Source organism: Paramormyrops kingsleyae, chromosome 24, assembly GCF_048594095.1.
Source record: "Paramormyrops kingsleyae isolate MSU_618 chromosome 24, PKINGS_0.4, whole genome shotgun sequence".
Classification (NCBI taxonomy): Eukaryota; Metazoa; Chordata; class Actinopteri; order Osteoglossiformes; family Mormyridae; genus Paramormyrops; species Paramormyrops kingsleyae.
The window spans coordinates 26,445,059-26,516,341 of record NC_132820.1 but is presented as its reverse complement, the minus strand read 5'-3'; the positions used below and the strand labels follow the sequence as shown (position 1 = coordinate 26,516,341).

Below are 71,283 nucleotides of genomic sequence, written 5' to 3'. Positions count from 1 at the left end.
TATGAGGCTGGACTTAGCCAGACTCCAAGATCAGGCTGTTTCTGATGAGTTTGCATGCAGTTTGTGTGAGGAACTTGCAGACTTGGGTGTGACTGCTGACTCTAATTTGATGTGGGAGACCTTCCATGATGAGACCCTGAAGGTTGCCGAGGGCTGTGTTGGTGTTGCCAGTGTTCCCAGAAGGAGGTGTTTCATCTCGCAGGGCACCCTGGATATTATCGAGAGGAGTCGCAGCGCACGACTTGGTGGCAACTCTTGGTGGAACTGAGAAGGACGGCTGTGAGGACTCTGAGGGCAGATAAGGAGGCGTTTGTTAGACAAATCTGTGAGCAGGTGACACACCATCTGTGGCCTAGTGACCCACGTCCTGCTTACAGAGGAATCTAAGCATTACGCACATTTGAATTTGTTCATCGGAGGCTTGCAGTCAGGGCGGGTGACAGAACGGTCCTTACGGGTGACACTGCAGTTGTGACCCGCTGGGCCGGCTACTTTGAGCAGTTGTTTAAAGCTGACCCTCCGCCTAGGATGTTGGACATCTCTGGGTCCACAGTTCTCGAAGCTGATCAGCTGTGAACCACCCAATCTCACTGAGATTGCACAGGTGGTGAATCAGCTGGGGGTAGGGAAGGCCACAGGGATCTGTGGTGTCCGGGGTGAACTTCTCCAGGCTGGTGGTAAGGCTGTCCTCCTGGTATTGCAGGCAATCTTTGCTTCCCTTTGGGTGTCAGGCGTCATTCCAACTGCCTGGAAAACGGGACTTGTAGTCCCTATCTGGAAAGGAAAGGGTGATCACCTGGATTGCGGCAACTACAGGGGGATAACACTGCTCTCAGTGCCGGGTAAGGTCCTTGCTAGGGTCATCCTTAAGGGGATCCGTGATCACTTGCTTGCCTGTCAGTGACCGGAGCAGTCTGGTTTTATGCCTAAGAAATCTACCATCAACAATCTCTGCCACTTATACAACCCGGCCCAGCGCATAGCTCAGGTAAACTTGTGCAATCGTCTCACGCTGCCATTTTGGTGTATTGCCAGTTTTTTAACTGCACAGTGTATAATACTTACAGAGGATGAAAGTTAACATTGACAACATGTCTTAGAAGAGGGCTACAGTAAAGAAAACAAAAGTTTCAAGGCAACATGATGGTAATGCACAATCAGGGATGTGCAATTTCTGAGGCATGTATTCAAAATAAGTATTTCAATTGAAAAATTGTATTTTATAATTCATATTTGAATTGTTTAATAAAATAAATGTCTTTTTTTCTAAAGACTTTGATCAGTATTTTTGTACTTTGAAAATACGAGAAATACTATATATGCATGATAACGTCATGTGTGCAAAATGTTTGTGCATACACAGGGATGAAGCTTTTTTAGACATTTTAAAGAATGGACATTAGCGCCGATAGCTAGTTGATCACTCGTGTTGAGCCAAAAGACTTGCAGGCTCCATTTTTAGGGCCTATTCATGTTTAAACTTTTAAAGGTCTTGCTGAGTGTAGAGCTGAAATTGTGCTTGTCTCAGAGGCTTGAGAGTACAGCAAGGGAAGACGAAGTGTCTCCGGGACGACCACAGGCAACCTGGCACTGCCCGGGCAGATGGAAGAAGAAGGGCACAGAGCCAGGTTGGGCACCACAGCGCTATCCAGCCCATGGTTGCCGACGGTCACATTCCACCAGAACCCCCCAACACTAACTCCCCGGGGAACTTCCAAGCAGCAGAGCAGATCCCAACAGCCGAGGATTAAAGGAAAGGAGAGATTCTGGTAGGAAGAAGATCTTGTGGCCAAAGTTTGGAGAACAGATGTGTTACAAATGAAATATCACATTAAGCCTGGGTTATTTCACCACTTTCATTACAGGGAAATTTGTGAAACTCATATTTGAAATAAAAGTATGTGCTACAGCTTAATCATTTTTTCATACATTATTTTGTATTTTCAAAATGTCTTTACTGTAAACTGCACAGCATGTGCTGCTGTGAGCACTATCCCCCGTACAGGAACTATGAATAAGAAGCCTTTAACCTGGGCAGAAAATACATTGTTTGTAAGTCGGTCTTAATGAAAGAGTACCAGTTTCAGAGGGCATTAAGTTGAAAAATACACAGTGAAATATCTAATAATAATAATATCTGAACATTCAAACCCAGCATACAACTCAGTTTGCAAATTTAAATTTTATTTTAAAGAACTGTGTAATTTCAGAGCCAAATGCCATGTGCCCACAAATATTTGAATTATTATTGTTTATTATAAAAGCCAAACACATTCCTGGAGCCTTCGATTTAGCATACACAGTGCCCTCTACAGGATCCTGTCGTAACAGCATCTCCTTCAACCTCGTTCACGAAATATGCGTTTTTTTCACAAAATGTTTTTCTTTATAAATCCCAAAATCTTCCTATAAATGTGTGTATGAATGCTTACCATCTTTTTTCAATCACATTTATAAATGAGTTCCTGTGTATTTCACAGACGGCTATGAAGAGGGCAGGAGGAAGGAGGCCAAAGAGGCAGAGACGATGTCTGACCTCCAGTCTGAAGCAGAGGTGTCTGGGCAAAGGCCACCAAGGTGTATAAGGTATGTCAGTTTGTGTCACATCACTATTACTTTTCCCGTTCACACGCTGTTTAAAGTCTTGTTTTCTATTAAACTTCACTGAATTGAATTGGTACGGGTCGAGGTTTGCCTTTTATTTCACACAGTTTTCCATTCAAGGTTCAAGGTCACTTTATTGTCATCAGCAGCTTCATACATGTACAAAGAGTGATGAAACAACGTTTCTCCATGGACCCGGTGCAACATATAGTAACATATAGTAACACTTGACATCACAGTAACAGGGCGTGCAAGGTACACACAGGCAGTAAATAAATAGTGCAGAGATGTAAACTTCGTAAGTAAGTAAAGTGCAGTTGCAGTTTAGAGGTAGATTGTATATGCTGTTACTTTTAGATCACATAAGTCTGGAGAGGATGTCTGCTCCCTTCCGAAAAAATCAATTAGGTGAATTGGATTCTCTCTGGTCCACACTGACCAATTCCATTATATAGGGGGGAGGGTCGGCTGTGGTCTCATCTCCTCGTGGCCCTGGCGGGGCTGGGCCCTCGAGCTATGGGCGTCTAGTGCCTTCTTGGAGCTGGGGGGCTGTGGCTGCCGTCTTGTGATGTCTGGGTGTCTGCCCTGGCTGCTGGTGGTGGGTGGGGGGGCTTGGGCGGGTGCTGCCTGGTGGTCCATGTCTGAGCATCCGGCCTGCGTAGTGTTGGGGGTGGCGTGTCTTGGGCCTGGCATAGTCTGCCACATCTTTGTTGTCGAGTGAGTGGGTGTTTGAGTGCGGACAGCTCTTCGGAGTGGGGGGGGGGGAGCGGCTTTTGGCGCTGGCGGTGCTCTTGGGTGCTGTCGCCGGGGGCCCCGGGTCCACTCCTTCCCGCATGGCAGTGGGGGGCTGGGGTGCCTACTGAGCCAGCTGGTTAGCTGGCTCTCTTTTGCCAAGGGGTGAGTAATCTGCCCCCTGGTCTTATGAATCCCAGCCCCTCTCCCCCCTCATTCAACAACATGCCACGCACACAAGTAGGATCTCGGGGTGGGTGTATGCCATGCATTTTACAGTGGGGAGGGCCATTTACATGGCCTTATTCACTGTGCTGCGCGGCCTTCTGCCTCCCCCTGTTCTAATTGCACTTTAGTCATCACATACCAGTATACACACAGGGCCTTGGGGGGTGGGGGCACTACTCAGAGGCTGATGGTCTCACTCGCCTCTGCGCTGCTGCCGCCCCTCAATTTTACTCACACCATATCCACAGTACTCCTGAGTTCGCGCCATTACCCCTGATTCATAGCGTAAGACGGTTTTTTACTTCCACTTGCGCTGTTGTTGACAGTTGCGGGGTTACACCTTCACTGTTGATAAAGGTTTCTCTCACTGCAGTTTCTTTTACCTGGTGTAAATGGCAGCATATCGGGTGTGGATACATAGTAGAGATGTTTTAAAAAGCGGCGAGGACAGTTCAGTAGCAGTGCCTCACCCGTCACTTCTCACGGACTGGGTAGATGACATGAAACTATGACTCAATGTTAGCTACATCGACATTATTAATTACCTCATATTTTCCGAAGGCGTTGATGGCGAGGAATTGCGTAATTACAAGAGCACGGAGGCGTATAATTACCTGCACAGCAACACAATTGATAAAGTACTGTACTGCTCAACAAACAAGGCGACTTTATTTTTCTTAAAGCAGCCGTAGAGCCGAGCCAGAGCACTAATCAAGCTAAACACTTAGCATGGGTAATGCTAAGGGAAAGTGGAGTAGTGGACACAGTCGGCTGTTCCTGTATCGTCGGATTAGGGAAATCATGTAGTCGTGCGGCTGCTATTCTGTGGAAGGTACTGTATATCACTTATCTGGATATCAGAATGTTTAAATCACTGAAACAGAAACACCGGTGAAACTTGCCAGTGTTTTTATTTCAGTGGTTTAGATATGATTCAGGTGTGTTGACCCAGGGTCATATCTAAAACATGCAGGACACCAGCCCTGTCCACCACTGATATAAACAGACACTGTAGTGCTTTTGTTAGTGTAAATTTTCTCATTATGTTAAATCTTGAGTATTGACAGTGAGAAAATACTATCAATGTTTGTCACAGGTGCAGAATGCTGTGATTAGTGGAAAGACAGGGCTTGCATGTACTGTACAGATGAGCAACGCAGGTGGAATGCTGGGACAGCAAAGAACCTTGAACCCAAACGTCTAAGCCAGATTAACTTCAGACATCACAGGGCATAGCAGCAGTACAATGTGAACTCCCGGACTGCAGTGACTCAAACTCTCCCTAACACACCATATCACCTTACACACCAAGACTTTATTGACAGTGTTAGCAAAGCACCAATGAAGCCACCTTTCCTCCTCAAGAACACATTAACTGGAAAGTGTTACAATGCCTCACCATAAACAGGTCCTTACTGCAACAGTAAAGTTGATGAGCAATTTTTTCAGCCACACCAAGCACACAGTTACGAACTAAGCTGTAATCCATGCAGGGCATTCTATCAGGCATACATTCAAGTTTCTGAAGAGCAAGCAGCACAATTACAAGAAGAAACAAAAGAGCAAAGTGCATCTTGATTTGTGGCACAACTGTAGGAAAATCAGACTTACAGCAAGCTCCGCTAAAAAACTTCCAGTACGTGCCACCACAAAAAATGACAAATTTTTATATGAGCACATGTACCCTTCCTTTCGTGGTAATTATGAAAGAAACTATGGTAAAGAAAATGAAGTTAGAGCTTGTCATCAGCTGAAAGAACAGGGCATGAACATCCTTCACATGGGTAGTGTTACCAGCATCCAGGAGCCATGGCTCTCTGCTAGTCCTGACGGGGTCATTGACTCAGATGTGCTGCTAGAAATAAAATGTCCTGTGCCGACCCATCCTTCACTCACTGAGCAGCTCACCCAGAAATGCAGCGATATCAAACTGGCAGCTGCAGAAAACTGGCAGCAGAGGCTATTACATGCAAGTGCAGCTTACACTGTTTTGCACAGGTCTCAAGACGTCCACACTTGTGATCTGGACACCTAGTGAGCATGTTTCATTTACAGTGCAATATGATGAAGCATTTGTAAAGGAGCAAGTAAAGCGCTTGAGAGGGTTTTACTTCTCATGTTTCTTGCCTTGACTTGTAGAGGAGTTTGCAGCAGGATGGTTTCAGTTAAATGAGAGATACTTGAAGATAATGGGCCAGCTTTAATGCACATTTGCTCATGTGAGAACTATAAATGGGAGAGTTTGTCTATGCTGGACTACCTCCTCCTCCCCATTCCCCTCCCATATTGCAAGTCTCGACTTTAATGTAAGATGTGGTGACTATATGTGCTTATGTTGCTGAGGTGTTTTTTTCTGTTCCTACATTGTACTCCCTACTGGAGTATAGTCTGGGGGCTGTTTTTTTTTTCCACCTCCACTCTCCTCACGTAATCTTGTTTCTCTACGTTTTCCTATAGTCCCCTGTCTTCCTGACCTGTCTACCCCCTATAATGTGATGTTTGTATATGTATGGTCGGGTTGATGGCCTGCTTTTTCGCTGGTACTTGTGACTAGTGACATGGTGAATTGCAACATCAATAAAGGGAATCAATCATCATCATCATCAATCATCATCAATCATCATCATCATCATCATCATCGTCAGACACTAACATGCTGGCAGAGTTTGGTCTCTGTCTTGTGAATGAAAGGAGACATTCAATATGAAATCTGTTGAATATTTCACCACAACTAAAATGTATATAATTTTAACATATGGTGGGAAATTAATGACATACTGATGACATTAAATGCTGCGAATAGTTCTGTATTTCTATAATCTTCCAAGACAATAACAAAATGTCAAGAATGCACAACTAATTATTGTAGTTTTGAGAAAAACATTTATTTCCACTTGAAGAGATTATCACATTGTGTTTGAATAAAAAAAAGTAATAATTGTTCAGTTGATTGCATTATATGTGTACTATATCACATAACCTTTCTACAAAAATATTTAAAAAAGGGAGACCTGTAATTATTTACTCTCTACATATATGTACATCAGATTTCTACCTTAAAATAATTACATTACACTACACAATTTAATGTCCTGGGTAACGATCTTGATATCCCTGAGTCCACGCTTGTTTACAACATATACAATTATTCTGTATCACGGATGAGATCCTCTCTTAAGGTAACTAGAGCAGCACATATCCTCAGAATCTTGTCTATTTTAGGAGCCATGCTTATACTGTAGGAACAATTTGTGATAGTATTCTGTAGACTTTCAAACGTCTGATTGGTCTTTCAACATGGATTCTTACATTTGCAATCCGACGCGTGTATGTTACCTGTTCCTCAGTTAGCTGTCCACGTTTTTTGGTGAAATAGGGTATTACTAATCTAACTTTTCTCTCAAAGAGTAAGTCTTTTATTGTAAAACCTCTATCTGCCATGCCACTTCATCACCAGGTTTCAGGTATGTTAATATTCCACAGTCCATTGTGGTAAATTTGTCACTACATCGACCGCCATATGCCGCAGACGCAAACATGATTAGTCCACATGGTGCAACAGCGACCAAATATTTGACTGTGTTGTGTGAATAATAATGGCTGTATGATTCCCCTCTTGAGCCCAGATTTCTGGGTTTCTGTAAAAGGGTCTCACTGCAGTCTATAATGCATGTAGTATTCAGAAAGTTCTTCTTGAAGGCTGCAGGCATAGTTGCTTGAATAGTTTCTCTTGGCAGCCATGGAATTAATGGTCGGAGAACTTCCTCCAGTTTGTCTATAGGCTCAATGTGTTGAGCATCCAGTTGTGTGTACCCTTCTGTCCTGTGTTTGAGTCCCACCTTCTCTGTCTTTGTATTTTGCTCCCTAGTGTTTCATCTGAGTTTTTCTAGTTCCTGTATCTGGCGACGTTGTACAGGTATTTGGTTTTTGGTTTTGTTCCTTGTGCCCCTGCTTGTGTCTTTAGATGTTCTGTAATTCCCCAGTGTTAGTTTCTGTTTCCTTGGTTAGTTCTTAGTTTCCCTGTTATCAGTTCCTTTGAGTTTATTAGTTTCACCTGTTTCCCTGGTCTTTGTTAATTAGCCTCACCTGTCCTGTGTTAGTCTCGTTACCCCTTTTAGTTGCTGCTTCTGTTCAGTTCCCCAGTGGTTCATTGATTGTGATTGTGTGTTGTTGATTGTCGTTGTTTGATGGTTTTGAGATTTTCAGTGTTCAACGTGTATTAGGTTTTTGTTATTTAGTCTTTATTTATCCCCTTTAGTGTTTGACCCCTCGTGGTCCTTTTGGGTTTTGCTGTGTTTGTAGCGTTTTCTGATTTATTTAATAAACCCCTTTTTGTTCTTTGGGCCGCCAGTGGATCGTCCACCCTTTCTGTGCACCATGCCTCGCTCTCGCGCCCCGGATCCCTGACAAAGTAATAGTTTTTGGGTTTCCTGTCGTGAGAGATGAAAGCTACAGGCATGTAAATATTGTTTCCTGTAATAACTTCTTTTTTTATTATTTTCCTCATTGTTAAAAATCCCATACATTAGAAGGTACCAGTCAGTGGAATCACACAGTGAGATATGTTGGCCAGCCGTCCTATTCATTCAGCACCAGCCGATCAAGTAGAGATTTCAGCACCACGGACAGTGATCTGTGTTAAACTGACCTCAGGTTCCTACACTGGCTACACGGAATTTTCTGTAAATAATTAAATGCCTCTATCCCCCTACATGTGGAAATGTTTCCCCCTCCCCCAGACCGTTTCATGTTCTATCCTCATTATGTGTGTATTTGTTTGCAATATGGCTGTATGAGATGTCAGTCATTGACTTGTCGCTGATGCTCCCTGTTTCCTAAGTCTAGTTTTCTCAGATGAAGCAGTTCACACCTTAAGTTAGAAGAAGTTTCCTGTTAATTGCATCTGTTTGAACAGGGGTTCCCCACATATAGAGGAGAAAAGCCCCAACTTACAAATCAGCATCCATTTTTGTACGCTTTCTGTGAATGACGTCCCCGCACAGGATCACCAGATGCAAGACGACCACACTTTGTGCTACTTGTATGTTATGTTAGCAAACCACATACATCTACATTTCTTGCATTCTGTCACACTTGTGCAGAGCATTTGCAGTGTTTGTGATTAGTTATTGTTCAGTGTTCATTCATCTTTGGATTTTGGTGTTATTTGTTTGATATACTGATGTTTATATTTTTGCAATTTTATCAGTATACAGTATATTTGATTTTGCTGTTCTAAAATGTAGTTTGAAATATTTTGTCATCTTTTCTTACTTTAACATTTATCTTGTTAAAATACAGAAATGGACTGTTTTCTTGAGCCATAGTGTTTTATTCTACATCACAGATAATGCGTACATTCATAAAAGTAAGTGGTGATATTTTGCTCAGTATTGGTTCAAGTTCAGATACTTCAGGTTTTTATTAGACAAAACACATAAAAAATTTTGTGCAAAGCCATTGATTTATTTTTAAAACAACTGCACTGTGATATTTTTAACAAAAACAGCATATTGTCCTATTTTCAGCTCTAAGCATCATATGGGCCTCTTACTGGCTTTCCAACGGCTTTTGGGGTCACATGATGGTCGATAATGATATTTCAGGCCTTTCTTGAAATCACTTTAAAAATTGATCTGGAATATATCGATTTATACTATAATTTGTGCAAATTAACACAAATGGGGTGATTTTGACCACAAACAATAATTGATAGTTGGAGGGTAACATTCCTCTAGATTGCAAAGGTACTGATACTAAAACCTGTGACCTCAAAAAGTACAAAGAACTGGAGCAAAAGAAAAATGGTGAAAGCTGTCAGAAACAGACAGGAAACTATATCAGGGCTAGACATAAGGATTTAGGAGGGCACAGCCACTTTGGCCTTGGCTATTCATATTTTTTCTAGGGCACAAGGCCATTAAGCCTGGGCACAAGGCCAAAATCTGGAAATTTCATAGGACATTTTATTTCCATAAAGGATGCATTTTTTTATTTTCAAAAAAGCAGAAACTTTGCAAAAAGGAATTGGGTCAATACTGAGTCACTAATTACCAATTACTGTAATTACCAAGTTTAGACAACCTACGCAATACGACCTTCGATTTGAAACAGAATATATATATTTATAGATATATATATATATAGCTTTATTTCAAAAAACAAAATCCAACAATAAAGGAGCCGTCAATATTTTTGTATTTGTTTGCTCAGAACACCCGTATTCTTTTAGTGTACATGACAATTGACTTGACGTTCGTTTTTTGCACACTGCACGCTACCAGTCCTATATCCTCCCAGCAGAGCTTGGTACTTCTCTGAGTCAAATCTGCTCTGCCTCGGCAAATGTTTTTTTACAACACCATCTGACACTTACCTGAACAAAGTAGATAATTTGCAACATTTTGCGGCAGTAGCCGCGAGTTCAGCTTGCTTTCTTTTACGTTCTCAATCTTTGCGAGGCATGGTGACAGCATAAGCAGCAGACGACAACTACACGATGATTACCGAAGAGGACACCTATCTGTTATTCGGAAACCGTCGGATGGCTTTTCCAATCAAAAAACGTAACCCCCGATGATGCACCATTGTCATTGCTGTGGCTCCATAGTAGGCTGGACGATACATACCGTACCAGCCAATCATGCGACGAACACATGATCGTATTAGTCCAGAATTCATTGCGGTTCATTCAGTAGTTGGGAATTACGAGATGTGCGGGTCGACCTCGTTTCTCGTATCGAAGGTTGGGTTCGGGTTCAGTACAGATGCATCGATTGTTGACGAGGTAAAGTGGACCGTGTCGTGCGCAAGTCTTTTGTGTAATGAACGTTACTTTCGGTAAAAAGGGGGCATACGACCAGACAAACATTAAAGGCAGGCCAATCTTGGCCGTAAGGTACTTCAATTTTGAGGAGGCGTGCGGCCAATTTTGAAAGGCACGACGGCCATTGGCCGCGGTGCCGCGGCTTATGTCTAGCCCTGCTATATGGATGTTTTAGAAGAGGTAGATGGGGTCCAGTTGGCTGTATTAGTGTCTATGTGTCCTCTGTATGACTGGCATCCTGTCCAGGATGTACTCCATCCCCGTGCCCTGTCCTGTTTGGGATAGGCTCCAGGCCCCACAGCCCTCACCAGGATGAGAGGTTAGAAGATAGATGGGTGGATCCCTGAGAGATGCTCATAACCCTAATTTGTTGTTCTGTATCCAACCAGCTACTCTGGTATTTTTCATTATTTTTAAATGAGTTTTAGGAATGCCTTTCGCAGTCTAACTGACAAAGCAGGTTTTTGTGATCTAATGAACTGCCATGCCTTGTGATGGACTGCCGCCCCTCCTGGGAGATTCTCTGCCCTGTGATAGGTTGGCACCCCCCTCCTGGCTTTTTCCCTGCCCTGTGATGGGTTGGCACCCCCCTCCTGGCTTTTTCCCTGCCCTGTGATAGGTTGGCACCCCCCTCCTAGCTTTTTCCCTGCCCTGTGATGGGTTGGCACCGCCCCCTGCTTATTCCCTGCACTCCTAAAGGGCTGGTGTCCCCATCTGGGTTATTCCCTGCCATGCGATGGGTTTGCCATCCCCTCCTGGGTTCCTCCTTGCATTGCGCCCATTATTTTCAGGTATATATTCCAGAGACCTGTAACCCTACATGGGACAAATGGCTGTGGAACGTGAATTAAGTGATTAATTAATCAAATTACAAACAAATTAGTAAATAATCATCTCTCCTGTTTACACCCCTGTCCTATTTTCAATATTCACTATTACATTTGAGTTGGCTTCCCGTCCAGGGTGAGCACCAACCTTGTGCCATATGCTGCTGAGGAGAGGCTACCAGCCCGTTTGCTAGATGGATGGATGATGGATGATGGATTTATTTCACTGAACAATTCAATAAGCTCTGTAATAAATATAATTAAACTGGCAGTTAACATTCTCTGGCTGTCTAAATGCTCTTCTTTTTTGTCTCGCATTCTTCACATGTAGCCAGTGTAATAGTACAGGTGTAGCTGGTCCTGGTCCCTATAAGGGAAAAACTCTATTTTATAAAAATCCATGACTGCAATGAAAAAACTAAAAATGCAAAAACTCTTGTATTTTGGTTGCCTACTTATGCTTATGGTTAGGGCTGAGTAGGGGTTAAGTTAGCATTAGCATTTTTCCCATAGAAATGAATGAGCGGTCCCCATAAGGATATGTGTGTGTGTGTGTGTGTGTATAGGTGTTTCATTGATCACTATGACTATGCTCTAAATGATTTAAGCAGATTTAGCTTAAGTTGTAACTTTTCATGTGGAATGAACTGCAATGTCTCTGAATTAATTTAATTAATACTCATTTAGGTCAGTTCATTTACAATTCCTAATTTCAGGAGCCAGTTAATAAATCTAATTCATTTAAGAACATAAGAACTATACAAACGAAATGTGTGTGTTTGGGTGTGAGTGATACTTCACATTTAACTTTCATTATGTTACATTTTAAAACAGTGTCTGAGTATATGTTCCTGATACTGCAAAATGTATTTTTATGTTTAATTTAAATAGCTTATTTATCTTTGGAGAGTAAGTTGTCTGTGAAGGGCAGCCTCCTGTTGGGACACCCAGGGAGCTGGGGGTTAAGGGCTTTGCTCAAGGAGCCACAGATGTGCTGAGGCTGGGTTTGAACCTGTGACCTTGTGATTACAGGCACACAGGCCTAGCCCACTGAACCACACACAGCCTTTTAACTCAATCTCACTTTCTAAAATTAAACTCTAAAATATATACTTTTAATTTCAAAGAGTGTTTTATACATCAGTGAATCAGATTGTGATTATGCATGTTCTGATGGAGCTCTCAGATAAATTTGCATTTGATTAGAAAGACCATCACTGTAGGAATGTAGGTATGTCTTCATACAGCTGTTAGGCATGTGTACAACATTAATTTTTCCAGAGAAATGTTCTCTGACTCCTTTTTCCCCGTTTTTAAAACAAATTCATTCAGTATTTATGAAAACAGAATACAGAAATTGAGGCTTGCAAATAATTTTTGCAGCATATTAATTGATTGAATGCTTTTTCAATTCTATTTCAAACATAAAACCAACATAAATGGCCTGTAGAAGTTTGTACAGTATACAGATCATAAGAAAAAAAAATAAGTACAATAAGGCATTTACAGTGAAGAGGCTGAGACTAAGCACTTCAGACCTATGGCTGACCTGCAGGTCACATACACATTTCATTTGACTAAAGACCAAAGTAAAGAAAATCCAGACATAAGTATTATATTTAAATTGCAGGTCTGATACACAGGTGACTTACCCAAGCTGAGAAAAGCAGCATGTGTACTGAAGGCACATAGACTTGGGAAGGCTCTGACAGTCTGCACACATGCCTGAAAAATGTGGACCTCTATAACTGGCCACAAAGGTGATTTATACACGAAATAAAGTAAGAACATAAGAACATAAGAACTATACAAACGAGAGGAGGCCATTCGGCCCATCGAGCTCGCTTGGGGAGAACTTAACTAATAGCTCAGAGTTGTTAAAATCTTATCTAGCTCTGATTTAAAGGAACCCAAGGATTCAGCTTGCACTACGTTATCAGGAAGACTATTCCATACTCTGACTACACGCTGTGTAAAGAAGTGCTTCCTTACATCCAGTTTGAAATGTTCTCCCGCTAATTTCCACCTATGGCCACGAGTTCTTGTATTTGAACTAATGCTGAAGTAACTATTCGGTTGAACAGCATCCAAACCTGTTAGAATCTTATAGACCTGGATCATGTCCCCCCTCAGTCTCCTTTGCTTGAGGCTGAACAGATTTAGCTCAAATAACCTTTCCTCGTATGACATTCCTCTAAGACCAGGAATCATTCTTGTGGCCCTACGCTGCACCTTTTCTAAGGCCGCTATGTCCTTTTTAAGATATGGTGACCAAACCTGTACACAATATTCTAGGTGAGGTCTCACCAAGGAATTGTATAATCTTAGCATTACCTCCCTTGACTTAAACTCCACACACCTGGAGATATACCCCAACATCCTATTGGCCTTTTTTATTGCTTCCCCGCACTGGCGAGAATGTTTACAATAATTCCCAGGGAAAGCATTTCCGGTAAGGCACTGCTCATTGACACAGATTATAAAGCTTGTTAGACTATGCAACATTATTTAGCAGGTCTGAGAGAAGGTGAGAGCTCCCCTAGTGGCCGCAGAAGTGCATTTCCCTAGAGCAGATATAATGGGTGGCAGCCTCATTGCTTTTTAATCACAACTTGGGATAGAACAACAAATTTAATCATTCTGCTCATTTAATATTTCGATTTTAATTAGGTTTAATTTTTGGATATCCATGTTTACATAATATTTAGAATCCCACTGCAGTTGAGAATGGAATGCCACAGATATTAGTCTCCACCACATATCATTGCTTGTTTTACTTCAGGATTCCTTTGGTTGTTTAAACTGATTGCTCTGTGTCAGTTGGCTTTGTGTGTTTTGAGATGTATAATTGCCAAAGAGTCCTGAAAAGCTGATGGTTTAGATACCAGAATTAGTATGAGCAGGACTTAATGTGTTTTCTTATGGTGGGGATGTTAGAAGACATTGAGGTTTTTTATTCTATGTACATCCAATCTTAGCCTCCCACCCAAGATCACTCCATGGAGCACGAACCAACACACCCCACCAAGATCCGTTTTAGCTGTGGTAGCCAATATATTTGGGGATTTATGCACTTGTCCTATTCAACATCATAACAGTGAATTAAAAATAGAGGTCGACCGATATGGGTTTTTCAATAGCCGATGCCGATGACGATGACGATATTTAGGAGTCAGGGTCAGCCGATGGCCGATATATGCTGCCGATATTTTTTGGCCGAAAATTGGACGTTTTCCCCTCTATTTGCATGATAAAATATCACATTAATAATAACAAACGATACACAAAATTTCTCAACTTAGCATTTACTGAATACTGACTTGTGTAAATTTAAATATAAACTTAAATAACAAAAACACAATAAAACTTATAAACAACTTAAACTTATAAACAATAAAGATAGCAGCATCAGAATCTCTTTAGCAGCAAACTCATTCTTCAGCTCCCAAGCTCACCAGTCTGCTGCAGATATTGCACCTGGCTTTTCCTGGTGTTGGCTTTGTGAAATGCTGCCATACAGGATTAGATTTTTTGTTCAGCCATCAGACAGCAATTACTAAAACAGAAGAATAAATGCAAGGTTAGAATTTTTATTATAGTACCTTCATCTTCAATTCATTCTACAATTCCAGTATTCCATGCACATTAAAACAATTACACTCTAATACATTTTGAAGAAAAAAAAACACTTAATGCATCATGGTTTGATGAGTAGTGTAACACTAACATGTTGTTTCTGTTGTTAGCAGACAGATAGCTTAAAGCCAAATTCACAATCAGAATCTAGTGATCCCGGAAAATAAAATAAAATAACTGTCGTATTGCACAGCCTTGTATGCAAGGACAACATAAGCCCCTAGTGATTGTGACGTTGTCTACGTATACGCCCGTATAAAGGATAGACATGTTTAATGAGGAAACTAACTGCGCAAAGTCATGCACTTTTTATCTAGACGTCTGACAAATTGTTTGAATCTCCGGTCTCAAATGAAAAAAAGTTGCACAGAAGGACCATTGTCAGCATCAGCTCAAGTAAATGGTAACCACGCTTTCGAACAAACACTTTTCTCCGCCATGCATTGTTCTTAGCAGCTCTGTGTCTCCGAGGACGGCGCTGTCTGTGATCAGGGCAGAGTAACGCAACTCTCACACATGCTGCAGTATTTGAGAGCTGCCTGCTCCGCCCCACACACTCACAGAGTGAAACTCTCCGACACAAGAAAAAAAACATAACCGATAACATCGGGCTGATATGGTAATAATTAAAATGTTAACAATTAAAATGATTTTTAACGATTAAAAAACGTCTGTGAGCCCACCAATAAGCGCACAAAACGAACTCTATTAGAATCAATGATCCTTAATGTTACCTGTAAGCTACAGTTGGTTGAAGGCTCATTATCATTACCCCAGTTCCCAATAGCGTAATTCGCGTTTTCTTTTAAAGCAACATTTCATAGCAAACTACTTAAATAAACAGGTCATTGAAAGATCAGAATTTAAACCTTACCGTTTTATCCCAGGACTCTTCCAAAACTTCTGGCTATGGTCCTGCACAAGGCAGCATGGGTCACGTGTTCCACAGCAACAATAACACTGGGCTGCCCGCAGACGTGCCTGTCTGAAATTCGGCGTAGTGCACTCGGATATCGGCCGATGCGGATACATTAAAAAATGCTAAATATCGGCCCGATATATCGGCCTGCCGATATATCGGTCGACCTCTAATTAAAAATCTACTGAATCAAAGGCAGTACCATGTCATGCTATGGAAATATACATATACATACAACTCAGGCTCTTTTCTGCAAATATAAGGCTACAAGGCCAAGTGTGGGTAATCAAAATGGCCTTACATTAACAAATACATCACCCCAAAAAAGCATTACATGAGCAATCACAGCTATTCGATTTTTTTTTATCTCAACAGAGAACATCTTGCAAGGTCAGTATTTGGGAGAGTTTCCTTCATGACGGTGGGTGAAATATACCACAGCTGCAGAAAAGCCCAGTCTTGGCAGAATAGCCATATTAATGAGCTCTTGAGCAAAGACCTTTACTCCCAAAGGGACAGAAAACTGTATCAGGCCATGCTGGCAAAGACCCTTGTTTCAAACCTGGTACTACTTTGCGTTGAATGCTGAAAAGGACCATTTAAATACATTAGGTATGTTATTTGCTAAACTTGGGTTTACTTTACTCATAAAAAATAATATCCCAATTTACCCAAACGAGTGAGCACAAATATTGATTTGAAATATTAATTCATGTTAATATTGAAATTAATTAATATTAATATTGAAATATTGATTTGAGTAAATCTTATAGGATGGTACTGTGACAGTGGGTAGACTATAGCTTTATTTATTTAAAATGTTTCTTAGAATTGGGTATAAAGTCAACCCAAAAAAGTGAGTGCAAATTGTTACATCATTCAATCTGAGTAAATTCTACAGTTTATTTTTTTCCAGTTCATGTACAGAATTACAGTACATTACAGCATTTTATCGACAAGGTTCTCATAAATATTGCCCAGAAAGCATTTTTTCTACAGTATTGTACTATTTTAAACAGTATGTTACTGTAATAATGTCACTGTTTATTACAGCAGGGGTGCAGATTGAACCCATGACCCTGGAGGCGTGAGGCTATAGTAGGAGCAACGGGCCACTATTCATACTGTGAGAAATGATGTATGTTTAATCATACATTGTAACTGATATGTCGTTACACTGCTTGTGTATGCTTTGCACCTTGCCTTTCTCCCTTACTTGTGTTTCTTGTTCTCCACACCTTGTGAGCTTCAACATGAATTGATTGATTGTTTTTCATAAGGCCCCAGGTTAGTTAGGTCCAGTCTCCTGGAAAATCACTAGAATGTGTCCTTGCCTTTGGAAGCTAAGAGCGTCTTATTTTCAGGGAGAGCCCTGTAATATTTAGTTTAATAAATTATTTTTATTGATAAACCTTCATACTGATAATCCTCTTGTAGTGGTCCTAAAAGAAAACATGACTAAAGATATTATCCATTTTAGTACAGACACATTTCACGATTCAGTAACCTGACTTGTCCAATAGATGGCAGTGTAGTACTTCGACTAAGACGTGCTATGGAAATTGCCGGTAAAAACGGAAAGCTGGTTTTCCATTTTAAACGTTTGTCTGACTGAAATGACCACATGTTGTACATATGTAATCGTACTATACATCTAACCTTCAGCGTTGTATTACCTACCTTAATTATCTGCAGCAATAAAATATGTACGCGTAATTGGACAGCTGCAAATTAAGCAATCTGTCTGATTTTACATTGAAGTAGGCATGGACGGACGGTAAGATGAATGCAGGAGAGACCTGTGAATAAGCTTAAAGTATACAAAAAATATGATAAAATAATACATATTTTTAAACATTTAACTGGATAACGACAGCTTCACAGTACTTATATAACCCTGCACAATTTCGAATATCATCACAGCTCCCTGAAAATTAACAGCTATCATTATAGTACAAATAAGCAGTTATCCAGACATCCCGACTCTCCCGGAAGTTCCGGGAGTCTCCCACATATTGACAGCGACTCCCTGATACCCGCAAATTGAATAAAATATCCCGGAAAGAAGAGGAAGTAAACAAGAGCATGCATGCGAGACAGTAGTGTGTGCATTGCGCACTCGAGAGACGCGCGCGTACGACGGAATGAGCGAGAGAAAGAGAGAACGTGCATATATGTGTGGATCCCTGCGTGTGTGCCCTGTAGCCCGTGCTAGACAGACAGCATCCTGATTGGTTTACTTAGCAAAATAAACCAATCAGATTTCAATGTGGGCGGGCTTCTATTTAACTTCTCGAGGACCGAAGTTATCGGTTCAGTGGAGCATCATGACAGAGGGAGAGTGCCACAAAAAACGGAAATATAAAACGCATTTCACTTCAGAAAGTGTATCCATGTTTAATAAGGATGAAAATAATGTTAGCAACAGTGATTTCAGCATTGCTCATGACGGTTTAAACGACTGTAAAATGCATGTTGAGGTGAGTTTAACAAGTGTCATTTCATGTGCTGTATTATTCAGGTCTACAATAGTTAGACACTTGGTTAGTTGCCAATGCTGTCATGAAAGACTCCTTGAAGACTTTTGTAAAGAAGCAATGGGATATAATTAAGGAATCTGCATAAATGGTAAAATAATCTACTTATATTATTGTCAAAATAATACATAATATTGACCTTCGTAATTTAGTGCGCTGACTAGAGGAAATTAATGAAGAAATTAAACTGTGAAATCAAGTTTGTTGAAGTTACTGTGCATCTCACTCCTTGTCGGGCGGTTGGGGGCACCTCCCTGAACTGAGTTTTTGCAGGTTGGGATGTCTGAAGTATTCTACCTTAGGGAAGGGAGGGGGTCCTGGCTGTGAAAGTTGGGGGGCGGCGGCAGACGATCTCAGAGGCAAACTGCTGTCCACTCAAAAATGCAGGCCCCTCATGTAAGCTCACATCCACCCAAATGTTCCAACCCCAGAGGCAAGCTGCTTTCAACTCAACCCCCTGACCCCGGAGGTAAACTCGCTTCCACCCAAAGACCCTGATCACAGAAGTAAGCTGACATTCACCCAAACCCCCAGGCCCCAGAAGGAAGCAGCCATCTACCTAAACGACCTACCCCCAGAGGTAAGTTCACATCCATCCAACTGCCTTGATCCTAGGCGAAAGCTGCCCCGGTACGTCTAGGTGGTGACACTCCATCCTACAGGGTTGACGTGATGCACTTTCCTGAAGCACACAGAGGACACTTCGGGTTTTAGGTAAGTGTGCTTTGTTTTTCTGTGTGTGTCTTTTATTTGGTATGGATTTTATTTAATGGCATGTAAAGATTTTACTGAGCACTGTTTTGGTTGATCACTGTAGCACTTATTCATCAATATTAACATTATTAACATTTATTAGCATTTTATTCGATCTGTTGTGCTGTTTATTGTGCGATTAACCTATTTCATTCCCAAGCTTACTGATTTTATGTGTCTTGGGAAGGTGTATGATGCCGTTTTAGCCCGACCCTTGTGCAGAGTAGGGCTGCACGATATTGGAAAAAAATTACATTGCGATATTTTTTTCCAAACGATATATATTGCGATATTGAGAGCCATCAATCCAGGCTAAAGTCAATAATTACCAATAATTACATATTAATAATTTCACTAATAAGCAAGCTTCATTACAAGTGACAAAAAGGTTACTTAATATTTTATTCCAAAATTCGAACATTTCTGTAAACACAAAAGCAGAACACATTTTTAAATAAAACAGCAGCTTTACACCAACCCCCCTGATTTACAACAATATAACTTAAAATAAATATATTTTTTATAAAACAACTTATAAGCATTTTGGTTCACAATCTTTTAAGTCGACTTTTCTTAGCCAAAGTGCCAAAGTAAAACCGTGTTGGTGTTGGTCATTATAATCATGGCTAAATATATGAAATAAACTAAATGAAATAAAATTTTTATATATTTTGTATTAAATCTTCTAAACAGATTAGAGAACATATTCCTGTAAACAGAAAAGCTGAACACATTTAAACAGCAGCTTTGCAACACCAACCCCCCTGATTGGTTCATAACATAACTTAAATATATATTTTTTTTATAAAACAACTTATAAGCATTTTGGTTCACAATCTTTTGTTTTTAAGTCAACTTTTCTTAGCAAAAGTGCCAAAGTAAAACCGTGTTGGTCATCATCATAATCATGGCTAAACAAAATGAAATAAAACCTCTAAACTGAGTATTATTTAGCATGATCATGATCATGCATGCTTATGTATGCTGTATGCTTTGCTTACTCAAGGTTTCCAGCTAAGAATACAAGTCTATCAACCTTTGCAGGCTTGAGACAGGTTCGTTGGCAAGTGACGATGTTGCCACTAGTACTGAAAAGTCTCTCTGACGGCGAGCTTGTCGCAGGAATACACAGGTATTTGTGGGCAAGTCTGGCGAGATGAGGAAAGCTTAGTTTGTGTACTTTCCACCATGCAAGTGGATCCTCCTCTTTGTCTATTGGAGGTGTTAGCAGGTAAGTATTTAACTCTGCTTCCAAAGCCTCCTTTAGGGTCAGAGAGGAATCACCCTTTGTTTCAGTTTCTCTCTGTTTAAAGAAGCTTCCCAATGACTTCTTTGCTTTCTTTGCCTGGGGTGCACTGGTAACGTTGGGCTCCACGTCAGTGCTGCAGCTTGATTTCTCCTGGCATTCCATCATCTGTGATACCACTCTGGCCTTAACTTGGGTCTTCTTGTCTGCACTGATGAAGTCCATCTTGAACCGGGGGTCCAAAAAAGATGCCATATCTAGCAGCTTCTGAGTATCATCATCTTCGTTTTTCTCATTGAGGTAGTCCAGCATCTTCATCTTTATGTTCTTGGTCAGGTCTGTGTCTTCCTCTCGCATTTCCAGTAGTGAAGTGTTGAAGAGCTGAAGAACTGGCTTTACAAAGGAGACACTGACGTATTCATCGCCTGAAAGTGCATCAGTGAAATCCAGCATTGGGCCCAGTGACTTGCTTACAGACTCCAGCACATCTGTATCTTGCCAGGTTGGAATTAGATGCCGCAGCTTCTTGTCTGCAGACAGGACCTGAGTTAAAGCCTGCTGCTGCTCTAATATCCTGCTGATCATCATCTGTCTGGAACCCCATCTTGTTTGGCATTCTGAGATGAGACAATGTGATGGTAGATTGAGTTCCTTCTGGACTTTTGCCAGGGCATCGCTGGCCTTCCAGCTGTGAGAGAAGTGGCTCACCAGCTTCTTGCAGACTCCTATAGCACGATCATTGCGGCCATCCTTTTTCACTGCATTTTCTAAGCGGAGAAAACAAACAAAACATTGCGAACTTTAATTATTGAAGCACACTGCTTTATTTCAAACAATAAATGAAGAGCTCTTTTCCAAAACGCGATAAACGCCAATAATAATTTCCTTGTTTAAAATGTACTGCAAGATACAGTTTCTTTCCAAACCCCAATAAGCGCCGAACTTAATTTTAACCTAGTGAACGTTCTCGCAATCCAACGTGGCTGCGCTCTTAACAGATGTTTGTTCATTAGGCTATAATTCCTCAAAATAAGTAAAAAAATCTTATTCTCTCTCTCTCTCTCTCTCTCTCTAAGTTTTCGGTGCTGATGCAGGACGCGTTCATGTAAACGGCACCTAAAAGCTGTCACAAAGAACCAGCAAAAGTAATGATTAGGAATATGTAAAATATTGCAATGAGACATTTTAATTGTTTATTAATAACTGCGAACATGAAAAATAAAAGACAAAAGACTTTTAAAAAAAGACAACCATCAATTTTTGGGAAAAATGGATGGATTTATAGCGTTTTGAAAAGAAAAAAAAAATTACTTTGAATTTATCAACAACAATATAGTTGTTTGATTTAATAATCATTATTCAGCATGTTCAGACTAAGCAAAAAACATTTTAACAGGATAAATTGAATATTCACAAAATGTGTGGGTCTAGGTAAAACAATTAATTTCCCTGAAAACTATTGAAATGGAGTTATCGCGTTTTGGAAAAGAGCTCCTCAAATGTGCTCATAAAACAATTTTTTGTTTAAAATTAAATGTTTAGTGTCTGTATTTTTTCTTACGTTTTAAAGCTCTACGTACACACATGCAACAAATTCATTTTACAAGTTTTGTCAGTTTCAGGACAGGTTATTAATTAAAACAGCTCAGTAAAAATTTATTTTTATTTTGGATAAAGATCATGGTCATTACTCACCAACTGCAAGATGCAGTCTGTGGCCGAAGCACTGTAGCCTGGTCCACTTGTTCAGATCGGCAGCTTTCACCATGTTCGCTGCATTATCTGTTGTTATACAGACTTGACGTGTCTCATCTAAGCCCCAAGCGGACACCGCTTCTCTCAGGGCCTCTGCGACATTCTCGGCTGTATGACTTTCCGGGAAAAATGCCGTCTGCAAACAGCGACTTTTTAGCTCGAAGTCCTCTGTGATGAAATGGACCGTCAGACTCATGTAGGGCTCCGTTGTCCTGCTGGACCACAAGTCTGTTGTAGTTGCATAGTATTCCACGTGCGACAGTTCTGCTTAAATCTTATATTTGCATTTTTCATACAGCTCTTTTATTGCAACTTGGGAAAAATATGTGCGGGATGGTATAACATACCGCCTGTCAAGCGTTCGGATCATTTTCTTAAATCCCTCTTTGGCGACGGTATTTAATGGCAACATATCTTTAGCGATATGAAACGTTATTGCGTCTGTTATTTCTTTCTGTCGTTGAGAGCCTTTCTGGTAAGGTGTCACACTGGCAAAGGCATCACAAATATTTGTTTGTTTTGGTTGACATCCAGATTTGGCTTTGTATTCGTCGTAAAGAGCTTTGTGGTGCCGTTTTAAGTGATCAGACAAATTGGTGGTGTTTCCATGTTTTGTGGCCACAACTTTATGACACTCCATGCAAAGTACCTCTTTTTGGTCAACATCCTCCTTTTTGTAGCCGAAATAGTCCCAAATAGCTGATTTCGACTTTCTTTTTCGCACATTTTTAGCAGTGAATGTTGGCTGTGAGCGGTGAGCAGCAACACAGTGAACCAATCACTGTGCAGGCACGCGGAACGTGCATGTCACCCCAGCAACAAGCCATACAACAAACTCGTGTTTACTGTGCTACCGTTCTCTTAATACACAATGGGCTTCTACCCTTCACATCGTATGTTCCGGCGATGTGACTATCGCTCACGCGCACATCGCGATGTCGATGTCAAAACAGAATATCGTTCAGCCCTAGTGCAGAGCTTGGAAGTCTGCGGATGTGTTCCTTTTTAACCCTCTGGAGTCTTGGGGTAGGGGACACACTTTCACTAACTGGGGCATGCTCACACATTTCATTCAATATCATAAACTTAATTCCTGGCAAATAAATTATTTCTTATATATTTGGTTTGGCAACAAACTCATCTTAATCTTTGTGTACTTTGTAAATATGTCAGATTTATGTGAAGTTTGTAATTTGACATTCAAAGTATAGACATTGCAAAATGCACTTTGGAACACTCTGTGGGTAGTTCTATTTGTTTAATATTATCTTTGAAAGTCTTATTGTACTGTGTTGGCATGATTTGCATAGTGTGGGATTGTTTCAGCCTTATAGATTGTGATTATGTGTTAATGTAAGTAGTACAAGCATAATATTTATTATTCATGTATTTGAGCTGATTTACATTTTGTTTTGGTATGAAAAGGTCATTTTGATACGTCCCCCATGGAGGGGACCACATATTAAACGGATTTTTGGAACAGGGAGCCGGAAGTGGGGCTTGCCCCGTCTGCTCCAGGCACCGACCCGGTATTGCAGTGCTTCCGGGAACGGTGCACCTCTACTGCCCCCTGTTGTTGAAAGGCAGAACTAACTGACTGAATGGGTGACTAATAGACTGAGTGCCTCTGGATGGCCAACTAATTAGCCGCATGTGGTGTGAGGGAGGGGCCCTGTCCGTGCGCGGCCCCCATTTCCCGCCTTTTTTCTTTTTTTTTAAAGTAAGGTGACACGCTGTCGTTTGTGCGGTGGGCAGCTGTGCTGAGGTAAGGCATGACTTCATCTTTGCCTTTTGAATTTTCCCTCATGTTTGTTTAAATGATTGCTGTTTTTTGAGAGGACAGGAGGACAGGGAGGACGCCGGTGGCTGCGACGCCCCTGGGCATTCTACTCTGCGCGGGGGCGTCACGGAGGCCCGGCTAACGGCGACCCGCTAAGCGGCGGCCCCATATCGACTCGGGTCTCTCTTCGGTCTTCAGGACCGGTATACGTTTCTTCTCTTTTCTGGATTGGAAAAGACAAGAGCAAAAGTGGAAGAGTTGACGAAATGGCGTCGGATGGCGTAGCTTCTAGCGGTGGGGCGTAAAGACCTTGCATTCCAGAGCATCGCTGCGCATATGAGAGTCTGCTCCATACATCTCCGTTCAGGTAAGTCAGGTTCCGGTGTGATCACTAGACTCCATTCCTGTGTTTGTCCCTAAAGAGAACAGCCAGGATAGGAAATGCTGGAAACCCATCCCGACCGGAGTCCATCCCTTCCCGGTGACACAGTAACCCGAAAGTGTTTGTGAGTGTGGTTTATGTCAGATTAGGAGAGCTGAAATGAACCTTTTGTTGGATGATAGTCGGCGACCAAAACAAGAGCTAGATCACAGAAAAGTGTTTCAAAAGCGACAGTGTCAAAGTGAAATGCAACGCTGGATGGAAGTTTTCTAGTACTGATGAAGGATGTAGAATCAGAATCCAGATATGTTTCCATACAAGGAATTTGCCTTGGTGGTGCTTTTACATGACATTACAAAGAACATAAGAACATAAGAAATTTACAAACGAGAGGAGGCCATTCGGCCCATCAAGCTCGTTTGGGGAGAACTTAACTAATAGCTCAGAGTTGTTAAAATCTTATCTAGCTCTGATTTAAAGGAACCCAGGGTTTTAGCTTCCGCTACACTAGCAGGAAGACTATTCCATACTCTAACTACACGCTGTGTAAAGAAGTGCTTCCTCAAATTTGTTTTAAAATGTTCTCCCGCTAATTTCCACTTATGGCCACGAGTTCTAGTATTTAGAATAATATTGAAATAGTCATTTGGCTGAAGAGCATCCAGACCCGTTAGAATCTTATAGACCTGAATCATATCCCCCCTTAGTCTCCTTTGCTCAAGGCTAAACAGATTCAGTTCCGCTAACCTCTCCTCATAAGACATTCCTCTAAGACCAGGAATCATTGTCGTAGCTCTTCGTTGCACCTTTTCTAAGGCAGCAATGTCCTTCTTGAGGTATGGTGACCAAACCTGCACACAGTATTCTAGGTGGGGTCTTACCAAGGAATTATATAAGTGTATCATCACCTCCCTTGACTTAAACTCCACACACCTAGAGATATAACCCAACATTCTGTTGGCCTTTTTTATTGCTTCCCCACACTGGCGAGAGTTACCCACATTTAGCAAAGACATATGCAGAAAGGTAATAAACAATAGACTGGCAATTGGGTAATATGATAATTATATGATAATTAAGTTTATTAATGGCAGTAATGATGGTATTATGATATTTATATATGTGTGTGTACATAGTAATCACTGTAGTATGAATATAAACTATATAAATGGTATAATAATTTAAAGGGCTCTTAAATGGTGCCGTTATTAAGTAGCAGCCAAGTCAACTATATGTGCAAGAGTGCAATATGTATACAGAGTTTGCAGTATGTGTGCATAATGTGCAAGAGTGCAGAATATAATCATAGAGGAAGTTTATCAGTTGTTCACTGGTTATGCTGGTGGATATTTCACTGCAGCTGACGATTAATTGAACGTCCATTCAGAGACTGGTTTGGTTAATGAGAGAGACTACCTGAGGGGAGAAGCTCTTGGCATGTCTTGTGGTCTTGGTTCTGATTGCCATGAGTCTTCTCCTGGAGGGTAAGGCTTGAAAGATGTGGTGAGCAGGGTGAGATGGGTCCTCAAAGATTTTGTATGCCCGTTTCCTGATTCTGGTGATCTACAGTGTCTGGAGGGTAGGCAGGTTACTGCCGATTATTCGCTCTGCTGAGTGAATGATCTGTTGCAGTCTGGCCTTGTCTCGTTCAGTGGCTGATCCAAACCAGGCTGTGATGGAGGAGGTGACGATGGACTCAATGATTGTAGCGTAAAACTGGGCCATCGTGGTTATAACATGTTATTTTGGATCAGGCACGGACAGTTGTGAGAGTTCATTCCGCATTAGCTCCGATAGAATAGTATTAAATGCGAAGCTAAAGTCCACAAACAGAATCCTAACATATGTCTCAGGGCACTCCAAGTGTCGGAGCAAGAAATGGAGTCCAGTGTTAACTGCATCGTCCACAGGTCTGTTGGTTCTGTAGGCAGACTGTAGCCTGGGGTCAAGCGATAGGTCTGTGATGGTTTTAAGGTATGACAGCACAAGTCTCTCAAAAGCCTTCATTACCACCGATGTGAGAGCCACCAGTCTGTAGTCACTGACTGCTTCAGTGACTGGTTGAAAATATCTGTGAAGACAGGTGACTATTGATCTGCACAGTGCTTCAGAGTGACTGGGGAGACAGAGTCTGAACCAGGAGCTTTCCTTGTATTCTGGCTACTGAAGATCTTGTTTACATCTCTGTCGTTGATTCTCCTGGGGAGGTGGCTGGACGTGGGGGGGGGGGGGGGGGGTGAGCTGGGTATAGTGTGGGCGAGGTGTGAAGGTACCCAGGTGTGAAGAAGGCCATTGAAAAGGTGAGGGCTGTATGATGCGCGAATGTGGCTTTTCAAACCCGCAGTAGAATTTGAACAGGTTTTTGTCACCACTCCTGTAAGCTTCATCTTTTGTTTTAGGAAGCTGCCTGAGTTCAGTTGTAAACCATGGTTCGTCATTATTATAGCTGACAACAGACTTTTTGGGAATGCGAGAGTCCTCGCAGAAGCTTATGTGCCATGTTACAGTGTCCGTGTATTCATCCACGCTGTTAATAGCAGTTTTGAAAACATTCCAGTCTGTCGAGTCAAAGCATGATTTTAATTGCTCTACAGCTCCACATCTCCAGTGTTTCACTCTAGTAACGACAGGTTTAGCAGTTTTCAGATTTTGTCTGTATGCTGGAATTAGATGAATTGTTGCATGGTCAGAGTTTCCTAGTGCAGCACCAGTCATTTTCTGTCATTAAAATGTGACGTCTTTTCAGTTAGCTATTTATTTATTTTGGCTTTTTCTTATTATTATGTGTTCATTGTAATTGATTAATAAAATTATTTATTTTCATTATTATTTCTTTTACTTATCTTTGAAATGTGATTTTGACATTTTAATTTGATTGTATCCTTGTCTTTGTAAAGCACTTTGAATTGCCTTGTGCCCGAATTGTGCTATATAAATAAACATGCCTAAAATCTTTGATGATGACAATGTGCCCAGCCGGCTGTGAACTGTTCTTCGCTTTCTCCATCTTTGCATTTCTTGCATTGTGAAGATCTGCGAGCTGTTTAATTTTAGTGACCACTCCTTTTCAGGATTATGTAGTGTATGTTTAACATTAGTTCAAAGTGTGGAAGGGAAATTTAAAGTGATGGTAGGCCAGGGTTGGGAGGCATTGTGGGATTGTTCTTGTGTCTCAGGTTTTGTTGTTTTGGGGATGGTGCCGTGTGTCCTTGCCTCACAGCCACCTGCACGGAACCAGCTTTGCAGGCCACAGACCTTGGAGAACTGGGCTGAAGGGAACATCGCCGGGGGGAGAAAGGGGGCCTGCAGGAAGCCTTGAAATGTAGCTGCTATACTATGCTAGACGCAGTTTGTTGTATGGTAGCATTTGAACACACAAGCAAGTTATGTACCCATAAGGGTTGTATATGTTTATGCTGAAGTCTTTATTTAGGTAATATAGGGTTGGGGTTTCCCTTACTGATAGCGTTGTGAGCCATGCCAGCCATGGACACCGAAGGGGGGGTTGCATCTTTTTGCTGGGTTGGGAGTGGAATTTCCCTAATGTTTAGGGTTTTTGCCCTCCTTCCTAGGCTGGATAGACAGGCTTATGTGTGGGACTCATAGGAGGCCTAGGCCTAACGAGGATTGGAAGTTGAACATCCTTGAAGTAGACCAATAGAGGTGGCGTATTATGTTTGTTGTATGTTTGAAACCTGGTGTATTAGGATGAATTTGCGGACGATTACGTCACCCACGTGACATGGAATTAACTTTACTATAATATTCTGGAAAGTTGTAATTGTGGATTAATTCCGATCGCGTGTGGACTGATCGTCCTGAAATTCAGATCAATCGTCCATGATTCACCCCAAATGTCACTAGACTGCACGAACACGTTATTTAACGATCCCCTGTAAAACCTAACTTTACCATAAATAACTTGGGCTCATAAAAGAAGCCAGGATGCTTATCTTGGTTTCGGGAGATAGGGTGGGGGGTTGGTATACAGCACCCTATATTGCCTGTAGGGGGGAACAGGGAGGCGTTGCGCAAAGTCACCTGGCGCCAGGACGCCCATTGTATTGTATTATCGTAAGCAGAATCACTCGGACAAAAGGGGGAATTGGAGCACCATATATTGCCTGGGGGGAAGGGGTGAGCCTGGCCAGCTTACCCCCTGCCCACACGCAACTCTAAATTTAGTATAAAGGAAGGGGGAGATCCCAGTACTGACCGGAGTTCAGCCGTGGGATAGAGCGCGCATCGCCCGGCACTTTCTCGGAACTCACGTGTTGGTCTCCTGCCAGGACTGAAAGGGCTCCCCAGTCCATGAAGGTGGGTGATGATAGCACGTCCGAGTGTAAATAGCTTTGCAACTGCTTATGCTTTCCATTGATTGTTGCGAGTAAATTATCGCCACTTGTGATAATATTTCGTAACTTATGTTTCCTTGCTTCTTTTATGTATTATTGCTTCTTTTCTATATATATTCATACCTTTGCACCTAATACTATTAGCTATAAGATATATATTATTTGATATCCGTTGTAGTACGAGTTATTTTGCATTGCCTTCAATATGATAGCTCAGTATTGGTGTTAATGTGAGATCATTTTGTATTACTTATTAAAGTGTATTTGAGTGAACCTAATCGTGCCTGTTTGTTCCTTCGAGAGCCCTATATCCCTCTCTCATCCATTTTAAGACACCTGGTTTACAGATGTTTGGTAACCAATCAGGACTTAGAAGTCCATATAGGGGAATTCGTCTTATAGTATATTAACCTGCTGATTTCTGGGTGCGGGGTGCATTGCGCATTGTCCCCGAGTGTGGCTGGAACACTATGCTGGATTGCTGAATAAAGAAGAAAACTTTGCTCATTACATGCGAGGTCTGGAGTTTGATTCAAGTGTGACAGAGTGAGAGTGATTATAGAGGATTATAGAGTCATAGTTGTTTGGGTTAATTCTGAGTACCACAAAAGTTTACAAGCCCTATTTTGGCAAGAGCTAATCCTAATCATTTTCATCCTTGCCGTTTAAATAATAATAATAATAATAATAATACATTTAATTTATAATGCACTTTATATTTGAAAGCAAATCTCAAAGTGCTACAAAATTAATTCGACCCGAATAGCTCTGTTAAAAAGATAAGTTTTAAGACCAGATTTAAAAGCATCAACAGTCTGTGGCGTCCTCAGATACTCAGGAAGAGCATTCCACAGTCTAGGTGCAGCTGCGCAAAAGGCTCGATCTCCCATGCACTGAAGTTTAGTCTTAGGAGTTTTCAAAAGATGTAATGATACAGTTTTGCTATATTCCTGAGGTGGAAATAAGATGTTTTACACAGATGTTTGACATGAGCCTCATACGACAAATGAGTGTCCATTTTAACCCCAAGGTTTATAACAGATGTTGACAATGGGATATCTTCACCAGGTAATACTGGTGATGTTAGAGGCCCTAACATGGTGTGGGGTGCCTACTAACATAGCTTCAGTTTTAGAGCTGTTCAGCTGCAGGAAATTTTGCTTCATCCATGACTTTATCTCCAATATGGGCCAAATCACTCATGAATAGATGTGTTTGTGAGAAATTGATCTGTTTTAAGCATTTTCAATTTAAATAAATACTGCAATACTCATTGCAGAAATACATCTTTTCCAATATTGTGCAGCCTAATAATGAAGTACTTACTACTACGAGATATCTAACAACATACGATGCAACATTCAACAGGGGGTAGTGAAGTGATTCGTGGCTGATCAAAGTGCCAATTCGATGTGGGGCAGTGATTAGCATGTGGAGAATGCTGCAGCAGTATTACAAAATCAGCAACTCTTTTAAAAATAATAGTGATATAAATATATTATTTATTAATAAGTATATAGAATCAGTACACAAAGTATAAGTATATAAAGTTTAAGGATATAAAGTATATAAGTATAAAAATCTTAAGTATAAAAATGATATAAGTATAAAAATGATACAAGTATAAAAATGTTATAAGTATAAAAAATTTAAGTAAAAAAAGTTTAAGTAAAAAAGGTTTAAAGGCCTCAGAGGACTGCTGCTCCTACTCATCAGAGTGGTTCTGATGCTTGAACTTTTTCTTCAGAGCCTCTGCTAAAATGGCAGCAAAGTCCTCTGAGGGCATGGGCGTCCCCTGCGTCAGTCCCCTCCTGGTCACTGGCGTCCCACCTGGCGACCTCAGCACTGGCCGCAGTTTAATGTGTGGCAGCTCCGCCAGAACATCCACCATGTTGGGACCATTGGTGGGTCCTGTGCCACTTCCCTGAGGATGACTCCTCTTCTGCTTCGGGCCCTGGATATTAGCAGGCGGAGGAGGAGGAGGGGGCAGGAAACAGCTTGGAGCTGAAGTGGGGACTACAAAAGGAGTCCCAGTGGTCTCCGAACTGCTCCGGGATATATGTGGGTCAGTCAGGGCACCAGCAAGCACGGAGATCTCGGACCGGAAACGGCCCACCTTGTGTTCGAGAGCTGCAATCTTTTTCCAAACTGCCGCCCACTCGGACCCTGCCTCTGCTGCAACAGCAGCATGCTGGAGATCCCCGTGTCCACTGGGGAGGTGGATGCCACTCCCGACCTTTGCAGGGGCGTTGCCATTTATAGCAATCCCCGTTGCAACACTTCAGGATGTCTTCACAAAGCGCTGGGAAAGAAAAAAATCTCCAGTTGCAAAAAACTTGTTACATTGCGCAGTTCAACGCAGAGGGGGCGACTCTGTGAAACAAGCGATCTTCCTTGGTCGAAAAAATACTGAATTCGGAACGGAATCAAATCCAAAAAAAAACAGTCTGCACACAAAGTACAGAGAGTTAGATGTCTTACTTAAACATCACACAAAATTATATTTTTTTCCATCATCCATTAACATACAGCGCAATCTCAGATTCACATTAGGCCATACTATACAGATTTCCTGAATAACATTAATATACACATATACATGTATATACTTATATATGCACATTATAAACATTTCAACCTGCAATGGTACTAACAGGGTGGCTAAACTGTATAACACCATATCACAGTCAACGTATTCCGATCAATTAGCAAGTAGCCTTATAGGTAGCTTTAGCATTTTACATACAATTACAAAAAATGATACATTAGTAAAGAAAATAATCAACCACACAATCAGCAAAGGTTCACATTCATATCCTGACTGTTTTTCCTTCACACTAATGATCCCTATATCTATATTTTCAAACAGGTAAATTGACCTACCAGGATATCCAAAAGAGAGCACTTGCACCAAAATCTTTCTATCCACTAATTGCTGCAATTGTATGCTTAGGCCGAAAAAAATAAACAGTGCTCTAAACGTTGACATCTACACAAATATATATATGTATATATACGTTTATTTCCCTAAGTTGCCGTTCACTCCTCTTTCCGCTCTCTTTACCCGCCTTCCTCCGTCTAGAAAAACCCGCCGGAAAAAAAAACTCCCACCCTACCTTTCGGCACTCAGGAACGTCTTAAAGAGACAGCTGCCCACTTTGGTATACATACACGTATTGTAAGGTTCATGTCTCCCTCTTTACAAATTACGCTCTATAATAGCTTCAAAGCCTTATGGTAGCTTTATAGACCTGGCTACATTTGGTTTTGTTATTATTATTATTATTGGTATTAGTATTATTATTTTAAGAATGAAGCTAAATAATATAGCTAATATGTCACATATGGGTTAAAATGCAGAGGACACATTTCGTCGTTGTGTGATGTGCCAAGAATGGCACTTGATCACAAAGTACAAATACTTTTTTACTTGCCAACATTCATAAGCAACGTTATTTTTCAGTACAGTTGCGGTTTTTATAAATCTTGGTGATTAATATTCGCGGAGAGCGTGGGGTTTCCATTTTTCTATAACATTTATATTGTTAAAGGAAACACAACTTAGCAAGCTGTTTAATTTTAATGACTGATTGTTTTCAGTATTAACTAGTATTTGTTTAACATTGGTTTAAAGTTGACTGCTGCTACTTTAGCAACAGCTCGGCATGCGCTCTCTCAGCTGATCCTAATCACTTTCATCCTTGATATTTCAGTCAGTCATGAATGGAGGTGTTTGTGAGAAACTGATTTATTTATTTTTTTAAAAAGATCCTTTATAAACACTCCAATACTTACTGCAGAAAATGATTTTACGCAATGTCCTGCAGTCCAGTTATGAAATACTAATCTAACAACATACAATGTGCTGCCCACAGAAACGCTGTCTGTGCGCAGCCTACTGGCAAAAAGCGGAACTACAGTTACAGCAAATAAGGCAGAACGGAAACATCGGCGTCACTCCTTGGACTGATGATAGCTTATAAACAGTTCTCAGTAATCGCTTGTGTGATTATAAATGTGCTGTGTGTTATGTCATGTATAGTGGTTAACAGGGGTTAAAGTAAAAAAAAAACTGAGCCTGAACTTTTTTTTGGGGGGGGACTTTTTTATTTGAAGGACTTACTTCAAATATTGACAATAATAACAAAAATAAAGTACAAAAAAAAACTGCTAAACAATAGCAAGTGCTTAAAGTGCATAAATAACAAGTGCTCAAAGTGCTAAAGAACTGAACTGCTAAACTGAAGATTAGAAGTGACATCAAGGCCATTATCACTTATTTTTTCTTTTTTTCTGGGTTGTAAGCAAAGTCTTGCAAACTCTTTCTTTTTAAGATATTTGGACCAGAAGATGGAGCTGGTACAGTGGAGGAGGATGAGGCTATGGCTGGTCCAGATGATGAGGATGAGGCTTTGGCTGGTCCAGAGGGAGGGAGAAAGAGTTTGGCTAGTCCAGAAGAGTCTGGTCCAGAAGATAAGGATGAGGTTTTGGCTGGTCCAGAGGATGAAGATGATGCTTTGGCTGGTCCTGAGGATGAAGATGAGGCTTTGGCTGGTCCAGAGGATGAAGATGAGGCTTTGGCTGGTCCAGAGGGAGAGAGAAAGAGTTTGGCTGGTCCATAGGAAGTTGAAAATGGTCTGAATGGTCCAGAGGAGGAGGCCGAGGGTCTGGCTGGTCCAGAGGAGGTTGAAAAAGGTCTGGATGGTCCAGTGGAGGTTGGTGAGGGTCTGGATGGTCCAGTGGAGGTTGGTGAGGGTCTGGCTGGTCCAGAGGAGGTTGAAAAAGGTCTGGATGGTCCAGTGGAGGAGGATGAGTGTTTGGCTCGTCTAGAGGAGGCTTTGGCTGATCCAGCGATATTCCTGGCCTGCCGTATGAGTTTGTTTGCCATCTGTGATGGCCGAATCCTTGCTGCCTCATTCACCCTTTTCTTCTTTTGTGCCTGTTCTGCCTCTTTCTTTTTCTGCAGATGTTTTTGATATGTTTGATACGATGACAGGCAAGACCACCTTAATGGCTGGTCTATTGTCATTGTCGATGCTGTCCACTCCCTTGCTTTAATCGTGGATTTTACAATTGCAAGGCTCTCATAAGTTTCCACATTCATGGAGCATCTGTCTGCTTCAAGAATATCATCCATGAGATTAAATGATCCCTCAACCAGGGGGCCTGTGAAAATGCTAAGTAGTGCTTTGACCAGCTGACCCAGAATGGGAAATCTCACACCTCTCTCTGGATTTTTCATGGATACAACTCTGCTCCACCAATCTACATCAACTCGGCCTTCTTCTTCAATGTAGTTCTGGGCACACGTTACCAGGTCCACCTCTATTTGGTACGCCCGTATCTCTTCCTCCACCTGACCAATCTCTTCTGGTGCGACCACATTAGGCAAGGCCTCTCCTGATGTGATAAAAGCCCCACAGATGGAGTCATCTTGAATCAGAGAGGGAGTGAGTGCAGAAAGTGAGGTGATTATCTTGTTGTCCAGAGGAAGGTTTTTGAGAAGGAACTCTGATGACTTCATGAACCCTTCTCTGAGAGAGTTGTAAATGTTTTTCACCCATATCAGCCTCTCCACACGGGCCTTGTTTAGTGCCGAGTAGCAGTATCTTCCAACAGACAACCTTTTGTCTTATAGTTGCAAATCTTTACTCCGGACATCAACCTTGATGATATCCTTTGCGCTCAGTGGGATGGCTTCCGGCTTCATAAATTTGCTGAGGAGCTCTCGAACTAGGGCCACCATCTCCACGTGCAGCAAGTGCGCCATTGGTTTTTCATGTTGCATTTTTTTCAAAAATCCCTGAAATGTTGAAAGTATGCCTGCAAACGTTAAAAAAAAATTATTTTTATTTGACATTTTCACATGTGTAAAAAAACCCAACAAGAAAACAGAATTAAAGACAAGTTGCATACAGTTCAAATAAATAGCAGTGTGTTTTAAAAAAGTGAATAAAGTATAAATACTTTTAATAGCTTTTATTTCCATATATCAGATGTAATGGAAAAATTACTCCAAATCAAATTATTAATGAATTTGACCAGGTCTGCAGTTTTTTTTACTGGAAGCAAAGGAAACAGAATATGAATCTGTTCCCAAAAAAAAAATAAAAAATTGCAGTGTTGAGATTTTTCAAACACTTTCTGTTAAAAAACAGATATATACTGTATTCCATTTATACAAAGTTTCTCTGTTAAATTACGTCACATGAGTCAATAAACAGTTTTTTTTTGTAATTGTAATAAAACATTTCTGTAATTTAAAAAAACAGGGAAAACACTGTCAAATTCATTGGCAAAAACTGTAAAAAAAAATATCTTTTTTACAGTGTAGTACATGTCAATAATACATTAAAATTATTGCACGTTTTAATGTCATTAAAACTTGTGGTTTTTATTTTTATTGGGGATGTTCTTATACTGAAGTGTTGACAGACAGTTATTTGGTTAGTAAATCCTTCTCAAACAGGTTAGTTTAGTTAGGGTTTCAAATCTTATATTTATATTTCCAAAAATGTCCCTGACCGCTAAAACGGCGGTGTAATTTGCCGGGGTTTCCACGATAAAATATGTTGAGTGGTGGGAGATTGGCGATGCGAACGGAAATCCGGGACTAATCAATACGGACAGTTTTCTTTTTAATACGGCGTGAACCCGTAATAAACGGGACGGTAGGCAGCCCCCCCCCCCCCCCTCCCCCAGAATACTGAGTGTGGACGGGGGCTGGGAACCCTTACGGTAATGTATGGTAAAATGTTTAAGTAATTTGGGGCATTGCTTTCGGAATCAGGTAAATGTTTCAAGCTGACTATTACATTTTTAAAAAACAATGTTGCATAGAATAAAAATAAAATACTCTTAGTTTCATCAGTGTTAACACAGTTCTTGGTAGCATTCATCTGGGTTTTCGCTTGTTGTGGAGCGCTGTTGTTTCCTATTTGATGTTAGTTATAATTTGGTGTCATTTGCTGTTTATTGTGCATATGGTGTATTGGGTCATTCCATGTCAAATCGTCACACTTTCGAACCTCATTGTCATGGATTTTAATGAAACTTGGCATGCTGATTTGGTCACATGAGTAACTCATGAAACTGAAATTGGGCGAGTCTTGGATCAATATTGTGGGAGATTTAAGCGAACAAAGTTTTAACTTTTTCTGGGGGAACTATGACTTTGACTGGCTATATTTACCTTAATATAAGCTGCACAGAAATGGTCCTCATATTGTTTTGAAGCTATTGTCCAGCTCGATCATGTGCCTTAAAATTCAATAAGAAAAAAACCTATATTTCAAAATTGATCAATTTTTTAATAAAGCTAGCTAATAATATCATGAACATATCCAGAAAATTTGGTCTTTTGTTTTTAAGTCGTTGCTGAGATATCTTGACGTAAAGGTAGCGTCACACAGTTTCATATCACTAATGGGCCTTTTTAATGGCAGCCAAACTGTCAGTAGCCCTAGAAAGGGCTACTTGGGAAAATAAGGAGATATCAGAAAGGGGTAAATTTGAGGGGAATGCCTCTGATGGTGAGATGGAGGAGGCAGAGGCTGCTATGGATGTAATGCATATGGTAAATGGAGGTGAGGAGAATGGATGTGAGGTGGGAGTGAATGTGGAGGAGGTTAAGGGAGAAGGAGAGAAAAGAGAGGGAATGTTTTGGGATATACTTTGTCACAAGGAGGCAGATCATTGCTGGAAACCATTCAGGAAGAAGGATGTGAGGAAGAAGAAGAAACTGATGTGATGTTTCAGGAGGCACAAGACACTGAGGATGCCCAGTTGGACAGATGGCGTCCATGTGGCTGGTGTAAGGTGGGGTAGGAGGCTTCTGAACCATGTGTTGGGCTTTAGGGCACTTGTGTATTGTGCTTGTTTGTTACAAATGAAATAATTAAGCTTATAAACTGAACATAATATATTTTAAAGGTACATGTTTATATCACTATCTACGTGTAAATGGAGCAGACACAGGAAAAATGTACTGAAGACCCTTGAAATGATATTTATTCCTGATGTGAAATTGCTGTTTTTGTTTTAGATTCCAAAGTTAACCTTTTATTTAATTTATCCCTTTTTCCCAAATAAAATGATGCATTTAGTTATAATCTATATTATTTTGATTTGGGGTCAGAAGTTCCAAAATCACCAGGTAAGTTAATTGATTTTATGTGTTTTAACTCCTAGACAGATGTAAATGATAAGCTCTATTTTTAAATAATTTATTGTCTTTTTTTTTTTTTTTTTTAAATTAAAAATAGGATCCCTCATGGACCAAGACTTCAAGGGCATTTGTACAATTCACCTGTAACTGGATCTGCAGTCTTTTTCTCCCCACACCCTCTGCTTGTTCCCTTCTTCTCTTTTGTCTTCACTCCAGGAGAGCTCCTCAGACATCTCCAGCCTGTAATTCCTGGGAAATGCCACCTGCCACTCACCCTTGGAGGCGTAGCCCATTCTCAGGATCTCATACGTCACCATTCATCACAGAGTCACAACGCCTGCAAACATCTGGATAAAAGCAAGAGCCCGTTTTTTGAAACGTACACATTAAATTTTCCTCTCTTTACCATTTTATTCTTTTAAGCTTCATTCTGTTTAATTACATTTAGTATGGATTAAGGCACAGGCCCGGAGGACATTCCCCCGGAGGACATGGAGTGGGACCCTCCAGTTCTTGCCCTATGTCCCAGTCCGTGGTGTCAGCCCCGTGACCAGAGTTTCCCCAGCCGAGGAGGTTATCGCCGCGACAACGGCAGGGTCAAAGGAAAACTGGTCGGGGGCTCGGCTCCAGGAGGAAAAATCTGGGGTATGCTTCCCAGACTTACCGCCTGATCCCGGCTCGGTCCAAGGGGGTCTTTCGGGGGACCCCATCCATTGGTTCCCGAAAGGAACCACCTGCGGTTTCCTCCGGCACTGGTACTGGCCTGTGCTTTTGTTCTGCAGGGTCCAAGGTGTGGTCCGGTTCCTGTCCTGCCTGCTCCTCGATGCCCTCCGGCTCTGCCGACCCCTCGCCGTCTACCGATGCTGTTCTTCCCTCGGCTGCCGCAGACGAGAGGAGCTCGTCCTTCTACAGGCCCAGACAGGACTCCGAAGGTCCCCCTGGCCGCGACCCTTCTGCGGCACCTCGGAGCTTGATCTGTAGTCTTGCTTCCCCGTGGCTCTCCCTGGTTTCACCTCTTAGCCCGATTTCACTCTTCCAGCCCCCACTCCAGTCACTCTTGCTTCCCACTTTAGGTTCCCCCTGGCTCCCTCTCCTGGCCCTATTCTTGTTGCACATTGCTTGTCTGGTTGTGTCCTGCCCTGTCTGTCCTGTGTCACCTTTGGTCCTTTTGGAGTCCAATCCCTCCCTTTGTCTCCTTCTTCTGTTTCCTTTGTTGCCACTTGCCCACTGACACCCGCTGTTTGTCTTTTGGTCCCTAGTCTGCATCCCTGCCGGGTTACCTGGCCTGTCATGAGTTGTGTCCTGGCGGTTTGTCTCCCCTGCTGTCCTTGGTTTTACCCTGGTCTGTGTGTCCCCTTAATGATGCCTTTGCACCAGGAGGGCACAGGATTGGGGGATGGGGGGGTGTTACTGTCATGGCCTGCCCGTCCTGTCAACCTTACTCTCCAGTTCTCCTCCCTGACGTGGCCCTAATGAGCCACGCTTGGTCTTTATTAGTCTCACCTCATGTTCCTGTCCTTCTGTCAGTAACTACCAGCTGCCTTGTGTTTTCCCATTCCTTAGTTTGGTAAAGTACCCAGGCCAATGTTCTCCAGTTCTGTCCTTGTCTGTTTGCGTCTCTGTGCCCAAGCCTGCCTGCCAGAAAAGCTCCCCGCAAAGGGGGTTCTGCCCTACAGCTTGCATTTGGGTCCTACTTCCCACCGGTCATGTGACAGAGGAATACAAGGTTAGTGCCAGGCAGAAATTAATAGCCTATCTTTGATTTTGCATCCATTTGGTAACTTGTTGAAGTTATCTGATAGTTCTCTCGATGCCAAAGACATATGATTCTTGTGTGCGCATTATGCATATCCAAAGTTAACGCATGTTGTGTTTATCTTACGCCGTACATGACTCATTGTCGTTATGGACAGTAAGCACTTTATGTCAGTTATCCATTGCTCCTTTTCGTTATGCTATACAGCCGCTTTATACATGTGGAGACTTATATGCACACACATTTTTCACATTCCACTACTTTCACACATTTTACTGTCATCGTACTTCTCTTCTGATGCCATTTTATTTATTTGTTTGTTTATTTGTAACCTGGTAACTGCACACTGAATCTTCTTATATTTGTACAATGACACCAAATCTTATTTGGTAATCATGAATTACCAAAACCTTAAATACACAAGGATAGACTCAATTATTGCTGAAAAAATCTACGCAGAGATATAAAAATGTAATATTCTCATCAAAATCACATGCACAGCAAAAAATGTAGCCAGTAACTATATACTGCTCTTCCAAAAAAACAACCTTTAGGTTCAAAACGATATCCATCGAGAAAAAAAATATATCCTCCTTGTATCGACAGGAATACTTTATCTGCATTGTAAAATAGCATAAATAATTTATGACAAAACAAAAAGCTTTTAAATTTACTGTACATGATTGTTAGCAAAATCAGAAATGTCAGTGTGGTAAGATCATGTACTTTATATAGTCAGTCAGTCAGTCAGTCAGTCAGTCAGTTCTGCCTTTCAACAATAGGGGGCAGTAGAGGTGCACCGTTCCCGGAAGCACTGCAATACCGGGTCGAATAGTGGAGCGGATGGGGCAAGCCCCACTTCCGGCTCCCTGTTCCAAAAATCCGTTTAATATGTGGTCCCCTCCATAGGGGACGTATCAGATATTAAACTGATAAAACAGATTTTTTTTTTTCAGATCCAAATACTTTATTAAACAGTTCTGCACAATTATTTACATCGACACAAACACATTAAAACATATAATAGAAACTGCACTTAAAAAATTGGCACTGTCAACAAGGGAATTAAAAACATTTTCCTACTAAAACAATGATATTCAGAAATAGTCATAATATAACAGGCTGAAATTTTCCCACATCATACAAGTGAATGCCAATACAATAAGACATTACTGAAAATATTTTAAAATAGTGTTAAACAAACTATCTGCAGAACCATTCACCATAAAATAAGCAAAAAAAAAAGCAATAAAAGCAACCAATATATTTACACACCATTAAAATCTAAGTAAACACATATGGCCATTTATACAATTAAAATGTCATCTCAAATGCATGCTTTTGATGCAAGATGAGCATCCTGGTTTCTTTTTATGAGCCCAAGTTATTTATGGCAAAATTAGGTTTTACAGGGGATCGGTAAATAACATGTTCGTGCAGTCTAGTAACATTCGGGGTGAATCATGGACGATTGATCTGAATTTCAGGACGATCAGTCCACATACGATCAGAATTAATCCACAATTACAACTTCCCAGAATATTATAGTAAAAGGATTAATTCCATGCCACGTGGGTGACGTAATCGTCCGTGAATTCATCCTAATACATGCCCCCATTGTTGTAAGTGGCATATTCATCCCGCAACCTTCTCTCCAGCTGCAGAATGGAGAATTTCTTCTCCATCCTGCGCTGCTTGCTATACTGCATGGAGAAGGTTCGGATCCTGTCCTTCACACTCTCCCACCATTCGGCCACAGAGGGGAAGGTAGGCTTGTCCTTCTGCCACTCGGAGAAGTGATCTAAGAAAAGGTGTCTAAAATCGCTCTCCTCCAGGATCTGCAGGTTCATTTTCCAATAGCCGCCCCCATATACAGGAGCGTCTATGGAGGCAGTGGCCTCCACTGCCAAGTGGTCAGTGGGCCACTGTGGGGAGAAGGACACCTTTTCAAAAACAACGGGGGGTGAAGCTAAAATGTAGTCGATGCGACTGCTGGCCCCGCGACTATTATGCCAGGTGAAGCCCGGCATGCTGGGGTTGCATGTTTTAAAACCATCCACAAGTTTAAAGGAATGAATAAAATGGCGAAAATGCCCTGAGCTGACATCCTCTCTACCCTCCAACGCGATGTTAAAGTCCCCTCCTAAAATCAAGTGTCGATCTGTGACACAGAACGGGGACAACTCTTCAGAGAGAGTTATACGGGACGAGGCCTCCACTGGAGCGTAGATGCATATGGCCCGGAGGCGCTGTCCCCTCCATGTGGCGTCCACTCCCAAAACCCTGCCTTGAAGGACGGTAAATTAACTTACTTCCTCAAAGGCGCGGTCGCCAAAAAGAATCCCGACGCCTGAGGAGTGGACACCACCTACACTCCAGTAGGATCTACCCCTCTTCCATTGTCGTGAAAAGAGAGCCTCGTCCCGCTGGTCCCGGAGGTGGACTTCCTGCAGAAAACAAATGCTGAAGGGAAAGATGCCAGCTGATTAAAAACCAACGTGCGTTTTAAAACGTTCCTCAAACCCCTGACATTCAAAGTGACAATATTAAAATTGGCCATGAAATATTAAAATGATCAAATACAATTAAAAACAACAAACTAATTAGACAAAATGTAGATATTAAAGGAATTCAAACAGAAAAAACAGACCATAAGATAAGCCTTTATGCAGATGACGTATTACATTTTCTTAGGAATTCTCCAACCTCTCTTCTGAAGACAATATCACTTATAGATAAGTTCTCATCTATATCAGACTACTCCGTCAACTGGAGCAAATCAACAGTTTTGCCTTTGAATTGTAGTTTCCAAAACACAACTACTACTCCTTTACAGTCAGGTAACCTTAGATACTTAGGCATAAATTTTTCCACCAGACTCTCAGATCTAGTACAGATGAATCATATTCCTTTGTAAAAAAAAAGTGGAAGAGGATCTTGTGCAGTGGAAATCTCTACCTTTATCACTCATTGGAAGAGTTGCCACCATTAAAATGACGGTCCTACCTAAAATCAATTACTTGTTCTCAATGATCAATAATAAACCCTCTATGGCTTGGTTTAAATCACTAGACTCAAGCATCTTGTCATTTTTATTGAAGAACAAACCATCACGAATTAGCTAGAATACTCTGCAAAAAGCCAAAGGTAATGGTGGTCTAGAACTACTGTACCAAGTTTCTATCACTACTTCTTAGCCAACAGACTGCAGTATATAACAAATTGGATCAAATCAAGCCCGGTAGATAGTCCATGGCTGGACTTAGAACAAGCAATCTGCGGAGAAGTAAAATTGTCTGATCTGCCTTTTATAAGTGTTTTAAGAGCCTTAGTATTAACACCTCATTAACAGCCTGGTGGGATTTTTTTTTAAATAACTAGGTCTCCACTTATCCCCTGCAAATTAACACCCATTTGGAACAATCCAGATATTTGCCGAAAAAAGATAAAATTGAGCTTTCCCTTATGGCATGATAAAGGGATTAGAAATCTTGAACATGTTATGCAAAACGGGAAATTGATTTCATTCGACGAACTAGTCTCAAAATACGGAATTAGCAACAGTAAATTTCTTGAGTACCAGCAATTCAGGCAAGGTTCAATCTTAATCAGTTTAACTTAGAAATACCTCCATGGGTGCTAGAATTTTTAAATCTTTCTAGCCCCAAATTATTGCAAAAAATGTATAAGTTATTGTCAAAAATGGATGACTCAATTTCCCTCCCGACCTCAAAATGGGAGCAAGATCTATCCATCGATCCAGATCAAAACTTTTGGAAAGAAATATGTTTAAACACCTTCAAAATGACTAAAAACCCCAACTTACAGCTTATACCATACAAAACTCTGCATAGAGCTCATTATACAGGACAAAGGATGTTCCAAATGGGCCTTATACACTCAAACCTATGCACCCACTGCTCAGGTAACTTTGTGGAGAACTACATGCATGCCATATGGTCCTGCACACCGGTGCAGAAGTTCTGGCAAAGGATATGTGAAGATCTATGAATTTGGTTTAATTGCTATATCCCAACCTCACCTACATTGTGCATTTTAGGTGATGCAAGTGTATTAGATATGGGCGGCTAGTGGCTTCTTGGAGCTGGGGGGGCTGTGGCTGCCATCCTGTGATGTCTGGGTGTCTGCCCTGGCTGGTGGTGTGGGGGGGGGCTTGGGCGGGTGCTGCCTGGCAGTCATGGGGCGTGGGGTCTGGGGTACCGGTGGTGACGGGGGCTGGCCCTGGGATGGGTGGTTGGCCTCTTCGGTGCGGGCTTGGGTGGGGGGTCTGGTGCCCGGGGCCTGGCCGTTTCCTCGGTGGGTGCCTTCCTGCGCGGGGGTGGCCTGTGCTCCCTCCGGGGCACTGCCGGGGGGGGGGGTGGGTCAGTCCGTGTCAGGAGGTCCAGCCTGTGCTGTGTGGGGGGTGGCATGTCTCGAGCCCGGGCTGGTCTGCCACTATTTGTCGTCGAATGAGTGGGTGACTGAGTACGGGCTGCCCTTCGGGGTGGGGGGGGCTAGCTCTTGGCGTCGGCACTGCTCCGGGATGTTGTCGCCGGGGGCCTCGGGTCCGCTCCTTCCCATGTAGCGGTGGGGGGCTGGGGTGCCTACTGAGCCAGCTGGCTCTCTTCTGCCGGGGGGTAGTAATCTCCCCCCTGCTATTATGAATCCCAGCCCCTCTCCTCCTTCACTCACACAACATGCCACGCACACATGTAGGATCTCGGGGTGGGAATGTGCCGCGCACGCACTGATGGGGCCATTCACATGGCCTTACTCGCTGTGCGGCGCGGCCCTCTGCCTCCCCTTGTTTTAATTGCACTTTAGTCATCACATATCAGTATACACACAGGGCCTTGGGGGGTGGGGGCACTACTCAGAGGTTGGTAGGTGGGGCCGCTGAGGTGGCCTCACTCACCTCTTCACTGCTGCCCGCCCCTCAATTTTACTCACACCATATACATTGAGGGTCTTGGGGGGGTGATGGGGAGGAGAGCTGTTTGCAAGCAGCGCTCCTCCTCGCTTCCCCCGTCAATTTTAAATCCATCTTAAGTTTCTCAACAGTCATACTCATCCCTTACATCACATACACTCACATGCACCAACACATGCATCCAACACTCCACCTCTCACACAGGTGCGTGGGGGAGGAGAGTGGGCGGGTCTTCCTACACCCCTGCTCCCTGCCCGCGATGGTGGGGGGGCACTCGGGTAGTCGTCCGGCTGGCGGCGCCCTGGGGTTGCGGTTGGCGCTGGGGGTGGCGTCCGTTCCCCCGCATGGTGGAGGTTGGTCCGGAGTGGATGGGCTTATGTCTTTTTGTCTCTGTGTATGTGTCTGTGTATGTTGTGTGAGTGGGTGTATGGTCTATGTGTATGGCTGAGAGGTGTGTCTGTGTGGGCCTGGGTCCGGGGCTAGCTGCTCCTTCCTGGGCGCGGCTGCCTCCTTGGCATGGTTGCTGGCCCTCCTCCCCGGGTGGTGGCCTGGGGGGGGGCTCGGGCCTCTCTGGCGTGGGTGGGGCTCTCTGCCGGGGGCCGGCCGTCTCCCGGCCGCTTGGGGTCCTGGCCCGTGCAGGAGCGGCCGTCACCCTCGCGGGGTTGCCTCTGGTTCTCGTGCCCTTTTGGCTGCGGGGGCTGCGCCTGGGACCTCCCTCCTCCTCCTGCTGGGGTGGGGACGCGGCTGTCGTGGGAACGTGGGGCCTTGGCTCTTCCGTGGAGCTGTGTGACGGTGTGCAGTCGTAGGTCAGCAGAGTAAAGAGGAGGGGGCTCAACACACATCCCTGAGGGGCCCCCATGTTAAGAATGATGGTGCTGGATGTTACTGCCGACCCGTACTGCTTGTGGTCTTCCGGTAAGGAAATCCAGCAACCGGTTTCACAGTGAGGTGTTGAGCCCCAGCTGGACCAGTTTTTGAGTGAGCTGTTGGGGGATTATAGTGTTAAATGCTGAACTGAAGTCTATGAACAGCATTCGGACATATGAGTCTTTTTTATCCAGATATGTGAGTGCTGAATGGAGTGCAGTGAGGATGGCGTCATCGTCGAGTGGTTGGGCCGATACGCAAACTGGAAGGGGTCCAAGGAGGGGGGCAGGACAGACTTAATGTGCTGCACGACTAGTCGTTCAAAGCACTTCATTAAGATGGGAGTAAGTGCAACAGGGCGGTAGTCGTTAAAGCAGGAGGGAGATGACTTTTTTGGGACTGGAATAATGGTGGTGGTTTTGAAACAAATGGGGACGATAGCCTGGTTGAGTGAGATGTTAAAGATGTCTGTAAAGACATCAGTGAGTTCCACTGCACAGTCTCTCAATACGCGACCAGGAATGTTGTCAGGACCCGGAGCTTTGCGTACGTTGACCCTGCTGAGGGATCTCCTCACACTGTCTGGGGACAGTCATCACCTGGTCACCAGGAGAGGGAGGGGTCTTCTGTGCACTGGTGCTATTCAGCAGGGAGATGGTGCTATCACAGGTCTGTGGTGGGGGCTTGTAATCTGTGATGGCCATAGGCTCCATGTGTCTCTGCTGTCTTTGAAGCGATGGGATATTCCTCTGGAGTACTGTCTCTTAGCCTCTCTGATGCCACGGGACAGGTTGGCCCTAGCTGTCTTCAGGTTTGCCTCATCTCCAGCTCTGAAGGCGACGTTCCGAGCTTTCAGCAGCCTGTAGACCTCCCCTGTCATCCATGGCTTTTGGTTGGCACGGACAGTGATGGTTTTGGTAACTGTTACATCCTCAGTGCATTTGTTAATGTAGGCTGTAACAGTCTGTGAGTACTCCTGGAGGTCAGTGGTGTTGTCGTATGTGGCAGCCTGCTTAAACATACTCCAGTCTGTGGTGTTAAAGCAGTCCTGTAAAGCCTCTGAAGACCCTTCCGGCCACACTTGTATCTGCTTCCGAACCGGTTTGGTGACTTTAATGAGCGGTCTGTAAGCAGGCATTAGCATGACAGTAATGTGGTTTGAGGCACCGAGCTGGGGGAGGGGGAAAGCCTTGTAAGCTCCTCTTTGGGTGGTGTAAACAAGGTCCAGTGTGTTATTTCCCCGTGTAGGAAAGTCTATGTGTTGCTGTATTTTGGGAAACACACTCTTTAAGTCTGCATGATTGAAATCCCCAGCCAAGATGATAAAAGCATCTGGGTGGGCTGTCTGCTGCTCACTGATACATGCTGGTACAGTTCATTCAGTGCCTCCCTCCTGTTGCTGCCATTGGAGGTGGGAGGGATATACCCAGCAAACAACAGTATAGCTGTATATTCCCTCGGTAGATAGAACGGCCGGCACTTAATAACCATAAACTCCAACACTGGTGAACAGTATTTGCAGACCGCAACAGCATCGCAGCACCAGGCGTTGAGCCATGTTTCCAAGAACACAAAAACACAACAGTCCTTTACATTCCTCTGAGATGAACATAGTAGTCGGATGTCGGCCAGTTTCTTATCCAATGAGCGTACGTTGGCCAGACCGATGGAGGGGATAGCGGCTTTGTGTGGGCAAGCCACCAGCCTAGCTCGGATACCTCCGCTCTTACCCCTCTTCTGCTTCCTCTCACGCCGCTTGAGGCACCTCCATTTTGGGCGAGGTGCAGGAGTGGGGGTCGGTGATTGAGTAGGCCTGCGGAGCAGACCCAGATCATTCAGCTCTTCGGCATCCACAGAGTCTAACTTAAAAAGTTTGTTTCTGCCGATGTTGAGCAAAAATGTTCGCCTATATACGGGCTTAAGAACAGATAAACGCGACAAAGACGTACAAAAACACTGCAACTTCCAGGACGAAAAACACGAAAACACTGTTTAGTCGGGAGAGAGAGAAGCCGCTGTTGCAGCAGAGGCAGGGTCCGAGTGGGCGGCAGTTTGGAAAAAGATTGCTGCCCTCGAAGACGAGGTGGGCCGTTTAAGGTCTGAGATCTCCGTGCTTGCTGGTGCCCTGACTGATCCACATATATCCCGGAGCAGTTCGCAGACCACTGGGACTCCTTTTGTAGTCCCCACTTCAGCTCCAAGCTGTTTCCCGCCCCCTCCTCCTCCTCCTCCGCCTGCTAATATCCAGGGCCCGAAGCAGAAGAGGAGTCATCCTCAGGGAAGTGGCGCAGGACCCACCAATGGCCCCAACATGGTGGATGTTCTGGCGGAGCTGCCGCACATTAAACTGCGCCCAGTGCTGAGGTTGCCAGGTGGGACGCCAGTGACCAGGAGGGGACTGACGCAGGGGACGCCCATGCCCTCAGAGGACTTTGCTGCCATTTTAGCAGAGGCTCTGAAGAAAAAGTTCAAGCATCAGAACCACTCTGATGAGTAGGAGCAGCAGTCCTCTGAGGCCTTTAAACCTTTTTTACTTAAATTTTTTATACTTATAACATTTTTATACTTATATCATTTTTATACTTAAGATTTTTATACTTATATACTTTATATACTTAAACTTTATATACTTATACTTTGTTTACTGATTCTATATACTTATTAATAAATAATATATTTATATCACTATTATTTTTAAAAGAGTTGCTGATTTTGTAATACTGCTGCAGCATTCTCCACATGCTAATCACTGCCCCACATCGAATTGGCACTTTGATCAGCCACGAATCACTTCACTACCCCCTGTTGAATGTTGCATCGTATGTTGTTAGATATCTCGTAGTAGTAAGTACTTCATTATTAGGCTGCACAATATTGGAAAAGATCTATTTCTGCAATGAGTATTGCAGTATTTATTTAAATTTAAGCTGCAGCATGTGCACGTGCCGCCATTTTGGGAGAGAAAAAAAAAAATAAAATTTAAATTCGAGTTCTGAGGTACCACTGTATCCTGTAAACTTTAGAACGTGAAACGGTCGGCTAAGTTGACCTCGAATGGTTCTGCGTGCTCATTGGTTGTTGCTACGTATATCTGGAAGCAGAAGCTGTAATTTTTATTTCTCTCGGTCTTGATTTGGGTGATCTTCATTTACTGTTTGTGTTCCATTGCTTTAAATAATGTCTGTAATGGCTCCTTTCAGTCACTTGCGTGGTTTTCTACACACCTGTCTGGGATGCTTTAAGCGTTCCAGCTTTCGTGTGCGCAAGCCCACTGCACCATCCTCGACTGTTGCAACGGGGGTTGCTATAAATGGCAACGCCCCTGCAAAGGTCGGGAGTGGCATCCACCTCCCCAGTGGACACGGGGATCTCCAGCATGCTGCTGTTGCAGCAGAGGCAGGGTCCGAGTGGGCGGCAGTTTGGAAAAAGATTGCTGCCCTCGAAGACGAGGTGGGCCGTTTAAGGTCTGAGATCTCCGTGCTTGCTGGTGCCCTGACTGATCCACATATATCCCGGAGCAGTTCGCAGACCACTGGGACTCCTTTTGTAGTCCCCACTTCAGCTCCAAGCTGTTTCCCGCCCCCTCCTCCTCCTCCTCCGCCTGCTAATATCCAGGGCCCGAAGCAGAAGAGGAGTCATCCTCAGGGAAGTGGCACAGGACCCACCAATGGCCCCAACATGGTGGATGTTCTGGCGGAGCTGCCGCACATTAAACTGCGCCCAGTGCTGAGGTCGCCAGGTGGGACGCCAGTGACCAGGAGGGGACTGACGCAGGGGACGCCCATGCCCTCAGAGGACTTTGCTGCCATTTTAGCAGAGGCTCTGAAGAAAAAGTTCAAGCATCAGAACCACTCTGATGAGTAGGAGCAGCAGTCCTCTGAGGCCTTTAAACCATTTTTACTTAAACTTTTTTTACTTAAATTTTTTATACTTATAACATTTTTATACTTATATCATTTTTATACTTAAGATTTTTATACTTATATACTTTATATACTTAAACTTTATATACTTATACTTTGTGTACTGATTATATATACTTATTAATAAATAATATATTTATAGCACTATTATTTTTAAAAGAGTTGCTGATTTTGTAATACTGCTGCAGCATTCTCCACATGCTAATCACTGCCCCACATCGAATTGGCACTTTGATCAGCCACGAATCACTTCACTACCCCCTGTTGAATGTTGCATCGTATGTTGATAGATATCTCGTAGTAGTAAGTACTTCATTATTAGGCTGCACAATATTGGAAAAGATCTATTTCTGCAATGAGTATTGCAGTATTTATTTAAATTTAAGCCGCAGCGTGTGCACGCGCCGCCATTTTGGGAGAGAAAAAAAAATTAAAAATTTAAATTCGAGTTCTGAGGTACCACTGTATCCTGTAAATTTTAGAACGTGAAACGGTCGGCTAAGTTGACCTCGAATGGTTCTGCGTGCTCATTGGTTGTTGCTACGTATATCTGGAAGCAGAAGCTGTAATTTTTATTTCTCTCGGTCTTGATTTGGGTGATCTTCATTTACTGTTTGTGTTCCATTGCTTTAAATAATGTCTGCAATGGCTCCTTTCAGTCACTTGCGTGGTTTTCTACACACCTGTCTGGGATGCTTTAAGCGTTCCAGCTTTCGTGTGCGCAAGCCCACTGCACCATCCTCGACTGTTGCAACGGGGGTTGCTATAAATGGCAACGCCCCTGCAAAGGTCGGGAGTGGCATCCACCTCCCCAGTGGACACGGGGATCTCCAGCATGCTGCTGTTGCAGCAGAGGCAGGGTCCGAGTGGGCGGCAGTTTGGAAAAAGATTGCTGCCCTCGAAGACGAGGTGGGCCGTTTAAGGTCTGAGATCTCCGTGCTTGCTGGTGCCCTGACTGATCCACATATATCCCGGAGCAGTTCGGAGACCACTGGGACTCCTTTTGTAGTCCCCACTTCAGCTCCAAGCTGTTTCCCGCCCCCTCCTCCTCCTCCTCCGCCTGCTAATATCCAGGGCCCGAAGCAGAAGAGGAGTCATCCTCAGGGAAGTGGCACAGGACCCACCAATGGCCCCAACATGGTGGATGTTCTGGCGGAGCTGCCGCACATTAAACTGCGCCCAGTGCTGAGGTTGCCAGGTGGGACGCCAGTGACCAGGAGGGGACTGACGCAGGGGACGCCCATGCCCTCAGAGGACTTTGCTGCCATTTTAGCAGAGGCTCTGAAGAAAAAGTTCAAGCATCAGAACCACTCTGATGAGTAGGAGCAGCAGTCCTCTGAGGCCTTTAAACCTTTTTTACTTAAATTTTTTTTACTTAAATTTTTTATACTTATAACATTTTTATACTTATAACATTTTTATACTTATATCATTTTTATACTTAAGATTTTTATACTTATATACTTTATATACTTAAACTTTATATACTTATACTTTGTGTACTGATTCTATATACTTATTAATAAATAATATATTTATATCACTATTATTTTTAAAAGAGTTGCTGATTTTGTAATACTGCTGCAGCATTCTCCACATGCTAATCACTGCCCCACATCGAATTGGCACTTTGATCAGCCACGAATCACTTCACTACCCCCTGTTGAATGTTGCATCGTATGTTGTTAGATATCTCGTAGTAGTAAGTACTTCATTATTAGGCTGCACAATATTGGAAAAGATCTATTTCTGCAATGAGTATTGCAGTATTTATTTAAATTTAAGCCGCAGCGTGTGCACGCGCCGCCATTTTGGGAGAGAAAAAAAAATTAAAAATTTAAATTCGAGTTCTGAGGTACCACTGTATCCTGTAAACTTTAGAACGTGAAACGGTCGGCTAAGTTGACCTCGAATGGTTCTGCGTGCTCATTGGTTGTTGCTACGTATATCTGGAAGCAGAAGCTGTAATTTTTATTTCTCTCGGTCTTGATTTGGGTGATCTTCATTTACTGTTTGTGTTCCATTGCTGTAAATAATGTCTGCAATGGCTCCTTTCAGTCACTTGCGTGGTTTTCTACACACCTGTCTGGGATGCTTTAAGCGTTCCAGCTTTCGTGTGCGCAAGCCCACTGCACCATCCTCGACTGTTGCAACGGGGGTTGCTATAAATGGCAACGCCCCTGCAAAGGTCGGGAGTGGCATCCACCTCCCCAGTGGACACGGGGATCTCCAGCATGCTGCTGTTGCAGCAGAGGCAGGGTCCGAGTGGGCGGCAGTTTGGAAAAAGATTGCTGCCCTCGAAGACGAGGTGGGCCGTTTAAGGTCTGAGATCTCCATGCTTGCTGGTGCCCTGACTTACCCACATATATCACGGAGCAGTTCGCAGACCACTGGGACTCCTTTTGTAGTCCCCACTTCAGCTCCAAGCTGTTTCCCGCCCCCTCCTCCTCCTCCACCTGCTAGTATCCAGGGCCCCAAGCAGAGTCATCGTCAGGGAAGTGGCGCAGGAACCACCAAAGGCCCCAACATGGTGGATGTCCTGGCGGAGCTGCCCCGTGTTAAACTGCGCCTGGTGCTGAGGTCGCCAGGTGGGACGCCAGTGCCAAGGAGGGGACTGACACAGGGGACGCCCATGGCCTCAGACGACATTACCTCCATCTTATCAGAGGCTCTGAAAAAGAAGTTCAGGCACCAGAACCACTCTGATGAGTAGGAGAAGCGGTCCTCTGAGCCCTTAAACTTTTTATACTCATATCATTTTTATACTTGATTTTTATACTTATATACTTTATATACTTAAACTTTATATACTTATACTTTATGTACTTACATGCTTTATATGCTTATATTTATATACTTATACTTTGTGTACTGATTCTATATACTTATGAATAAATAATATATTTATATCACTATTATTTTTAAAAGATTTGCTGATTTTGTAATACTGCTGCAGCATTCTCCACATACTAATCACGGCCCCACATCGAATTGGCACTTTGCTCTGCCACATATCACTTCACTACCCCCTGTTGAATGTTGCATCGTATGTTGTTAGATATCTCGTAGTAGTAAGTACTTCATTATTAGGCTGCACAATATTGGAAAAGATGTATTTCTGCAATGAGTATTGCAGTATTTATTTAAATTTAAAATGCTTAAAACAAACCAATTTCTCACAAACACATCTATTCATGAGTGATTTAAATGGCAAGGATGAAAATGATTAGGATTAGCTCTTATGATTAGCTCTTATGATTAGCTCTTGCCAAAATAGGGCTTGTAAACTTTTGTGCTAGTCAGAATTAACCCAAACAACTATGACTATACCCCACGGAAATCTTTAGTAAAAAGCGAAAGATTTATACGGGATGAAGAGAGACCCGAGTCGATATGGGGCTGCCGCTTACCGGGTCGCCGTTAGCTGGGTCTCCGTGCCCCCCCCGCTCAGAGTAGAATGCCCAGGGGTGTCGCAGCCGCCAGTGTCGGGGCCCCGACTCCTCCCTGTCCTCCTGTCCTCTCAAGAAACAGCAATCATTTAAATAAACATGAGGGAAAATTCCAAAAGGCAAAGATGATGTCATGCCTTACCTCAGCACAGCTGCCCACCGCACAAACAGCGTGTCACCTTACTTTAAAAAATAAAAATAAAAAAAAAAGAAAACCGGCAGGAAACGAGGGCCACGCACGGATAGGGCCCTTCCCTCACAGCACATGCGGCTAATTAGCTGGCCATCCAGAGGCACTCAGTCTATTAGTCACCCACTCAGTCAGTCAGTCAGTCAGTTCTGCCTTTCAACAACAGGGGGCAGTAGAGGTGCAGCGTTCCTGGAAGCACTGCAATACCGGGTCAATGCCTGGAGCAGACGGGGCAAGCCCCACTTCCGGCTCCCTGTTCCAAAAATCTGTTTAATATGTGGTCCCCTCCATGGGGGACGTATCAAAATAACCTTTTCATACCAAAACACAATGTAAATCAGCTCAAATACATGAATAATAAATATTATGCTTGTACTACTTACATTAACACATAATCACAATCTATAAAGCTGAAACATTCCCACACTATGCAAATCATGCCAACACAGTACAATAAGACTTTCAAAGATAATATTAAACAAACAGAACTACCTGCAGAACTATTACCAATAAAACAGGAAAAGGGCAATAAGACCAGCAAATACAATTATACACCATTTAAACCTAATTACAATTATATGGTCAATAAAACAATTAAAATGTCACCTTATATGCATGCTATTAAAAAGTTAAGACCTCTAACCCTCTGGAGTCGACGGCATCGTCGGCAATGCCGCGATCTTTCTTGTGTATTTCAGTTCATAACTCGCTGAAATCTTATTATAGAAACATGAAAAAAATGCTGACTAAATCTGTAATCTGCATTCTTTTCAAAATGTCCATTGTTGGAAGTATTAAACTTTTTAAAATTAGGTTAAATTGGCAAAAAAGTAAACCATGTCACCTTACTTTGTTTTATCTGCATTGGGGGTGTGTAGTACCGCTCTCACCCGAAGATCGCTATTCACATTCTAAATAGCTGCATTAGCGCGTATTCTGATTGCATTCGCATGGTAATTTGATGAACAACGCAACGGTGAAACGCGATCCAGATACGTCCCCATCAGCGCCATAAAAGGGGGAGGGAAGTGGCCAGGTGACAATGGCTCATTCATTCACATGAAAGTTGCTACATATTCAATGAAAGGAGCCAGAAATAGTTACATGAGTTAGGTTTTTCTTGTTTATTTATCCAAATAAATATTGCAACTACGCCAGTTAGTCATCTTCATGTAGCCAAGACTTTGGTGATCAGATATCTGGGATCAAAACAAACTGCCAGCATTGCTTACAATGTAGTTTTATAATGTTTCTGCAAGTGTTCCAAACTGCATTTTGCAATGTCTATACTTTGAATATCAAATTACAAACTTCACATAAATCTAACATATTTACAAAGTACACTAAGATTAAGATGAGTTTGTTGCCAAACCAAATATATAAGAAATAATTTATTTGCCAGGAATTAAGTTTTTGATATTGAATGAAATGTGTGAGCATGCCCCAGTTAGTGAAAGTGTGTTTCCTACCCCTAGACTCCAGAGGGTTAAAAAGGAACACATCCGCAGACTTCCAAGCTCTGCACAAGAGTTGGGCTAAAACGGCATCATACACCTTCCCAAAACACATAAAATCAGTAACCTTGGGAATAAAATAGGTTAATCGCACAATAAACAGCACAACAGATCAAAATGTTAATAAATATTAATAAAGTTAACATTGATGAATAAGTGCTAACAGTGATCAACCAAAACAGTGCTCAGTAAAATCTTTACATGTCAATAAATAAAATCCATACCAAATAAAACACACGCACAGAAAAACAAAACACACTTACCTAAAACCCGACGTGTCCTCTGTGTGCTTCAGGAAAATGCATCATGTCAACCCTGTAGGATGGAGTGTCACCACCTAGACGTACCGGGGCAGCTTTCGCCTAGGATCAAGGCAGTTGGATGGATGTCAACTTACCTCTGGGGGTAGGTCGTTTAAGTAGATGGCAGCTTCCTTCTGGGGCCTGGGGGTTTGGGTGAATGTCAGCTTACTTCTGTGATCAGGGTGTTTGGGTGGAAGCGAGCTTACCTCTGGGGTCAGGGGATTGAGTTGAAAGCAGCTTGCCTCTGGGGTTGGAACATTTGGGTGGATGTGAGCTTACATGAGGGGCCTGCATTTTTGGATGGACAGCAGCTTGCCACTGGGGTTAGGGCATTTTGGTGGATGTGAGCTTACCTCAGGGGCCTGCGTGTTTGGGTAGACTGCAGCTTGCCTCTGGGATCAGCATGGTTGGGTGAATGGCTGATTACTGGGAACAATGTGTTTAAGTGGATGGCAGCCTACATCTGGGATCAGGGTGTTTGGGCGGACAGCGGCTTGCCTGTCTGATCAGGGTGCTTGGATGAACAGCAGCTTACCTCTGTGGTTGGGCCGGTTGCGTGTTTGGGAGCTTACCTCTAGGGCCAGGGCGCTTGGTGGACGGCAGCTTACCTCTGGGATCAAGGCGTCTGAGTGGATGAAAGCTTACCTCTATTATCAGGGTGTTTGGGTTTATGTCATCTTAACTCTGGGGTCAAGGCGCTTGGTTGGATGCAGTTGGTTGGATTGGAGCTTTACCTCTGGAATTAGGGCATTTGAGTAGATGACAGCTTAACTCTGTGATCATTGTGTTTGGGTACATGTCAGCTTACCTCTGGGGTCAGAGCGTTTGTGTGTAGGGCAGCTTATCACAGCTAACTATCGATTAGTTTAACTGAATTTATCCAAAAATTATTATTATTTCTATACCTGACAGACAAAATATTGTGACTTACATATAATGTGACATGTTGTTAATGCAACCAGTAATCAGAAGACAGTGTGACACGTGCTGCACACCAGGGCAATTTCAGAATCACTAATCAGATCTGCAGTTAACACCAAGTTATGGTAAACCAAGTGACGCCTATATAATATACATGTATGGAAATCACACAATCCGAAAAATAGTTTCCCGAAATATTAACACAGAGGTATTTCTCACTCACTATAAAACACGATGTAAATTTCCCTGTAGTAATTAATAGATTAACAGACAAAAAACCCAGAGTCACACCAACGAAAACACAACGCAATGCTAGGGCCAACTAGCAAGAACTGGCTAACCAGGTAAAAATTCGCAATTAACTTCTAAATTATCGAAACTCAGTTACATCAATAAGTACATAAGTTACCACGAAACATACATGTATTAGTTTAATAAAGTCTAAGCAGAAATTATCAAAATAAATACGGTTTTGGTTTTGTTTGCCGGAGCTCAAACGTCGGACATCTCCCTTAGTAAAAGGGTGTGGACTCTGGCCGTTGACAACCACGTGCCGCTCGCGCCACACAACGTCGTTGACCGCAGTCTGTCATACTCTCGCGTGTTACGTCTGACTGACGCGCGCCGCAATAGTGAGATTTAGCAGTACTAACGTTAAAAAAAGCTCTTACTGACCTCATTTTACTGTATCATATGCGCAGTAATTTATCTTGCTTTCTTAAAATAACCAATACATTTTGGTGCTACTGCTCTGTTTGAGTCCATGAATTATGTCCTGCATAGAAATGTGTAGTGGCAGAACATTTAAACAACTGGATCGCATTTTAAAACATAATCTTATGTAGACATCACACCTCTCCCGAAAGACTCCCGCAAATGAACCACAGCTCCCTCACACCCCCGAATAATGTGCAGCATCCTGGAAATTTGTCCACACAGAAATAAAAGCAATCAAACGCAGGGAAGTGGCCACGTGCCTACAGATCGTATGTTGGGCGTGGCTACGGATCGTCTGTCGCCGCCCCCCAACTTTCACAGTCAGCACCCCCTCCCTTCCCTAAGGTGGGATAATTCAGACATCCCAACCTGCAAAAACTCAATTCAGGGAGGTGCCCCCAACCCCCCGACAAGGAGGGAGATAACTTCAACAAACTTGATTTCACAGTTTAATTTGTTCATTAATTTCCTCTAGGCAGCGCACTAAATTACGAAGGTCAAAATTATGTATTTTGACAATAATATAAGTAGATTATTTTACCATTTATGCAAATTCCTTAATTTTATTCCATTGCTACTTTACAAAAGTCTTCAAGGAGTCTTTCATGACAGCATTAGCAACTAACCAAGTGTCTAACTAGTGTAGACCTGAATAATACAGCACATGAAATGACACTTGTTAAACTCACCTCAACATGCCTTTTACAATCGTTTAAACCGTCATGGGCAATGCTGAAATCACTGTTGCAAACAGTACAGCCTACTTTAATGTAAAATCAGACAGATTGCTTAACTTGCAGCTGCCCAATTACACGTACATATTTTATTGCTGCAGATAATTAAGGCAGGTAATACAACGCTGAAGGTTAGAGGTATAGTACGATTACATATGTACAACGTGGTCATTTCAGTCAGACAAACGTTTAAAATGGAAAACCAGCTTTTACCGGCAATTTCCAGAGCACGTCCTAGTCGAAGTACTACACTGCCATCTATTGGACAAGTCAGGTTACTGAATCGTGAAATGTGTCTGTACTGAAATGGATAAAACAAACATAATATCTTCAGTCATGTTTTCTTTTAGGACCACTACAAGAGGATTATCAGTATGAAGGTTTATCAATAAAAATAATTTATTAAAATAAATATTACAGGGCTCTCCCTGAAAATAAGATGCTCTTAGCTTCCAAAGCCAAGGACACATTCTAGTGATTTTCCAGGAGACTGGACCTAACTAACCTGGGGCCTTATGAAAAACAATCAATCAGTTCATGCTGAAGCTCACAAGGTGTGGAGAACAAGAAACACAAGTAAGGGAGAAAGGCAAGGTGCAAAGCATACACAACCAGTGTAACGACATATCAGTTACAATGTATGATTAAACATACATCATTTCTCACAGTATGAATAGTGGCCCGTTGCTCCTACTATAGCCTCACGCCTCCAGGGTCATGGGTTCAATCTGCACCCCTGCTGTAATAAACAGTGACATTATTACAGTAACATACTGTTTAAAATAGTACAATACTGTAGAAAAAATGCTTTCTGGGCAATATTTATGAGAACCTTGCCGATAAAATACTGTAATGTACTGTAATTCTGTGCATGAACTTCAAAAAAATAAACTGTAGAATTTACTCAGATTGAATGATGTAACAATTTGCACTCACTTTTTTGGGTTGACTTTAAACCCTTTTTAAGTAAAGTATACCCAATTCTAGGAAACATTTTAAATAAATAAAGCTATAATCTACCTACTGTCACAGTACCATCCTATAAGATTTACTCAAATCAATTAATATTTTAATATTAATATTAATTAATTTGAATATTAACATTAATTAATATTTCAAATCAATATTTGTACTCACTCATTTGGGTAAATTGGGGTATTATTTTTTATGAGTAAAGTAAACCCAAGTTTATCAAATAACATACCTAATGTATTTAAAGGGCCCTTTTCAGCATTCAACGCAAAGTGGTACCAGGTTTGAAACAAGGGTCTTTGCCAGCATGGCCTGATACAGTTTTCTGTCCCTTTGGGAGTAAAGGTCTTTGCTCAAGAGCTCATTAATGTGGCTATTCTGCCAAGACTGGGCTGTTCTGCAGCTGTGGTATATTTCACCCACCGTCATGAAGGAAACTCTCCCAAATACTGACCTTGCAAGATGTTCTCTGTTGAGATAAAAAAAAATGGAATAGCTGTGATTGCTCATGTAATGCTTTTTTGGGGTGATGTATTTGTTAATGTAAGGCCATTTTGATTACCCACACTTGGCCTTGTAGCCTTATATTTGCAGAAAAGAGCCTGAGCTGTATGTATATGTATATTTGCATAGCATGACATGGTACTGCCTTTGATTTAGTAGATTTTTAATTCACTGTTATGATGTTGAATAGGACAAGCGCATAAAACCTCAAATATATTGGCTACCACAGCTAAAATGGATCTTGGTGGTTCGTATTCTATGGAGTGATCTTGGGTGGGAGGCTAAGATTGGATGTAGATAGAATAAATAATCTCAATGTCTTCTAACATCCCCCCCATAAGAACACACATTAAGTCCTGCTCATACTAATTCTGGTATCTAAACCATCAGCTTTTCAGGACTCTTTGGCAATTATACATCTCAAAACACACCAAGCCAACTGATACAGAGCAATCAATTTAAACAACCAAAGGAATCCTGAAATAAAACAAGCAATGATATGTCGTGGAGACTAATATCTGTGGCATTCCATTCTCAACTGCGGTGGGATTCTAAATATTATGTAAACATGGATATCCAAAAATGAAGCCTAATTAAAATCGAAATATTAAATGAGCAAAATTAATAAATTTGTTGTTGTATCCCAAGTTGTGATTAAAAAGCAATGAGGCTGCCACCCATTATATCTGCTCTAGGGAAATGCACTTCTGCAGCCACTAGGGGAGCTCTCACCTTCTCTCAGTCCTGCTAAATAATGTTGCATAGTCTAACAAGCGTTATAATTTGTGTCAATGAGCACTGCCTTACCGGAAATGCTTTCCCTGGGAATTATTGTAAACATGTATTACGTATTATAGGAGAAATACTTGTAAATGAATTAGATTTATTAACTGGCTCCTGAAATTAAGAACTGTAAATGAACTGATCGTAATGAGTATTAATTAAATTAATTCAGAGACATTGCAGTTCATTCCACATGAAAAGTTACAACTTAAGCTAAATCCGCTTAAATCATTTAGAATGTTTAATAACACATAATACACAAAAACATAACACATAAAAACAAATAATGATGAACTCAAAGTAATGGCTATATTTCCAGCTCCTGAAGGCGTACTTCTCACTCGCTATGCTCACTTTGTTTTTGTTTGAGCTGGTTTCTCATGCATGTAGGTCTCCCGTAGATGACGTCGCGCGTGCGACTGTCAGACAGACATCTGCCTGCCGCTGACAGGTTACTGTGAATTATTATTTCTGTTTTTACAATATAGATGTTAAAGCACTTGATTTTATTGGTAACGCAGCGGTAACATAAAGTTACTTGAAATTGTAACAGTAATCTCATTATCAATTTTAAAATTATAACGCGTTAAATTACTCCGTTACTAAAAACGAATCAAATTCCAGCAACACGTTACTATAAGTGACAATGTAAGAGACAATAAAAAGCAAATGTAACCATTATGTAAATATTTCAGATATTTTACTGAAAGGTATATCACAGGGTACAAAAAACAAACAGCACTGTTAACATGACAAAATACAAGACAGCATATGAAAGCTCACAGAGAAATGTCCAGTCAGGTGGCAGTCCAGGCTTTTGAGTTGAGTACAGACTTTCATTGTCCAGTTGCCCATGCCTTGACAAGCGACATTCTGTTGGTTTACCAAGAATTAACCCACACGGAACAACTGATCAATACTTCCACACACAGATAAGGGAATAACTTTCTCAAAAAGTTTGTTCTCCTTAACTCTCCGGATACACGTTTCGACATGAACCCGCAAACGGGCGATGGACTGTGTTTGTTCAACATCCTGTTTACTCATCTGAGTTTTCTTTGACAGGACAGCAGGCCGGTAAACCTTGCAGGGTACAAGAGTGTGCACAAGAAACCCCATGTCCACCATAATGCCCATGTCAGCTGTGCAGAACAAGAGATGATGGTGTTTGACAAAAGATTTCTGTACAGTCCAGCATCACTTGTGTGTTTGCATATGGGGAAAACTCTGGTGGTAATTGAGCTTGTATGGCTTCTTTTGGTAGCTACAGACAGATAGAACCAAGCAGGTGGTACCAAAAGTGTGTCCAGGTCGTTATAATTCTGCTGGCAGTGGTGCGGTGGATACCAAAATGGTTGGCATGATCGCAGAGAGGCAGAGCCACGGAGAGATGCATTAGGAACAGAAGCAACTCGTCTATGGGCGCAAGTTTCTGTTAGAGATAAGAAAGAAAGTTAAAATTAGCAAAAGTAGAAGCTACACAAGCTAATATCACAGGCAAACGGTACAGTTTACCCACCACAATAACAAAGCGGCCATTGGGGTCCAATATTGTTTCAGAAGCTTCAAATGATACTGATTTGTTGATCAAGATTCCAGCCCCCCTGGCCCTACTCCGAAAGGTTGAATGGAACACTTGTCCAACCCAGCTTCTTTTTAAACTCAAATGATCTGACCTGCGCATGTGCGTCTCAGTTAAGAAGGCTATATCCGTTTTTAAAAACTTAAGATGAGCAAGGACCTTGGTGCGTTTGATAGGATGATTTAGGCCTTTCACATTCCAATTAGTAAACTTAACTGACTGGCCACTCCTCCCAGGAGCCATATTTGAATTAGCCATATTTAATACTGGTAATATCCAGCAGACATAATCTGAGTTGCAGTAAATTAATTCTGTGACTCTGGTAGATGTCATGTTCGAAACAAAGTGTAACCACTAATGGACAAAATGAAAGACAAAAAAAACAACAAAATAAAAAAGAGACTTTAAGTACAATAACACCACCACCCCCACCCCCCAGCACTATCCCGAACACAGTGCATATCCCAAGAGCAAAACACTGCAAAATTCTAACTTGGGTCTCTAATTTAACCAAAAACTACCCAAAGCACAGCGAGCAATCACATTCAGAAATATATATACGGTGGTACCTCGGTTCTCAAACTCACTAGAACTCGAATTTCTTGAAAGTCGAACAAACCAGTTTGACCTAGAACTCGATCTGAATATCAGAAGTCGAACCATGAACACTGACCTAATATAAATTGTACGTGCCATGAGTCATACTACAATGCAATTCTTACTTGAATGCCTTCTTCCCAGACTGGATGATTAACCAAATAAAACAGCGCAACATTACAGTAATAATAAATAAACCACTAACTTACGTGTACTATTAGAGCATTTATGTCATTTATTTAAACTTTATTTTACCAGGTAAATTAACTGAAAACCACTTCTCACTGCTTTACGTGATATTCGGGAGAAATAGCAGATTACGCATCAGAACTGCCTAGGATACAAACGTCATGCATGTAACTAAACTCTTCAGCCAATAAGGGCAAAGGTGTGTCGTCACGGAGGCGGTTCCAGTTTGTGCAGCCGGGTGAGAGGTCGCAATGCATCTAATCGTAATGCATTGCGTCAGGATCAGAATGCGTTGCTTTAAGCCAGCGCTGTAAGCAAGTCGAACGCACCCAATGACCGGACTGGGGAAACAAAATTTACAAGCGGACTTAATACAGAGGACTAATGACAACAACCAGAAACAGCTGATCACATGGGGATCCCACACGAGCTTAACGAGGGGGCGTGGCACACGGAAGGAGCGGACGATCGGGGCAGGACAGGGGTAATGTTGGGATAATATCTTTATCGTTTTGGAAGTCATTAAGAAAAAAAATGCTCTTCTTGTTTTATCCTGTTCATTTTGTGTTGAAATGCTTAAAAACACACACACACACATATTTAGGTGTAATTTTGGGGGGCCGGGAACCAATTAATTGGTTTTCCATTATTTCTTATGGGAAAAATTAGATCAGAACTCAAACTTTTTAGGATTCGATCTGGAGTCCGGAACGGATTAAGTTCGAGAACCGAGATACCACTGTATAGTGCAAAATACCATGTATTTTGTAATGTCTCAAATGAAGTAGGCCTAAACTAATATTAGGCCACTAAACATAGTGTACTATCAAAGAGCAGCCCATTGGTTTTCAATTCAGTAGCCTAATGTGAAATACTATGGTTTAATGGTTTAAAATTATAGTAAACAAAAGCAGCTCAAGAAAATCAACTATTCATATGTTATAGCCCATTTATATGAGGAAGAGAACAAGAATTCCCGGCATGTTGAAAAAAGTGCCTACACCAAACCTTTCCATAGACTAATAAGAACCGAGAGAAAAAAGGGAAAATAAATGTCTTTCTCATAAATTGAGCAACATAGCACTGTCTGCATTTAGTAGGCTATAGACCTGGTTAATTCAACTTTGACACTGACGGTGAAATAAACCTGTACAGTTCGGTCACTTAAAAAACACTGACCGTTTTTGAAAGTTATGTCTGTACCTGATCATGATGGAGGAGAATGGTAGTCTTTATATACGAGATGGCCCGATGGGGATCGGTAAAGATTTTTTCCTCGCCATCAAATGTGATACGGAATGTAGCTGGATAACGGAGACCAAATTTCACATCCTTAGCAGTTCTAAAGCTGAAAATTCTGATTATTAGGTAGCTGATTATGAGAAAGACCTTGGTGTGTATGTTGATGTTTCCATGTCTCATTCTCGCCAGTGCGGGGAAGCAATAAAAAAGGCCAATAGGATGTTGGGGTATATCTCCAGGTCAGAGCATGTGAGCGGAGTGGAGGGGTGAGAATTTCCGCTCCTCGCTCACGAGGCTGTTGGCTCCGCCCGCTCCTCCGCTCTAATTCGCTCCGCTCAACACCGCTCCTCGCTCCACTAAAATTTCCTCCCGCTCCAGTCAAATCGCTCCACGCTCGCTCCAATTTAAAAGAGGGACAAATAATCTGCATGCCTAACAACTGTCACCTTAAACCGATGCCTTATATCATAAAGAAATGTGAGCAACGGCACTCAGAAAAGAAAATATTTATTTTTAAACAACATATAGGCAACAACGGACAGGTTTGGCAATGGCATTCCACACAATATAGGCTTTAAAATAAAGGAATCAGTGGGCTTAATAGCCTAAAGAATATACAGGCTAAGCGCATCCACGTTTAAATTCCTGTTATTTTCTGTTGATGCTGCTGCTGCATCTATCTCTATAAAATAAAATTTCACTGACAGGGTTACGTAAATTTAAAAAATCCTGTTAAACCTAATTTGAATGACAAACAAATTTATTTGATTACCAAATTATAGGCTTTTATAATTTTATTTACTTTATAGACTTGATATGCTACAACCATATGAATTCTGGGAAGATTTGTACACGCCTCAGAGTCGTAGTGTGAGCGGTATCGGAGCGAAATTGGAGCGAGACAGAGCGACCGCTCCAGCCTTAATTAAAAAACCGCTCCGCGCTCTGACCAAATTCCGCCCGCTCCGCTCCTCGCTCACGCTCCACTGCACTCCGCTCACATGCTCTGCTCCAGGTTGTAACAATGTGATCATGTGACTCATGTTGTAGCACGGACTCTTTAGTAGGTGACACTGTTTTTAGGAAGGTAACATGGCTGTTCAGTAAACCGAATGTTATAACCGTCCTGGTAGTTGCCTGAGTTATTTATATATTCACTCTTGAGAATGGGACGAGTGAAACATGGTGGCAGCGGTGGGATTTCCTTTTTCTTTTTTCTTTTCTCTCTTCTCCCCGACCGCGACTAAGTTGAGTTTTAGTGCTTAGCCGTGCAGAGCAGAGTTAGCCGAAAAACAAAAACGTGCTTGTGAAGATACGAATCCTGAAGCGCTGATACGAGTCTCGTCGGACAAGATGGACGGCACACTCGGACTAAAACCACCGCCAACATTGACGCTGGACTCAAGCAATCTGGCAAAGACATGGAAGGCGTGGAAAGAGGAATTTCAGCTGTACCTGGATCTGACCCTGTCAGGGGCGTCGGAAAGCACGAAGGTAAAACTCTTTTATTACTTGGTAGGAGAAACAGGTAGAGAGTTATGCGAAACCTTACTGGGCTCATCAACGGAGGGCAGGACAGTGAAGTCACTAATAGAAGCTTTTGATCTACACTGCAACCCAAAATTAAATGAAACCGTTGAGAGATATCGTTTCTTTATGAGAAATCAAGGAACGGATGAAGGATTCGACAAGTATGTGACTGAACTGAAAATGCTTGCTAGCACATGTAATTTTGGCGACATAAAAGATTCTCTAATACGGGACAGGATTGTGTGCGGCACGAATAGCCCAAATCTGAGAGAGAGATTGTTGAGAGAGGAAAATTTGACTCTGCAAAAGTGTGTACAGGTTTGCAGGGCTGCTGAGTTGTCCAGAGAGAACAGCAAAACCATTGAGGGAAAAGTGGTGGAGGAAATTCATGTTTTAAAGCGGGTACAGGCACACAGGACAGGGAAAGATGACCAACAGAAAACGGTCATTAGTTGCAAATTCTGCGGGAAGACGCACGAAAGAGACAAACGGAAATGTCCAGCTTATGGGAAAACATGTCGGAAATGTGGCAAAGATAATCATTTCGCCGCCTTGTGCAAATTAAAACGTGAACAGGGAAAAGTTGTACACAATTTAATGGAAACTGGGAGTGAGCAATATGAGGATATATGGAGCGTCACGACGGCAGCTGTGAACAAAGTTACTAAGAGCCAAGATGGGAGGCCGTGTCAACTGTTCGCCGCTATGCTGCTCGAAAACAGTTTAGTCAAATTCCAGTTGGATTGCGGTGCAACGTGTAACATTATCCCAATAAATTTAGTAAATCCAGATGTACAAATACGGAAGACGGACCAAGTGCTTGTGATGTACAACAAAAGTACACTAAAGCCAGTAGGCAAATGCCATCTGAAATTGAGAAATCCGTGTAACAAAAAACTGTACAGACTGGAGTTTATGGTCGTTGATGCACACTCTGCAGTACCGTTACTAGGAAGCAGAGCAGTCCAGGGCATGAAGCTGGTTGAAGTACAATCGGAGAATATCCTGGAGGTGGATAATGTTATGACAAGGTTGGACAGTGATGACACGGTCGGGCAATGGACAGTGAAACAAATTACAGGAGAGTTCATTGACGTTTTCACAGGAGATGGCTGTCTACCAGGCCACTATAAGATAGAGATAGATAAGGGGGTGGAGCCAGTGAAACTGCCAAAACGGAGAGTACCAGTTGCAATGATGGGACCACTAAAGGAGGAGCTGAACAGTCTCCAGGAACGAGGTATAGTCACACCGGTAGAACGGAGCACGGACTGGATAAGCAGTCTGGTTGTCGTGAAGAAACCCAGCGGCAAGTTGAGGATCTGTATAGATCCTAGACCGTTGAACAAGGCTTTAAAAAGGAGCCACTTCCCTCTGCCCACAATTGAGGACATTTTACCTGAGCTGTCAAAGGCAAAAGTATTTACGGTCAGCGATGTAAAGAACGGTTTCTGGCATGTCCAATTGGACGATCCGTCGAGTTATCTTACAACGTTTGCAACGCCCTATGGGAGATACAGGTGGTTGAGAATGCCTATGGGAATAAGCCCAGCACCTGAGGTCTTCCAGAGAATGCTGAATCAGGCATTAGAAGGACTTCCAGGTGTACACATAATCGCAGATGATGTGTTGATAACGGGGGAAGGTGAGACACAGGAAATGGCGTGTAAGGACCATAATGACAAATTGAGATTGTTTTTAGGCAGATGCCGAGAGAAGAATATTAAGTTGAACGTCGACAAATTCAGACTTAGACAAAGTGAAGTGACATACATGGGACATTTGCTCACGTCGGAAGGCCTAAAAGTAGATCCAGAGAAAGTAAGGGCCATAAAGGAAATGCCAAGACCAACTGATGTGAAGGGTGTACAGAGAATTCTGGGCATGGTAAATTATCTGTCCAAGTTTTGCGGACACCTTTCAGATCACTGTGAAGTGCTCAGACAGCTGACACACAAGGACAGTTTGTGGGACTGGTCTGAGGTCCATGAAGAGGCCTTCGAGAACATAAGAGACCTCATAACCAAGGCACCGGTATTGCGCTACTACAGTCTCATGGAACAGCTGGTTCTACAGTGCGATGCCTCGGAAACAGGCCTTGGTGCAGCATTATTGCAAGGTGGAGAACCTCTTGCTTTTGGAAGCCGCTCACTGTCTCTGACTGAAAGGGGCTACGGCCAAATAGAAAAGGAGTGCCTAGCCATAGTGTACGGCATGGAGAAATTTCACCAGTACACATATGGACGACCGGTGATCATACAGTCTGACCATAAACCTCTCAAGAATATTGTCAAGAAGCCACTGCTGAGTGCACCCAGGAGGCTTCAAAGGATGTTAATGAGATTGCAGAAATATGACTTCACCATTACATATGTTCCAGGAAAGGAGATGCTGCTGGCTGATGCGTTGAGCCGAGCGTATCTGGAGGACACAGCACAGGAAGGATCTGTGGAAAAAGAGATCGAAAGTGTGAACATGATTCAATTCCTCCCAATATCGGAAGAGAGAATAAAGGCGATCAGAAGTGAAACGGACAAAGATGACACACTTCAGACGCTAATACAGACAATAAGAGACGGATGGCCAACAAACAAAAGAACTATACCAGGTACAATAGATCACTACTACTCAATCCAGGACGAACTGTCAATACAGGATGGTATTGTGTTCAGAGGGGAAAGAGTTGTGATACCAGATGCTCTCAGGACTGACATGATACAACGAGTTCACTCAGCACACCTGGGTATTGAAGGATGCTTGAGGAGAGCGAGAGAATGCCTCTATTGGCCTGGAATGAATGCGCAGATAAAGAGATACATAGAGAAGTGCGATCTGTGTAGAGCACTGGGAGTAAAACAACAGAAAGAATCACTCTGCCCACATGAAGTGCCTGAAAGACCATGGTCTAAAGTGGGCACTGATCTGTTTGTTTTCAATAACCGTGATTATCTGATCACTGTGGACTATTTTTCAAATTTCTGGGAGGTGGACTACTTGCAAGACACAAAGTCTTCCACTGTGATTAACAAGTTGAAAGCCCATTTTGCCAGGCAGGGCATACCGGACATTGTGTTTTCAGACAATGGGCCACAATATACGTCAACCGAATTTCAACATTTTAGTAGACGTTGGGAGTTCCAGCATAAAACGTCCTCACCTACTCACCCGCAGAGTAATGGGAAGGCGGAGTCGGCTGTCAAAACAGCAAAACGTCTGATGCAGAGAGCCAAGATAGCGGGACAAGATCCCTACCTTGCGATGTTGGATCACCGAAACACTCCGTCACAGGGTCTAAATGCAAGCCCTGCTCAGAGACTGCTAAGCAGGAGGACACGGACGCTACTCCCGACACACAACGATCTGTTGAAGCCGAAAGTGATAGACACAACACAGGGACTGAGACATAATCTACAACGACAAGCAATGTACTACAACAGACACGCGAAGGACATGACCACACTGAAGCCAGGGGACCACGTAAGAGTGCAACCGACACAGCCACAGAGGGTCTGGCAGGAAGCTACAGTTATAGAACCGGTCAACACCCGATCTTACAGGATTGAACTGGACTGTGGAGGTGTTCTGAGGAGGAACCGCAGGTACCTAAAGCACACGGGCCGTCGAGACCCGGTCATGGGACAAGAACAGTGTGCTGAGAGCACTAGCTCAAAGGATCCTGGTACGCCACCCAGTGGTGACACTAGAGATGCTGTTACTACCAGATCGGGGCGGATTTGTGCCAGGCCACAGTATTTGAAGGACTATGTTACATAAGTTATGTGTTGACTGTTGTTTGGTTTTGTAGTTTCTGACAGTGTACAGTATGTATACAAGTTGAGAAAAAAAAAAAAAAAAAAAGGAAGGATGTAACAATGTGATCATGTGACTCATGTTGTAGCACGGACTCTTTAGTAGGTGACACTGTTTTTAGGAAGGTAACATGGCTGTTCAGTAAACCGAATGTTATAACCGTCCTGGTAGTTGCCTGAGTTATTTATATATTCACTATTGAGAATGGGACGAGTGAAACACAGGTGTGTGGAGTTTAAGTCAAGGGAGGTAATGCTAAGATTATACAATTCCTTGGTGAGACCTCACCTAGAATATTGTGTGCAGGTTTGGTCACCATATCTTAAAAAGGACATTGCGGCCTTAGAAAAGGTGCAGCGTAGGGCCACAAGAATGATTCCTGGTCTTAGAGGAATGTCATACGAGGAAAGGTTAGTTGAGCTAAATCTGTTCAGCCTCAAGCAAAGGAGACTGAGGGGGGACATGATCCAGGTCTATAAGATTCTAACAGGTTTAGATGCTGTTCAACCGAATAGTTACTTCAGCATTAGTTCAAATACAAGAACTCGTGGCCATAGGTAGAAATTAGCGGGAGAACATTTTAAAACAAATTTGAGGAAGCACTTCTTTACACAGCGTGTAGTCAGAGTATGGAATAGTCTTCCTGATAACGTAGTGCAAGCTGAATCCTTGGGTTCCTTTAAATCAGAGCTAGATAAGATTTTAACAACTCTGAGCTATTAGTTAAGTTCTCCCCAAGCGAGCTCGATGGGCCGAATGGCCTCCTCTCTTTTGTATAGTTCTTATGTTCTTATGTACCAGTAGTTTGCTTTAAATTTACATGACAATTTTTTGCATATATTTTAAGGGGCCAGGCTGCAGCTGAGGGCAGCGTGTGGCTCAGCAGACTAAGTATCTGACCATATGATCCAAAGGTTCATATCCAGCCTCAGCTGAGTAACTCCATGTCTTTGGACTCTTGAGCAAAGCCCTTGATTCCCAATGGGGCAGAAAATGTGCATCAGGCTTGTGTGAGCAAAGACACTTACATCATGCCTGGTACCACTTTGTATCAGATGCTGATTATGGTCCTTTAATTGGCATTGGGGAAATTGGGGAAAGCATTTGGGTTTATTGTACTGATAAAAAAAGATTTACCCAAATTTCCCAAAATTTGCGAGTGCAAAAAATGTTGCCTTAATTAATATGAGTAAATCCTAGAGGATATTTTTTTCAGTGTGGTACACCCTCCATGCACAAGATGGCGCCTCTAATGTTCGAAATCTGTGTGGTGGGCGGGGGTACTTCCTGACCCTGATAGCGAGATGGAAGTAACGTTACCACTGGACCATGACTATCCTGTAACTCTTAATGCTTGAATTAAGACTTAATGCTGTAACTCCATGACTATCCTGCATCCGACTTGGCAGAAGAGAATTAAATTTTGAAGAAAAAAATTCAGGAGCTACAACTGCAGTCAAGATTTGGCCTAGAACATCTTGCCGGGTCTGATGAGGACATTCGTTTTTACACAAGGAAGGTCCATGTCCTGAAAAATCGTTTTGTTATCAAGACGTCCCTCATTGCATCGAATTAATGTATATTGTTAATATAAAGTTAAATTAACCCCAATGTAACTGTTTCATTGCTAGATTTGCATCATGTCAGCATAACTGCTTTGGCTCTCAGCGGAGGAGGACGCACTTCTCTCCCTCTCCCTCCCCTCATCTTCCCTGCTTTGCTCCTCTCGTCTCGTCTAGTCTACTGTCTTTTATTTTGAGAGACTCTCTCAGCCCTGCTCTCCAAACTAAGAAAAATCATGGATTTGATCAACTGGTCTCTCAGCGCAATTGACACCATCTTCTCGGGGGAACCTGACTGTCCTGCAGGAACGTACGCAGCTGGCTACACGATGGACGGATGGGAGAAGTGGAGGGTCGTGTGTCTGGCAGCTCTTTCTGAGGAGGAAAGGCACTCCTTCGACCATTAAGATAGCTCTCACCTTTCCTCAGCCCTTTTATACCAGAGATGGTTCTCAAGAAAGCTGGTTCTTTCATACCCTAACTGAAGACACCTTATTGATGCTCGAATATAAACATTTATAACAACAGCTTTTCAATATATTCCAACTTACATGAGCACAGTTCTTTGGGTATAAAGAGCTGAACTGGGGGGGGGACTTGCATAAAAAGAGAAAAGGCTATGTTGGTCTGAATCTTTCTCATATTGGTGGGTAAATCTGGGCTGGCTCTTCTGATCCTCATGACTTGTGCGCATATTAAAATGGGGCAGATGTTTGGAGGTGGAGACTCATTGACTTACCTTATGGTGTAAATTAAACACTATTAGAGTTAATAAAGATTAATACTTTAACTCAATTGTTCAAGTTGCTGCCAAAGCAAAACATCTGTGCAACCACTGTCCACTATTGAATTAAGTAAATCCAACATGTTCTTTTTTTCAGTGTACAGTATATGGAGCCCATCAAGGGCTCATCATTAGCAAGGTTATTATAGTTTTGCATTTTTAAATTCGTTTTTATTTTAATATCGTTTTCAAATTTGCTATGAATTTTAGTTTAGTTTTAGTTTGTTTCATTAATGGTTTTCTTAGTTTTCGTTTCGTTTTTATTTTGTGAAAACATTTCTATTTTATTTTTATATATTTAGTTTCAGTTTTAGTTTTAGTAATTATAGTTTGGCACAGTTAGCAGAACACTTCCAGTATGCAGACCAAAGACAGGTATTTATTTCAGCAACATTTAGTGTTTGCACAGTTGACATTTAACTGTGGTTAACTCTGAATAACAAAAATAACATAAGGGTTTAAGATACAAAAAAAGAACCAAACAAATTCAACTTAAAAGTATAAAAGAAAAGCATGAAAAAAAAATAGATGAATACATCATAACAATGAAATCCTGTAAAAAATGTAGTTTCCATTTTTACATGTACAGTATAACAGTATCAGTGTGACCACTGGTATATCAGTAAATATTTAAAGTCAGCTACAACAAAAACAACCTGCTGTAAAGTGAAATTAAGTAATGAACAGTTTGTGCATTGTGTTTGTATGTCTATAGTGTTCAATATTACTTAAGCAAGAACAGACTAGAACACAATCTTCCAAAGTTTCAAATGTGTATATGCACTTTTAATATTACTTGAACAGACTAGAACATTTTCTTCAAATAAGTCAAGTGTGTGTGTGAAGTGTTTGATTTTACTCAAGCACAAACAAACCAGAATAGAATCTTCAGAATCATCAAATGTGCTTTTCTTCATTAGATGTATTGTGGTTGGTATTTTCTGATTATATTTTAGTTACAGAATTTTCTGTTAACTTTTAAGAAGACTCTTTGCTCCAGGGAGGTGGTCATTCTGTTTCTCAGTCCAGATGAAAGCTGTCCACAAACAGAAAATATTCTTTCTACAAAGGCTTGAGATGCAGGGGCACATACCAAATCCATTGCAACAGGGGCAAGTTTTGGATACACAGTTATCCGTCCTTGCCAGTACTGTAGTGGCTTGAGTCCAGTGTTGTCATGCTTCACTTCATTTTGGTATTTTTGCATTTCATGCATTGCATTGCCAGAATTATTAACTGGATTCACCTGGTTAGTAGTACTGAAGATCTTTGTAGCGAGGAACGTGTATTTCTGAAGGGCTTTGTTGGTGCCTCCAGAAGTTGATGGTATTTCACATGCATCATATTCCATTGTGGCTGAAGTTTGGCTGTATCTTAAAGCTTGATCCAGGACAAACATCTCTGCTGCTCTCTTTAGATGCTGCATCTCTGGAGATGTAAGAGCTAGGGAGACCAATGGGTCCATAAGAGATGCTGCAGCTGCTGTTGGATCAAACTTTTCATGTGTGGGATCAAGTATGCCTGCAAAGCGCTGCCGCATCGACCTAAGGAGGACTTGAACGGTCTGTTTTTCCACTGTGGTAGCCTGCAGATGTGCTTCCAGATTGAGCAGGGATGGCACTACTTCAGATAGGGACTGGCTATCTGTCTGAAGCTGATCGGTGTGTGTAGCAAATGG

The 71,283-nt window shown here is 42.3% G+C and overlaps 4 pseudogenes; 1 reads left to right on the top strand and 3 right to left on the bottom strand.

Moving 5' to 3' along the window:
* Positions 1–23,379: 23,379 nt before the first annotated feature.
* On the top strand, positions 23,380–23,626 carry LOC140582497 (U2 spliceosomal RNA; annotated as a pseudogene).
* Positions 23,627–39,292: 15,666 nt separating this feature from the next.
* LOC140582589 (U2 spliceosomal RNA) lies at positions 39,293–39,472 on the bottom strand (annotated as a pseudogene).
* Positions 39,473–51,483: 12,011 nt separating this feature from the next.
* Positions 51,484–51,614, bottom strand: LOC140582597 (U5 spliceosomal RNA; annotated as a pseudogene).
* A 421-nt stretch (positions 51,615–52,035) lies between these two features.
* On the bottom strand, positions 52,036–52,164 carry LOC140582575 (U2 spliceosomal RNA; annotated as a pseudogene).
* Between the last annotated feature and the right edge of the window lie 19,119 nt (positions 52,165–71,283).